The 72,089-nt window shown below is 47.0% G+C and overlaps 2 protein-coding genes across 2 annotated transcripts; both read right to left on the bottom strand.

Moving 5' to 3' along the window:
* Positions 1-3,367: 3,367 nt before the first annotated feature.
* Positions 3,368-5,332, bottom strand: LOC144178868 (uncharacterized). The gene has a single exon (XM_077707012.1). It carries the CDS (start codon positions 5,060-5,062, stop codon positions 4,442-4,444), a length of 621 nt encoding a protein of 206 aa, XP_077563138.1. The 5' UTR covers positions 5,063-5,332; the 3' UTR covers positions 3,368-4,441.
* An 11,657-nt stretch (positions 5,333-16,989) lies between these two features.
* Cdc16 (cell division cycle protein 16) lies at positions 16,990-62,284 on the bottom strand. The gene is made up of 17 exons (XM_077707011.1): positions 62,126-62,284; positions 61,871-61,925; positions 61,698-61,795; positions 61,583-61,621; positions 61,316-61,420; positions 60,947-61,106; positions 57,222-57,316; positions 56,818-56,951; positions 52,471-52,550; positions 51,634-51,683; positions 45,834-45,904; positions 45,606-45,731; positions 40,403-40,555; positions 37,936-38,061; positions 33,794-33,929; positions 18,477-18,567; positions 16,990-17,214 (listed from the first exon to the last, which is right to left on the bottom strand). Exons 1-17 carry the CDS (start codon positions 62,243-62,245, stop codon positions 17,093-17,095), a joined length of 1,761 nt encoding a protein of 586 aa, XP_077563137.1. The 5' UTR covers positions 62,246-62,284; the 3' UTR covers positions 16,990-17,092.
* Positions 62,285-72,089: the final 9,805 nt, after the last annotated feature.

Raw genomic sequence — 72,089 nt, 5'->3', positions numbered from 1 at the left:
ATTCTTAACTAGCTTCGAATGAAATAAGCGAAGTTTAAGAGCGGCTTGCTAGAATGGGGTGCGTACACCCGGCGGCAAAATAAGCTGGGGCACGCGAGCGCGTGGCAAAATGCATTGCCGCGCAATCTGACGTTGCACTTCTGATGTCGAGACACCGATGTGCGCGTGCGCGTCCAACCCTTGAACACTACCAGTCGAGTTGTTGGGTCTGGAGGACTGCGTGTGGGGTGGGGATGTTGGTTGTGCTTTCTCTGTTAGTGCCTTTTTGAGTTCTTGAATCTCTTTTCTTTTTCAAATGTTCAAGCTCTTTGCGCATCGAAGCCAACTGGGCGAGGATGTTCGCGTTGACTGATTCAGCTGACGTCGATGGTAGGCGAGCTTGTTTAGGGGTTCCTTTGGATATTATGTTATGTTAGTCTCGTGGGCATGGTTTGCTGAGTGCATTTCTGTCAGCCCATGAAATGCCCTGAGCCGCGTCCTTACTCGGCGTATTGAACGGCGTTGCGATGCGACTGGGGCATTGAAGGCTAACTGTTATGTGGTCAATCTCCTTAAATGCAGTCCAATAGATTGTTGGGCCCCATTCCTGTGTTTCGTCATGGCTTCTGCCGCATTTGCGACAGACGGTGCTGTGCGGACAGTATTTTGGCATGTGGCAAATGTGGTGGCTTTTTAAGTACACCATGCGTTTTGGGTGATACTCAGCTAGTTTTACTATTGCCATGTAATATTCGGCTACCTTTGGGAGTGTTGGGGAGTCAAAGTTGACGACCGTCCTATTTTTATATTGCCAATTCTCTGTACATAGAGGACTTCAGCCTGTTCGCAGTTCAGCCATTTCCGGATTCCTTCATTCGACTCAATGGGTTCAACGTCGATTACTCCACGTGTCGTGTTGGGACGGTGATAGGAACTTTTGATCTCGACACGAATCATACTTATATACGTTGCCGTTTTTCCTTGCGTGTATGGTTGCTGTTTGAGCTATTCGCTTAGCATATTCGTTGTCGTGTACCGTGATGAGTATGGAGTTGCCTGCTACATAAAATCTGTAGGAAGGTATTTCTGACAGGTATATTTGGGGTGCCGTGATGCCAATGAGATGTGCAAACGAGGTTTTCGGTATGTCAAAGATATCAATTCTAGTAAGAGCGCGAGTACCGAACGAGTCCGACATACCCGGTCTGTCTTGGTGATTATTGCTACTGCGGCTGTTTGGTTTCGTTGCCACGTTGGAAGGCGGTCACGGCCTGGTTGTCCATTTGGTATGGTACGCTCGTCTTGCTGGTCGTAGTCCATCATGTTTTGATGTCCAAGGCCTGCTAGAGAGTCTTTAATTGCTTCAATGTGTGGTAGAGGATTCTTTGGATGATGGGTTGACGAAGTCTGCGGTTATTGCTTCTGAACCGATTTGCGGCGCTTCGAGACTGCATTAAAGCACAGGTGCGGGAGCTTGGAGGGACAGTGTAGCGGCGGCCTCTTGCTGTGATCCCTGCTGCAGCCCCAACATGGCGGGCCCCAGCAGCGGAGGATGCAGCAACGGCGTCGTGCTGGTTAGGCTTAGTTCACCCGAGAAATTTCTTCGCTCCCACTAAGTTGCCCAGTAAACCTACCAAGGTGTGAGTCACACCAGGGTGTAGCTGAGCACTTCACAAACCCGATGATGCAACTCGTGCCATGGGTCACTAGCGGTAGAAGAGCTGCCCTTGTCGAGGTAGATGTGGGAGCCATCTGCACCCGTTCAAAGCGCCCTCTGCCCCACGTGGTAGCCTTAGTCCAAAAGCCTTTCGGGACTAGGGCACTGCTCGCGCGTCATCGGATGGCGCATGAGCAGTGCGAGGGCGGGAAAATTGAATTGCATTGAACGAACATTTAAGTCATCACCAGAGGCGCGAGGTGGGAGAGGAAGAGCGTGAGGGGTGGGAGCGGAGAGCACAGAAGGAGTTACGGGGCAGAGGCGGCAGAGGACTGTCGACTTTCGACGACATTTGCAGTAAAGCAAGCAGATACGCGGCCAATTTTCTGGTCGGGATTTTTCCGCGCCGCAGCTACACCTGTGGTATAAGGCGCGCTGTAGTCTAAGACAAAGGCTCAATGTTTTGCCCTGTGATAACGTGCGTTGAAACATCGACATACAGCGGTTTCGCTTTCCGCGTTTATCAGAAAAACGGCGGCCTCCTCCAAGATAGTACCCTCGCACTCGCGCTCAACAGTACAACTCCTTATAGCAACTGCACTACCGCGGCGGGTGAGTTGAGGGCACGGTGCACCGACCACAGGTCATTCGAGCTGAGGCATGGGGGATTAACGCGCCGAAGCTGCACATAGCCTGCGAGGTGCCGTAGTGGAGGGCTCCGTATTAATTTCGACCACTTGGGGATCTTTAACGTGCGCCGACATCTCGACACACGGGAGTTTTCGCTTCACGCCTCCATCAGAAAACCAGCCACTGCGACCGTCCCGTCAAGAGCTCTAGGTGGCAAACACATACATGTCTATTGAACGACTCATGATGAGTCTGCGCGTCCTTATAAATCGGTTAACCAAAAAACAACACACAAATAATTACCCGTTTAATAGGCACGGTTGATGTACAAAAATATCGCCTAAAAATGACATTTCGAGCTCCACAGTTCTGTTTACTGTTACATCATCGAGGTGGTAAATTTAGAAGCATTTCAGGCATTTCTAAGTCATTAATCTAGCGGAGGAATAAATGAGCATCTGCCCATTTTCTGGCGTAAGCATGTTTCCGTGCTTAATCGTGTCGTTTGAGATGCACGAAACACGTCATCGCATTATGTTGAGAGGAGTATGAGGCGCATCACCACTAGTTAGTTCTGATAGGAGGAGCTGTAAAGCTCGTCGCCGTAGCAAAGGACTGAAACAAGAACTACTTACTTATGGTCGGATACTTATGCTGGAGTTGGTGTATTAGATACGGAAAGAAAAACGTTGGTGAAAGCGCGTTTGCGAGTTCCCTAAAAGTTCTTGATGGTCTTATCCATAACGAGTCAACGACAGAATCCTCTACTTTCTTTTTTTTTTTTCTTTTAACACCGCCTGAAACTCGCAGTATTTATCATTATAACCTCCGAGCATGTCACGATCGCTGCAAAATAGGGTGGGTGATAATAGCGTGAGAGTAATACCAGAAAAGCTCACGCTTAATTTAGAGGAAGCACGCTTAGCTCATGCGAGCTACTAACTTACAAACAGGTTAAAAATAATGGACATTAAAGCCATAATGGAATAATTGTAACACCAAATGATCAGCCTCCCTGCTCTAGTTCCTCCAGATAAACTTTTTTGAACCTCTGTGGAATTCGTTCCGGTGGTGGCGCCGGGTATACAGTGTACAGCACGAAAGAGAGACAGAACACGGCCTTTATTGCAACCTACAAAGGTTTTATCACATCAGGGGCGTGTATTTTGAGAATCTCATTGCGAGAAACGCCCGATAAAGTCTGATATCGTTCAGTCCACACCATGTGCTGCCGGAAAGCAACATTACGTGAAGGTATCAGCTGACGCAGCATGCGCGAAGTTAAATACCGACGGGCGGTTTTCTCTCAAGTCGATAAAGAAATATCCTGCTTTCCTTCTGATATAACACTCAGTAGTATTTGGGCCTCCCAGGCTGTGTTGGTTTGGTCTGAACATGAAACCGAAAGGAGTGAGGAAAAAAACAGAACGCCAGCTTCTGTGTATACACTGCAACAGAAATGCAGAGAAAAGTGAGAGACCTATAGCGCATGCGCGGGTTCTGTAGAGTTCGAACGCTTAATAAAACATCGACGCGTCAGCTGGTATCGTGGACAAGTTTGCGTGCGAACAACGAACAATGCAGCTCAAAGAGGCGATAACTAGAGTCCAAATCTGATAAGCACTGCCTGTAAAAAGCAACAAAGTACTCCCAGGCGCCCGACGTACTTGTGCTGACAGTATTATGCAGCAAAACTGGGATAAAGATGTAAAAACACATTTCACAGTGCGCCTGGCAGTACATCCATCAAAGCAGGTACATATTCTTTGGTGAGCAGGCAGTTTCGCGCAAGAGTTGGCTGCGATAACCAAGGACAATAACCTGTTGCATTCATATTTATAAGAGTGTTCTTCGGTGTTTCAGCGAGACTTTGCGCCGACATTCATAAAGGCAATAAAAATGCGACTGATACACCAAGAACTATTCATGGCAGTGAGTTAACGTGTATTGAAAGGAGATTACACATTTGGGGAGGGCGACCATACACTGCAAAATGGTGAAATTTCCATTGCGGTTGAAAAAAAAACTAACACGAAATTTTACGACACCTTCAGGCTACCAGACGAAAGCACAAACGACACTCCGACGAGCGAGGATGCGACCGGTGTGGACTGCTTTCGTCGACAAGCATGAAGAACATGCTCTCATGTAATGACACCACCCACGACAGTTCTGTCAGCGAGGAGAGTTGTTGTTGACGACGTCCACGTTAATGATGACCATCTGTTTAGTCAGCGGATCCGTCACAGGCACCGAGGAATGCTCCGGAATGGGCAGTGCATCACAGCGACCCTGCATACGGTGGGCCTCGAGCGCCTTTTTGGACCACTTGCCGAGCGCCTCGCTGGCCAGCCGGTCCCACTCTAGGCACGAAAACGACGGCACAACGAGGTGGCCGCAGTTGAAACACTGTCTCCGCACGACCCTGGGCACTCCGAGCCTTCCCAGGTCGAAGAACACCTCCACACTGTCGTCGCTCCAGTGGTGATCGCAGCGACGGCAGTGCATCTGCGCTCTGCCCACGGCCGAAGCGAGCTTGGCCCTCGCCAGAAGGCTGTTGCGGCTCCAGCGAGCCCTCTGGTAGCTCTTGGTGCTCCCGCCGCCGAGCCCATTGCAGAAGCCGTTGGCTTCTCCTAGGAGAGAAGCCGACGCGGCGATAGACTTCTGTACGGAGTCCCTAACGGCCTTGGACACCTCTGGCTTGGGCTGGACGGCCGCCTTCGCGTCGAGCTGAAGGGCCGCCGCGTCGGATGGCGGATCATGGTCAACTTTGGCTGAACTCCCCGAGGCGCCCATCGACGGCGGCAGACGCGAAGCACGTAAAGCTCTACGATGTCGAGGACGCCCCGATGAACACGACGACAGTGTCGCCCAGATGCCCGAGCGCACGTTATCGCCAGCCGCCGCCGCCGTCTCGCAATCGGGCTCTCATACACCGATAAGCTTCAACACAACTGAAAGGGACGCTCGCCAAAGCTCCACGGGGACCGCACTCGCGCGTGTATGCGGGTCTTCAAACAGCAAAGCGGTCAGCTGCGAATACAGGGCGAAAAAGGAAAGGAGAAAGTAAACAGGCATGCCGGAAATCAAACTACAGTTTCTGTCCCGGGATATTCACTCGCCTTCCCCTTTTCATTTTGTTAATGCACTCTACGGAATACACATGGGGGTTTGTACAAACGTACAGACCCGAACAATCGCGACGCGTGTTTGCCAAGCTCAGCTGTTCATGCATTCGTGTGTGCACGTATACGCTCCATCTATTTCTCTGTATACAGAGCGCCCAAGCATATACCCTGATCACCATGCGTCTCCTTTTTCCTGGGGTACAATATATGCAACACTGTCACATATAAAACAAAACATAAAATAGACATGTCGTACTTAGGGCGCAAATAATGTTATTTTCCTTTCTTGCCCCACGCGCTGCAGCCCGGAACTTTTAAAAATAAAAAAAAAATATGTGGTGGGACGTACTCTTGTCAGCGCGATTACACGGCACAGACTGTAATCCGAACACCACAAAATTTAATACGCCCGGCATAACCGTAAACGCAGAGCCTTGCTCAAACGTTCATATAAGAAACACCACCAATCGGTAACCGCCTATTGACGGTGTGTGTTTGATAGGCAATTGATGATTGTAGGGTTTAACGCGCCGACGCGACGCAGGCGATGAGGCGCGCCGTAGTGGAGGGCTCCGGATTAATTTTGACCACCTGGGGATCTTTAACGTGCGCCGAAATCTGATAGGCAATTCGTGAATTCAAACATCCCCCTCGGTAATATATCGATTACCGTGTATCATTTCCTGTATATTTTTCCAGAACCGGGAGATAACAAAAGAATTGCTTAACCAGGCTTCCAAAGCCACTTCAAAGCGAGTATAATCGCAGTTGCTTTGGCGATGAACTATTTCAGGTACGCTGTTGGTCTCCGTGGCCTATAAACTCCTCGTAAAGGTTGTATTGGTGCCTAACGTAAGCCTAAAGAAAGTGAAAATGGGCATGTAACTGCCGACAGCCAGCAATTTTTTCCACTTCCGCAAATCAGATGGTGTAAAAAGAGTATGCTCAAAAATCTTGAGTATTTTTGTGTGAATGCAAAGGAAAAAATACGGGAAGGCAACTGCACTGACGTCACGGGATTAAGAAGAAAGACAACACAAAGCATTTGTGGTTGCTAAAGCAACGTAACTGCCGCCTAAAGGTTCACCCATTATCTGTTGTCGCCTGGACTGTGATTAATCTCAGCGCTGATTCATCTCGCAGCCATTAATTATTCAGGTATGATAGCGTCGGGCAATAATTGAAACCACGCTGGGAACGGACTGTGGATGTCTGGCTAACGCTATCAAATAGTTGGCAATTAGCGCATTCAAAATAATTGGTGTTGAAAGTTATTATGCCGAGTCAGCTGACAGTGAAGCCACGTCTGACAATAATGCTTCAGCGCCAGCATAAAAGACCGTCCTGATCAATAAGAGGTCGAGGGTGATTCGTTTCTGAGTTGAAAAAAAAAAAATCCTATGGATGGACGCAGAAACAGCGCAAACACATCAGAAATGAATATAGAAGACCTTGCCTGTAACTGTAACAGTTCAGCCAGAGATTAAAACGATCGGTGTAAAATGCGATTAAGTTGGCTAAGGCGTTGCGCTGCTGAGCACGAGGACGCGGGTTCGATTCCTGGCCGCGGCGGTCGCTTTTCTGATGGAGGCATAAAGCAAACACGCCCGTGTGTACGAGATTTCGACGCACGTTAAAGATCCCGAGGTGGTCAAAATTAATCCGGAGCCATCCACTAATGCGCGCCTCATCGCCTGCGTTGCGTCGGCGGAGTAAACCCTAGAATCAATCAATCAAAATGTGACTAAGTATCAATAGCGCATTAAAAAATTCTTGGCATGGTACAGCGCCAAGAGACTATAAGGACACAGGAAGAACTGTACAGGGCTAGAGCTGTTCTCTCCTTTTCTTTGTTTCTTTCGTCTGTTTGCGCTCTTGTTCCTGTTCTGTTTCTTTCGTCTGTTTGAGCAGGGCAGGACTCCTATTCCCGTGACCATGAATGGAATGGCGGGGTATATAATTGGCAATACCAACCTCAGTACGCTAATATACTCCTAAAGGATAACATGTAAAGGGGCAAGGGTTACTTGAAAGCTAACATTGAACACGCAAAAAAAAAATTATACGCCAACACATTGTTACGAGGCAGATGCGAACAGTCTATGTACATAAGCAATCGGTTTATAAATGATAACAGCTTAATTCCAACAGTCCAAAGCCAACGAATCCAATACATCTCGTGACAGTTTGCGTCTGGGCGACCTCTTCCTCGCCACTTCGGCTTGCCTTGCGCGCCCATTAATGCGGCACATACCGATAGATAAAGTGTACGATTGATTGACCACAAGGTGATCCAGTGCATTGCTATGTGAAATGTTCCAAGAGTTCTGTAACAATAAATAAAGAGCATTTTCGCCTGTGATATCAGGTTAGTGCACCGGCCAGTTAAACAAAATGACAGACTTACAATAAAAGCATCAAAACAACATTTCGAAAAACGGACGTAGGTAGTTCATAAAACGGCAGTCCATAAAACGCAGGAATGCAATGATTTTATTCAGGGACTACACGTCGCGACCATGCCTGTGTCAGACGGGAGGATTTTGTTATTTGGGGCACACAAATGTTGATCCTCGTTTTTCTATTGAGCTCAACTACTGGTTTAAAGCTTTCGTTAAATTATCTGTTTAACGAGGGGTGCGGAAATTTAGTCAATTTATGGCTTTAGCACGCGTTTGTCGAAGTGTTAATTATTTTTGTATTGAGTTCCCAGACAAAATTGGTAGCCACATCAGAAAGGAGAGCCAGCCAGACAGAAAAACTATTTTGGTTAATGCCATTCAGGTCATAGAGTTTCATATGAAACTCTATGATTCAGGTAGCGCTTGCAGCTGGTGGCATCCACTCACCAGCGACCTCCTCAGCCCTGTCGATTAATCGGACCTCATGGTCCGGATCGCAAATCCCAAGGAGATGCCGAGGAGACCACGCTTTGAACAGCACCTGAATTGAAAACAAGCTTTTTTTTTTTTTTTTTTTTGGCTCACTGCAACAAGCATTTGGCACATCAGAAAAGAAAGACTACGGCGGCCACGCCCTTTGAGCTGAGTTCGGAGTAATGATGCGAAAAAAAAAAAAAACGTACCGATCCTTGCCATACTATGCTCCCCGTGCAAATATACCGCCGCCGTGGCAAGAAAATAAAGCCGTTCCACTCAATGTGAAAGCTGTCGAACGTTCAGAGCAGCGATTCGCCATAATGGACAGTGGCGCCGTTATCCGCTCACTGCAACCACCCAACGCATTTCAAATTTCCTGCCTTCGCAGTGCTCGCGTGCCCCCTGCCTAAAACTGCGCCAGCGGGAGTTCTGTTCTCTTTGTGCTTGCTTTTCCTCCCGCACGTGTCGGCGTTCCACTGCCACTTTTTTGTCGCTTACTATCGTAAAAACCAACCCAAGGAGCGTTCCTAAATAAATGCACACGGGCGCTGCCGGTTCATTACGTATATTTTGCTCAAATGCACCTAGTAACGGGGAGATGTATGACAAGCGCGAGCGGTTTTCGAGTTTCGAAGCCTCTGGATCGCGCTGCGACGACAGCTGTGGCTCTCGTCGTGAGGCTCTACTTGGGTCCAGTGAGCGAGCTACGACGACAAGGCGAACCCATAAAGTGCTCTGCACTTAAATAATGGAACCGGCCTTTACCGCAACGCCTGCCCCGTGTGAACCATTTCCGCGCGTAAATTGAGATGTGTAGCCGAAACAAAAACACAAAAGAAATTCTTCCGTACGTTGCTCACTAGAAGTGAATCATATATTGGCTCAACCGAGTACAAGTTTCGGGGGGTCGTTTCAAAGAACGCAAGTCCGTTATTCATTCCCATGATCCTCGCCAACCTCAGAGCGCTTCCTGCCCAAGCGGTGCTGCTCCGGTGGTGGCAAGTTTCAGCCGGCCATGGCGAAGTCGGAATCCGGGGCATTTCAGTTTCGGCCAACTTTCTGTAGGCGTCCAAGCCAAAGGACGCGAGAGTGGACAAGTCGTTCCCGGTGGGTGGATCGTCTCTCCCGCCGTGCTCTTTTCGGACTTCCGGTTGGTGCTCCGCTGCCGAAGGAGGACGTGGCACGGGAGGCGCGCTTGTCACCATACCACCGGCAGCTGCACAGCAGGGGAACATTGATGACGGCTTCCTCGGCGGTTGGCTGAGGGACACCCCTCCGGTTGCTCGGAATGGAAGCGGCGGTGGGCCATACTCCGAGTTGTGTGTGTCCCTGTTTGGTGTAGTCCCCATAGCGGAGACCCATTCACTCCCGGTTGGCTCTTGTGCCGGCGTTCAGCCACGCCTCTCCTCCTTGCCGGGTTGGCCGCACACGTCCATTGGCCCGAGGGGGCTTCCTCAGGTCGTTCGCAAGGAGACTGGGGCGAGAGCGAGCACAGCGAGGTTTCTAGGCTGCTGCTCTCGGAACGTTCGAACGTGGCTCGGGCCCCTCGTGCCTCGCTGCTGCGTGCCTCAGAGATGATGCTGGTGCTGCTGATGATGATGATTCCATCGACCGGTGGTGCGTACTTACATAGGAAATGTAGGAAAGAACGTAAGATAGTATAAAGAGTGAGAACAACTCTAATATAAAGGATTTAAATAAAACCTTGGTGCTTTCAGAATGTTGCATGGTGGCAAGGATCGTGACGTATTATTTTTATAGTCACATTAGAACGAGGGTGACGTCTATTCTCCCCAACAGTACGCACCACAACCATTCTAGCGTTGTTCCCGAGTATAAGTGGCAGCCTGAAACAACTTCTGTCGGATTTCACGTACATTATATTGACTGCATTTCTAAGTCCAGCTCGGAGAAAGTGTACCCGCCAAGATGCTGCGCTTCTCGATAGTGGGGAATTGAAGGCGAGAAACTATAGTTCATCTCACAAGCTAGCTGCAGCACTGTGGAGGCTACATTGTTGTCCCCTCAGGGCGCCTAACTCACCGCGAAGGAAGCGACAAAAGGCGCTGGGGCCGTGCGGTGCCACTTGCCGAGAGGGGAGAAGGGAGTGTCCTTTCAAAACCCCCTTCACGGCGGATTAGGCGCCCACAGCGGGCGCACTATTGATAACAATGTAGCCTCCACAGTGCTGCAGGTAGCTTGTGAGATGAACTATAGCGTACACTAGCATTGGGAGGCAACAAAATCAGTTGTCTTATTGCGGGTATCTTCCCGACAAACCCGTTTTCTTTATTGTTGCGCCTCTTGAAGTAGTACTTCATCAGGCTGCATGCTGCTTGCAACAGGCGCGTAGCCAGGATTTTTTTTCGGGGGGAAGGGGGGGGGGGGGTTAAAGTTGTTCTCAAGCCCCCCCCCCCCCCAACAGAACAAAAATCGTGGTAGTTTGTAAGCGTACCTAAAGGCTAAGACAAAATACATGGTTGGTTCATTAAATAGACTCCATTGTCCGGATAGCAATGATACCAATCTAATAGCAAGCTTCAAAGGGATAGTCGAGATATTAACGAAAACCTAAGAAGCATTGGCGAATCCCCAGCCACTTTCCGGCAATTTCTCTATGACGTCACAGGATCCTGTTGGTACGATTGGCACCTAACGACCTAAACCACCGCCACAAAACATGATCGCGCGAATGTTGAAGGGCCTCTAGTTCAATTGATCCTATCATTTGAATTTTAACTTGCTGCTAACACACTTGTAACTACGTCTTAGTGCTGGCCGAAACTAGATCACTGCTGCCGATATTACGTCACTGCAGCGCAAAATTTGCAAATTTTTTATATGTGTTGCCTTGCTTCTGTTGAAAAACGTCTTCTGTGACTGGAATGGAGCTCAGTCACCAAAGGCTAGTTCTTTAAATTTAACAAGGTTGTATTCTGTCTTCAAATGGGCTGTGTAAGGTCTCGCTCAGATATTGGTGTTGATTACGATGGTATTTTAGTGCCAGGTGAAGTTGTAAACGGGGAAAAAATCCGCAGACCACGTGGTGCAAATCTGCGCCAGTGATACGTGTACTTCACGCACGGGCACCTTGTGCAGACATATTGCACTGAATGACCATAGTTTCATGTGATAACTTGCTTTATATCAAAGTGCGTGGAATGATGAGTGCGACATCCGCAATAAAACGGCTAGGCCTTAAGAATGAGTTTTTTTTTAGTTGCTGTTGTCCAAAATGCGGAAGAAAATTTTTTGTATATTTTACGCCCGTACAGCAGCTTTCAGTGTAAGGCCAATGAAGCTCATTTTGTGCAGCCCACATCGAATCTATGCACTTACGTTATGTGTAGCGCTGGTCTGATTGCACGAACATGGTAGGACTAAGCCCTCACGCAAAGCGGAATAATTCAAAGTGGAATAATCGGTATTGTCAAGCCTTGTCAGTTAAAATTTTCGCTTCTGTTTTGATTCTGTGACGCAGTCCACCTCGTAGCATCCAGAGACGCTGGGCGGACATGAGAATCTGGTGCTTTGTAACAACATCAATCTGGTTAACATTTCCGTACAGCCCAACTGTAGACTCTGCTGTAATGAGCTCCCCCTTGGTGTTTTAAAATGCTTGCATTATTCTCTGTCAAGTTTTCAATGCTTCGTGCCAGCCTGAAGGCGGTTGCTATCCAGCAACTTTTCTGGGGCGGCCATCCCCTTTAGTTGTAGGTACCACTCCTGGATAAGGTAGAGCAAGTCACTGCAAATTTCACTATTCAATGCTATATAGAACTTTAAATTTAGCAAGAACAAATATTAATGCAAAGACGGCGTTGTCTGACCATAGTGTTGCGGTTGGTCATGTTCTACGCAAGTTGAGCAAGATCTTGCTGCGTGTGAAATTTCGTCGTGAGATCTGAGGAAAGAATTATAATGAGGTCCTACCATTCTGGTTTGAAACATTAATGAAAGAACATACTTTTTAGAGGACGCGTGCGCTGCTTTGTTCAGCCGAGTACACACTGTCGGTTTTAAAGCTAAACGATAAAACAGCATGGGCGGGAATGTATAGGGCGCATAGGAATTTTGTAGTTTTCGTTAGCGACACGGGAAATGGAAACTATGTTGGGAAGCTCCTTGGTCAACCAGAAAACGGAGCATGTTGTACAGAGCCAGCATGACCTTCGGGCGTGGGTCGATGCTCGAAACAAGTTAGCATTTTGTTGCCTGCAGTGCACCAAGAAAACATGCGTAAGGGCATGGCCCCGCGTACATAAATGCTACAGACTACCGTGTTTCAGCCCGAAACGGACAGTAATAGTAGAGTTAGGCACTCGATCGCTTGGTTGACAGCGACCGTGATGTTCAAACTGAAGCATGGTTTCAGGCTACGACATAATATATTGGCAAAAAATTGCGAAGTTTGCGGAGATAATTCCTGTTTACGGTGATGATTCCTCGGTCATTTTGGTTACTTAAGTAATGCTGACTGTTGCTCAAAATCCAGGCAGAATCACATTAGCGCGCACCCGTATGGGGCGAAAGGGGGGGGGGGGGGGGGGGGGGGGAGCACGGAAGTTTGCGGGTGTTCTTGAAAGGGCCTGTGGTCTCTAGCCTGTTTTTTTTTTAAATGACTACATTCGTCCGTCATGCCAAATCGATTGAGCATTGAAAGAACGATACTCTTGAGCCCACAAAACTTTAAAGAAAGGCCAGAAAGAGGGCAAGGAAAATTCTTCTAGAATGGCACGTTCGTTTCTTCGCCACCAGTACGAAGGCCCTTCACTTGCGCACACACTGCTATGATGATTCTAAAATTGGGTGTAGCAGTGGATGCACGTGTCGGTATGTAACGGGGCAACAAAAGTCGCGATGGCGGGCACACCATGCAACCGCGGCTACGTTACATGGAGTCGCATGCCTGTAAATGAAGCAAACTACTAGAACTCCAGCGAGAACAAATATATATTTTAACTCTTCATGTACTATAACTCTTCGTGTACTTCATGGAAAGCGGTAACTCTTCATGTACGTAAAGCTGTCCCTGAGTAACCCTCGCCAACTATGCGCCTCATGGATATTCAGGCGGATACGAGTTGAATTTACGTTTTCCCTCGTTCAAAGTTACCTATCCGCTTCATCGTGGGCGCTCCTTTCAACAACCAATTCAAACGCAAATATTGCATTTGAAATAAAACGAGATACAAATTTTTTTGGCTCGCACACATAAAGGTACTGTGACATCGTGTAAATATTAGGAAGCGATTATTTAAATCTTAAAGGACTGCAGGGATAACGCAAGGATAAATCAATGGTCAGGGGAAGAAAATGACTTATGGGGTCTCTGTTGTGCGTTGGCACTTCGTAAAGCCAGGGCGCTGCTGTCCTTGCGCCGTTCTGTCATATCGCCGTTGTGACTCCGGCCCCTGAATATACACTGCTCTGGGCAGCCGCCGCCCAGGGGAAAAAACGACCGTGGACGCAATGGAGCGGCTTTAGTTGTGACCGAGGTGAAACATGGCCATCGGGTATTTGTTACTGTCGCGACCGCCGTCTGCAGGGCTGGTGACCGTCGTGCCTTCCCGTTTAGGATTAAGTCGGGGAACTCGGGCGGCGAGCCGCAGCGTGCCTCAGCACCGCTTTCAGAAGGGGACACGCAGTGCGCGCAAGCTGAGACCAAGGAATTATCCCATGTCAACACCCTGGTCCCTGGCTCCACAGAAACGTGAAAGCGAAAGAAGGAAGGGAGGACGCACGGAAGAAGGGCATACTTTGCCGCATCCAGCTATAGCATACATTTCGCCCAATATCCTGACCCATCGCTTTCTTCAGTTAACTTGCAGGAGTATTGACTGTCTGCCACCGCCGCTTGCACGTGGTTCTGCTTACACACACAAAGATATTTTCCCTTACGGCGGCGTTCACCCATCAATGGCTGGTGGTCTTCCTTTTTCTACGCTTCCAGTTTCCTTGCTTCCCCGGCCATACCGTGATGAGTCAATCTCCTCTGCTGAGAACGACTCAGCCGGCCAATTATTCTGTGTGGCGACATGCCTCACACAAAGGGACACAACGCACGCCTTTGGCGTCCCGTGGGCTGAGCTTACCCGAAGGCGCCATCGCTTTTGGAGCTGCACCCCTCCGCAATTATCCTGACGCCGGAGCTTCGTTTGTGTAAGCACCAATGCGTTAGGACAGGTACTGAGTCGTGAATGCTTTTAATAGTGGCTTGTGCCACAACGCCCGCACGCCGCAGAAGAAAAAAAAATGCTGTGGTTTAGCTTTGGTTGACCCTACTTTTATAGCGAAAGCTTCACGGTCTTGGCTAGGCCCATTGTCGAGGTGTGGTTTCGCAATGATATACAGACATGTTTGCAATAAATACACTGCTTATTCGTCATATTTTTCCGCCTCGCGGCGTTTTTTAAGCTTCACCGTTGTACGAGCGACCGCCGCGTGTGGCCTCCTGGCCTTCCGGAACACGCTTATTGCTGTGGCGGCGGCCTCCTCGCCTTCCTCCGCAAAGTGGCGACACGCCTTCGCGCACGTTTCCGTTTCGCGAAGGCGTGTCGCCACGAAGGCGTGTCGCGTTGCGCGAAGGCGTGTCGCCTTCGCGCACTTTTCCGTTTCCGTTCCGTTGCGCTTGCCGCCTCACATTTGATGGCCCACAGCGCAGTCTTGCGTGCTAACAAGGCACTCCAAAACTTCTTTTCCGACACCGGGAAACGTCCCTTCTTAAGAACCACGAAACACACGGCGACCCCTGTTCCCCGCCCAAAAACCTCGTTTTCGCCCGTAGCGTACACGAAGTGCTGCCGCCCAGCCGTGTGGTTTCCATGTGCGTCGACGCATGCTCCACCACCTTCAGTTTAAATCCGGCTGTGTAGCTCATGTGCTGGCCCATTGTACGGCGCGCACTAGGAGCACAAAAAAAGGTCGGAGCACAGCTGAAAAACATAACGAGCGTTGGCGAAGTCGCGGACCCGGCGGAACCTCAAGAGCAGAGGAGTGCGGAGTACGTTTAGTGCTTTGTTCACACGCAGGAACGTCTTTGTGGCGCAAAAAGGTTCGTTTTGCGTTCAGAAAGTGGCGCTCCGCAAGCGCGCAATTTTTAAATTGTGAGCCATGGCAGACGTTGCTCGCGCTCACGTCTCTTGCTACTGTTGAGATTTCTTTTTGTTGGAATGCTTTTTGAGCATTTCTGCGCGTACTATAGCGTGATACCAAGTTACTATGATGGTCTGAGGGATCAGCAACCATGCTGAGATAAGAACATATTCCCTCTGCATTTTTTTTATTCAAAGTGACAAAAAAGTAAATTTTCAAGAAGACAAGTGGGGGGAGGGTTCATTACGCGAGTGGGTTCATTACGCGAGTAAATACGGATATATTGCCATTTCAAAACAAAAAAATCACTACTGGCACACCCCTATGATAGTATTCTAAAATGCAGTGTAGATTGTAAGGTACTGGTCAACCAATAAATATACCTACATGGGTGCAAAAAGCGAGCAGAGCCATACACAGAAAGAAGACAAGCAAGCTACTGATTAAGTAAGCCAAACTTCAAAACAGACTGCTTACAGTGTAGAAAGTTGCCAACTGTGGAAGGCATGCTACCTGATGGCGAGTATTATAGTTTTCCCCTCCAAATCTAATGCCCGACTTCATCACTAAATAAAAAATTGTGATGGGCACCTTTCTCTATCCGCAGCGCTTTTATACTGTTCCACAACTTTTGGGGGCACTTCCATCTTTCTACAGGATAAGTCAGTTTTGGGTCACTTTTTTTTATTTTTGCTGGTACTATTTTGTTTCCCACTTAATCCTAGTAGCTGTAGCATTTTTTTTTAAATATGAAAGCATTGCGCAAAAAAAAAATGACCCTTAGTGCAAAAAACTGACACTTGTCATCTGGCACAAAAAAATGACCAGAGCTGCGAGGAGTAAAAAAAAGCATACAATAATGCCAGAGGAATTTCGATGAATTAAATCAATTATATTAAAAGAAACTTGCACATATTGCAGCTCACACGGGAGTCAAACCTGAGTCTCCAGTGTAAGGGCCCACTGAGTTACTACACCGCTAAACCAGCACATTGTTTGCAGCAGAGAAACAGTTTCACCTCAGTCTTTGAACTTGGCGACGCCTTTCACAAACAGTGCACCATCTAATAATTTTCCTCTATTCATCTGCTTCCGGTCTTTCTTCAGGGGCAGGCCAGCCAGGGAGACCTTGAGAAAACGCGGCCGCAGTTGTGCTTCCTTTAGTGGTGCAACCAATCTAGCCTGGCCCATGTGGAATGATATGCTCAGGTAGAAACTTTCGCCAGGACAGCCTTTCGCAGGGAAAATGCCAAAGCAACGCACACAAGGCATTTTGATGTCTCCAACAAAATGGCAATTTGCATGTGTGCATTTCACTGTCCATGCCCACTGGGCTTGAGCAGTTATGTTAAACCTAACTATTTGTCGTTTAAATGTGTTTAAAGAACTGTTTTATGATTGCTAGGTCAGTGAGCATTGAACAAAGCAATAAAAAGAGGACATAGAAGTTTGCTGTTACTTACTCCAAAATGACCTCCGAGAGGCCAAAAATGCATACCGCCATTAAAAATCCCAGCAGGCTTGTGGAAACTTGTTGCAACAATCATCAACAGACATTGGCACTTATGATGGCAACACTGCAAGAGCGAGCATGAAGGCAAGCAATGAACAGAGCCAAGACATTGCCCAGAGTAATGACATTGTTGCCTATCACACCCAATCGTAGTAAACGGACTACAGTGTTTATGTACACACAGGTACTAATTTGCCCTAAATGTTGCCATCTAGTCGTAGTCGTGGGATTGAAAAGATGTGTTCGTGACGTCCATGTCCAGCAGTCCTGAGCTTCTGGGACTGGGACTCTCGGGTGAGGTGTACACATACTCGGGCAATTCTTCGGGAACACCTGCAATGACAAAAGAGGTGGAGAAGGCAATGCATCATCCAGAATGCACACTGAAGAAGAAGACGGGGCTATAACCATGCAGATGTGTGCGTTCCGCAACATTCATTCTCAAGTTACCCTATTTACTCGAATCTAATGTGCACCTTTTTTCCCAGAAAAATAGGTCCCAAAACCGGCGCCATATTGCCATCGACGTTTCAAGATGGCTGCTTGACTACTGACTGCGCAGCCAGCGCTTCGTAGTCGGTGCATGTTTGCCTTTGTTGTATGCATAGTCTTTTTTTTGCATTCCTCTGTTCTTTCCGCCATGGAATTTCCTACTGCGAAGACACGGCTCACCACAATGCTGCGTTTAAGAAGAAAGTAATCTTGTGTGCGGAAAGTGATGGAAATCTGGCCGCGTCACGTGTGTTCAGTGTTCTGGACATTTGTGCGTGGGACTGGCGCAAACAGAAAGAGAAAATTTTTGCAACCAAGGCGACACAGAAAGGATTCAGCGGACCAAAAAGGGGGTGATAACCCCAAATAGAAGACCCGCTAGCGGAGTACGTGCAGCAGCAGCAAGCGACTCAGAGACCCATAACGACAGAGCTGCCGGGGCAATGACGGCGCTGCCTCGTAATGTCGTCGTGGTGACTGGCCTGCAGTCAATAACCGGCACATTTCATTTTGTGTCGCCTTTGGAATAACCCTTGCTTGTTACAAGTGAGAAAAAGTTGCATTTTTTATTAAATAATGAAAGTCTAGTGCGCGTTACAATTGAGGACATAGTGTTTTTTTCCTTCTTCGGAACGCGAAAAATAGGTGCGCGTTACAATAGAGGGTGTGTTAGATTCGAGTAAATACGGTAACAGCAAGAGTAAAAAAATAATGTGAAGAAATTATTAAAATCTACGACATTCAAAGCCGCACAAAATGTGGCATGATTAACTGAGAAACTGCCTTTAGAGCTTTTCAAATACATGCCAGTAAACGAGCTGAGCATTAAGAGCCAAATTAAGAAAAATTGGAAAAATATATATGACTGCAGGTGATGAGTGCACTAGTACACGCACACACACATGCACACACAACACACACGCATTATATATAGACTGAGAGGCTTCATCCCACTCCCTATCAAATGCAGCAGCCACAACACTGTTGGAGCAGTGTAAAAAGTCTGCATGCAGGATGGGAAAGATGGCAACACGTAAGCATAGAACTGCCTACACACGTAGGCAGTTTAGAAAAACCCTGCATAAAACGTACGAAAGACTTACCTCGGCAGGCTGGCAGCACGGTGATCTGCTGTTCGATCGCTTGCGAGAGCATCGTCGTTGAGAAGGCATCATCCCTCTGCAAACCTAAGGCCTGCAACAATACAATCACCCACAATCAGTACACGCTCTCCAGTGTATGCACAGCGCCTGGCGGTCAAGTGGATGCTAAAAACAAAAAAACAAAAAAAACACAAGCTCACCCATTGTTTAAAAAGTTCTTGTTCATCAATGCCCCTATTGAAAATCGTACATGTGCAGCCTGTGGGTCTCTAAGCGCTAAAACTAACTTCAGCGCTTCACAGCAAGCGGCACCTCAAAGAAAGTATGGCATCAACTTGATGCTGCAAAAGATGCCAAACAACACTACCCTGATGATTATAGAAAGACCTCTACCGGTAGACTTGCCACGAATGCTCTAGCACTTACTTTAGTGCCGCGTGAAACGTGGCTGCCAACTCAAAATGACAAAAGAGCTGCCAGACAGGGCACAAGCGATCAGTGGTTTAATAAGAAAAAATGGAGATGGCAGGAAATACTGCATGCCTGAAGTTTTTGAACTGTCATTGAGATAGGCTCCAATTAGATTGCAAAACACCACAAGCTAAGAAGAATACCAAAACAGCCAAAAGAAATTACAGTCCTACGCTCTTATAATGGCTGCAGTTATATTGAGCACATTGTTACAATGCTTTTGTACAATTACTCAATAAAGTGTATTGAAATTTCACACACTCATAGCTATTTAAATACCTTGGCATAATGTTCCCAAATAACTTAACCTGGTAAGCACTTATCAACACCATTTGTCCATTAACACGGCATAAACTCTGCCTCTTACGACATAGTTAACTGAAAAAAACCCCCCTCACATGTTAAGCTTCTTGCTTATAATACACTAACCAGGCCTCTTCTAGAATACACCTGTATCATCAGGGATCCCCACACCACTAAAAGCGACGTTAACTCTTTCGTTACCGCGGGAAAATTGACCAATTTTTAGGGGCCCAAGAAAACATTTCTTTCCTGCTAAAAAAAAAATGGTTAGGCACTAATTACAGGAACACAAAACGCAGACTATTTAATGGCCTTTCTAAGAAAATAACACCAGTTTTTTAAATGTTTTCATATATCATAGTTGCGAAAAAAAAAAAAAATCAAAATCGAAATTTTTGTCAAAATGTCGAAAAGAATGATAAAAAAGGAGTTGTGTATAACAAACCACCTGTAGTAGAAAAAAATAGAATATATATTTTGTAGCGAAACATTTCAAAAACGCGCCCTACAAAAAATATCAACGTGCGGGGAACAGTTTTTCAGATATAAAAAAAAGATGTCAGCACATGCGGTGCTCGTGTCATGTGGTGAAGCCCAACCTACAATTCAAAACGTGCAATTTCGGGTGGTTCCATGGAAGAAATCTGGCGATTTCACATTATCAGGGCACCAATTTGCCCCAAAATAACATAAAAACATCTTGTCTATGACTGACTTTGCATTTACAGCCAGCACAATATTTGGGACAAGCACGCGATGCGGAAAAACATGCATGAAGTTGAAAACGGAACTCCGTGATTGATGCTTGTTGACGTTCACGGTCAGTTACCTCTCAAAACATAAAGTTGCGCTTTACTATCATCTTATGACTCTCAATTGTAGCCTTGCTTGCAGGAATGAGGTGCAATGCGCTCAAATCGTGCCCTGCAAACTTTGGCCTAGTAGCTGTTGCGCGATAAAAAGATCAGGGGTGGTATTCCCGTGTTTTGTCCCTTTTGTGTCCCTTTCAAAAGTGTCCCTTTTAAGCGAGCCCTGATTGGCTAAAAGCAAACACCCGGATGTGACGCCATGCAAGCACGACAGAGCTATGAGCCGTGGCTACTCGGAGCAGACGATTTGGAGCAGACGATTTTTCGTCGCCTTACTGAACCGCTCGCAGAACAATAAACACATAAAAGATACACTGATATGGTTTCAGTTCTTTAAAATGCATTTGCATTTGCAAGAACAGTTACGATATTTGAATCAAAGGCCCACTGCTTAACCGGAAGTACGTCACGATGAAAGGGACGCAAAAGGTACGTTTTCAAAAGGGACAGTTACGAGAATACCGCCCCAGCACAACGAGCCTCCTCCGTTGCAGCGCCACCAGACATTTTTGAAATGAAACAGTACAAATACTTATCGGAGACTCCGTCCGAATAGACAGAACAACTAAGCAGCAACACTAGACCCCCGGAGATACCCTCGTATGGAAATGAAACTGAAAGGCGAACAGCTGGCAGTGTGCAAGGCCGGTTTGAAGCGCTGTCCTCGTCGGAACAGATATCTGGTGACTGGGTGTGATCTTTTGACTTGCATCTGAAGTTCTTATCGCAGAAATCGGGTTAGGGTTCAGTGCAATCAGGAGCAGCATGCTTTTTACGAGGATCAGTTGCAGACGCTCAAGGCGCCATGGCAGGTAGCCTTGAAGTTGGGTAACTGCGTAGTAGCGCTAAATATGAATTTCACGATGCAGAAACGAAATTGAGACTGTTGTATACTGTTCTCGAATGGTCCTGGGGTAAGTAGAACTACCACACAACTTAGAACAACGTGTGCAAAGACAATAAAACTGCCTAAAATTATAAAGTAGCTTTGCAAACAGGCACTGCTTGACATTTTCAGCCGATTTCTGGGATAATTACTGTCAGAGTGCAAACCTGACGATTAAAAATCGTTTTCTGGTTCATCATTCATGCCCTGATAACAAAAAACAAACGCTGATGCAAAATCATTACGAGTGGCACACATTCTTCGTTGGTAGCAGTGACGCACGATGACCACGCCCCTTTTCCACACCCAGGTGATTCAAACGCGTGTCAAAAATCACATTTCTGTTGCAAAAATGAAAACAAAACTGATTTTGAAAGGTTATTTTCTGATCTAACACCAAACAGCTTTACTTGTTCGAGCAACGCCTGGAACGCTATGAAAGGCGCTCCAAAAGTATCGTTCAAATTGAACGATTTTGAATAGGCGCGGTAACGAAAGAGTTAAGAAAGTTGAACAAATTCAGAGGCTGGCCGTTCAGTTCAGTTCACTGTCATAATTTTCCAGCAAGCTTATTAAAAACGAACAACACCATGACACTACAGAACCACTGAAAAATAACAACACTAAAATGTCTTCATCAAGTTCGGTACTGAGAATTTTTGCTTTACAATGTACCTTGCCAGCAAATTCTTCCCCACAGGCCTACCACGAACTATCACCCTCTTGCATTTACCTACTCTAATTTTTCACTGCACAAGCAACTTTAAGTTTTAGTTCACCCATACAATAAAAAAATGGAATTGCTTGCCGAAATCTTCTAAACAAACAATGTTTCTCAGTTCATTAATCAGCCCATTCAATAATGTGACGCTATTCAGATTTTGTGCTGTGCCTCCGTAGGGCCAGCTTTGCTTTTAGTGTGTAAAATTTCTATTTTTGTGCATAATCGAGTTACCCTTTTGCTTCCTTGTACTTATCATATTAGTATTACATTTGAAACAATGGACATATATGAGCATTTTCTTTCATGTCCTTCGATTGTTCATTACTGTACTATTGCTTGCTTTCACTTTTTCTTGAAAGCAGTGTCTCCTCAAACAAGCACGTCCAGATTCATGCTTCTTCAGTGTTGAATTTACTTGTAAGTAGTGCTGGTGCAGACTTCATTATGGTTCCATCCCATGCAATGCCAAAGGTGTAAGAATTGAGAGTTGCTTTCTATATTTATTTTTAAATTTCAGCACTTTTTGACGCGGGTTCGATTTCCGGCCACAGCAGCCGCTTTTCTGATGGAGGCGAAAAGCAGAAATGCCCGTGTGTACAAGATTTCAGTGCCCGTTGAAGCTCCCCAGGTGGTCAAAATTAACCTGGAGCCCTCCACTACGGCACGCCTCATCGCCTGCGTTGCGTCGGCACGTTGAAACACACAATAAATCCAATTTCAGCCCTTTTAAGCCTAACAAGGAGTCACGGGCCTTGCAAGAAAAGCCCAGTGCCAGCCCAGTTGTATAATGTGACCAGAAAGAGCCCATATTTGCTGGTTACAGCTATCACCCTTGCTGGATGGTCTAAGTCGGTCGTCTTTCTGAGGGGGAGCCCCTTATCTCGGTAATGATATTGCATGATCTCTGTGATGAGCCATGCCGTCCCAACAACATCACCAAGATAAAATGCCAACTGTGTCTGAACGTTTCTCTCCCTTTGGTTTCCCCCATCGGCAGCAACACCACAAGCTTTGAAACAGTGGTCAAAGCCTGGTACAGGGGTGATCCAGCCATTCGAACTTTTGGAGCAATTTTTGGAGCTGAAAAAATGTTATTTTGGAGCACTATTGTATCAGAGCTTGATTTTGGAGCAGCTTGGGAGCAGCACAAAACTTATGTTGCAGCTTCATTTATCTGGAGATAAAGAAGGCTGGCAACCATTCAGGCAACGCTAATCACTTCCCCACAGTTGTAGACTCTGAAGCTGGTAACTAAAGCACCAAAATGTGTGCCCCCACAGCCTTTAGACACCGCTGCAAGTGAAGCAGATGACAAGCGTTTCTCTAACTTAAAAAAAACACCAAGTAATCTTTACAAAAACTTACTGATACCAAAAGGGGGCCCATTTTATTCACAATAGAATTATTTCACTATCTCAAACATATTGCACTGATTTGTTGCTTCTTGCCGTTTCGTTCAGTACATCCAGCTCGGAGGGTCCGGCTCGACAATATTTAGACAGAAAATACATATTGCACTTCACACACATCACACCATACTATTGCTTCTTGCTTGCCTTCTTATTAAGTTCATTCAGCTCGGAGAGGGTGTGGCTAAAGGCAGAGTTGCCTTCTGCTAATAAAGCCTGCCCTGATGAAATAATGTTTTCAGCCCTTTTCAGCAACGCACGGCACGAGATCCCCTTTTCTTCCAAATTCCACCTGAGCCGCTTTTCATTGCCGACATCAGCACTACATTCCCGGCCACTCAGGCGGTGGATAAGAGCAATATGAAGGGGCTTTATTTCCAATACCGCCACGCGGAATGAAAAAAAAAAAAAAAAGAACAAAAAACAAAAACAAACAGAAACCCGCTGCGAAAATCCCAAACAGCAAGTTGTTTAAACTTACGCTGACGCAGTTTTGGCTAGCGCTACTCCACTGCAGTAGCCCTAAATATAAGGCCGCACAGTAATAAAACGATTCGCCGCGAGCGCAGAAAAGAATAGACTCTCGTTTGTGCATCTTGTCACGAGTGGCCGAATGTCAATCGCTAGTTTTCTATAAGCGATACACATGAAGAAATTCCATTATGCTTGTTTGCAGCAGTGCGGGAAACCACTCCGTTGCAGTCCACGCCACCGGAGTGTATGCATGCCGACTTGCCGAATCACCATCTGTGCTCCGAAGCGGCACCGTGGCTGCACTATTGCTGCACTGTGGCTGCACCATGAGCAGAGCTCGGCTGGGGCAACCGAATAATCGAGCGCACCGCTTCCTCCAAGTTGCCAACCTAGGAACCATCGTGCTGGTTAGCGGCAGAATGATCGTCTCTCGCTTCAGCTGGTTTGAGGGGACAACTCTCCACCGAAAGACCGGGTTCAAACGGTTCGGAGCATTTGGCGCAAGTAAAACACCACTGGGCGCAGCAGGGCGCAGGAGAGTACAATTGTAGCAAAATGGCGCAAATGGCGCAGCTGGATCACCCCTGCTGGTATCTGTAGTGTGTGCTCATATAGACAGATGGCACCACGGCGACCATTGATGTGTGTGCTACCAATCGAGAGAGGGCACCACTTCCACGGTTGCCCATGTGTATATATTCAAAGGTGAATAAAGCCTTGGGGTCAGTTGCCCGTTACCGGCGTGGTGTGCGCTCGTGGTTAGCCGGGTGCGTGCTGTGGAAGTACGCCCTGCAACATGGTGTCAGAAGTGGGATCGCGACGCCACTGATCCGTCGCTCTTCGCCATGGACGCCGCCGCCTCCGCCGCCGCTCATTCCTCGCTCGGGGCTGCGCTACGCCCACCGCCGCCGTTCGACTTCGACAGTCCAAGTACCTGGCCGGCGTGGCTGCTGCAGTTCAACTTCAGCTATGCAACGGGACTTCATACAGCGGAGCGGGAAGTGCAAACGCGGTTCATGCTTTACTGCATGGGGCCGCAAGCAAGAACGGTTCTTGCGTCGACAACGCTGTCAGAAGCCGACACGAAGGACTTGTCGGCTGTCAAAAAGGCCTTCACGGACCTTTTCGTCCACCCCGTCAACGAGTTGTACGAGTCTGCTCGCTTCCACCGGCGGATACAGCAACCGGGTGAGACCGCCGATGCTTTTTTCACTGCGCTTCGTACCATGGTAAAGCGCTGTAACTACGCATCGTCTGCTGTTGAAGATAGGCTCGTTCGGGATCGCTTCGTAGTTGGGTTGCTCAACCGCAAGCTATCAGACCAGCTATGCCGGAGCCCAAAGTTAACGTTGCAAGATGCCTTGACTCAGGCGCATCAGCACGAAGACGCAGATAACGAACGTAAAATTCGGAACTCGGAAGAATCGCCTTTGCTGGCCGTCGACGCTACGCGAGTGCACAAAGGGAAGCTAGCGTCGGGCGACAGGCCGGCCTGTCTTCGCTCGTTCTGCGGGCGCGCATCGCATCCGCGGACAGAGTGCCCCGCCCGTCGTGCTGTCTGCAACTTTTGCGGCAAGAGTGGCCACTTCGAGGTGGTCTGCATGAAGAAAAAAGAAGTGGGCGGGAAGCAAAAACGGAAGCCTTCGGCCAATTCGGTGGAACTTCACGCTGTCGCGAGGGGGTGTCGCCCGAACGCGAAGTTCATTGAAGTGCTCGTAGACGGACGCGTATTGTATTTCAAAGTGGACTCTGGCGCCGAGGTCTCAGTTGTTCTGAGTGCATTTCCTGGCATTCCGACCAAGCTTCAGAATCCCGAGGGTGAATTGAAGGGGCCGGGAAATAACGTCCTATCAGTTCTAGGCACGTACAATACTACTTTGACGTGGCATGGCAAGTCTGTCAAGCAGTGGCTGTATGTCTTGGCAGTTGATACGGTTCCTCTGCTTGGCTTTCCAGCCATTCAAGCCCTTGGCATCTGCAAGTTTTTGGACCATGTTTCTGAGGCACCAGAACCCTGCGGTCAGCTATGCCTCGACCCAACCCTTTTTCAAGGACTTGGAACTCTTCCCAAGGCATACACAATCCGCCTCATACCAGTTCTCGTTAAGCGTACCCAGACGCCTGCTGCTGCCGCTTCGGGATCCGATCAAGGCGGAGTTGGACAGGCTGGAACGGGACGGGGTGATTCGCCGCGTTGACACACCAACACCCTGGTGCGCAGGAATGGCCGCAGTCCACAAGACTTCGGGTGGTTACAGGCTTTGCGTGGATCTAACCCGCCTCAACAAGGTTATTCTGCGGGAATGCCACATTTTACCCACAGTTGAGCAATGCCTTGGTCTGCTGGGGGAGGCCACAGTTTTCTCCAAGTTGGACGCCACGTCGAGCTTCCACCAGGTCAAGCTGTCGCCCGAATCACAGGAATTCACCACTATCATAACCCCGTTCGGCCGCTACTGTTTCCTCAGGCTTCCCTTTGGGATCGCGACAGGTCCGGAGTACTTCCAGCGAAAGATGTCCAGGATCCTGGAAGGCCAAGAGGGGGTGGTGAACATGATCGACGATATTCTCGTCTTCGGCAAGACACGCGATGAGCACGACCGTCGCCTGCAAGAAGTTCTTACCAGGCTAACGAACGCTGGGGTCACGCTCAACTGTGACAAGTGCACCTTCGGAGCCAGCAGCGTCAAATTCCTCGGTGTCATTGTAGGTACAGAGGGCATCTCTCCTGATCCAGACAAGGTGGCAGCCATAAAAGACATGCCAACACCGCAAGGCGTCTCAGGTGTTCGTTGCCTTCTGGGCCTTATCAACCACATCGGACGTTTTCTGCCTCATGTATCAGAAACCACGGCACCGATTCGAGCATTGCTGAGGAAGGAGTTCGAGTGGACTTGGGGTCACGCGCAACAGTCTGCCTTCGACAAGCTCAAGGCTATGCTCTGCTCTGACGTGTGCATGGCTCAGTACAACACAGCATACAAGACGACAGTATCAGCGGATGCCAGCTCCTTCGGTCTTGGTGCCGTCCTGCTGCAGGAGCAACCTTCCGGGGAGCGTCGACCAGTCGCCTTTGCATCGCGGTCGCTCACACCAACGGAAAGTCGTTACAGTCAGACCGGGAAGGAGGCTTTGGCCGCATGCTGGGCTGTGCTTCGTTTTGAGGAGTATGTCCGTGGTCTGAACTTTTTCATTGAAACAGATCACCAGCCACTCCTAGCGCTCATGGGGACCATGGATGTCAACTTGCTGCCTCCCCGGATTCAACGGTTCCAGCTGAAGCTGATGCGGTTTACATACCAGGTCCTCTACGTACCTGGCAAGCTTCTAGCCACAGCAGACACACTCTCAAGTGCACCACTGAATGGTCCTCTGCCACAGCTCGCTGATCATGTGGAACTCTTTGTTGGAGAGCTTCTTTGCTCCTTCCCAGACTTCATCTCCTCACGGAAAGATGAGCTGCGCCATGCCCAAGCCAGCGATGGTGAGAGCAATCTCCTGCTTGAGTACTGCACCAAGGGCTGGCCACGGCAGTCAAAGCTGCCACTTCATGTCAAGAAGTACTGGCAGTATCGGGGAGACTTTAGTGTCTGTGAGGGGCTACTTTTGAAAGGAGTCTGCATTGTAGTGCCGTCAGCTCTTCAGCGTTCTATGCTTGATCTCATTCATGACGGGCACCAGGGCATCAACCGACGCAAAGCCATTGCTCGGGAGTCTGTATGGTGGCTGGGAGTCAACAGCCAAATCGAGACACGGGTGTCTAACTGTGCCAAATGTGCTGAAACCCGCGTTCAACGTGCAGAGCCAATGATGCCTTCTCAAACTCCAAGTCTTCCCTGGGAGGAGGTTGGAGTAGACCTTTTCCACCTGAAAGGTCAAGATTATGTTTTGCTTGTCGACTACAGGTCACGCTTTCCTGAAGTCATCAGTCTGCGCTCAACCACTGCACCAGCTATCATTGCAGCTGTCAAGAGCGTGTTTGCACGCCATGGCATCCCACGGGTGGTCCGCAGTGACAACGGGCCACAGTTCTCATCCAAAGACTTTTCTACATTCGCACAGGCTTACGGCTTCGAGCATGTCACCAGCAGTCCCCGGTTCCCGCAATCCAATGGCGAAGTGGAGAGGACGGTGCAGACCATCAAGGACCTGCTGCTCAAGTCGGATGATCTTTACTTGGCACTGCTTGCCTACAGGGACACTCTAGGCATTAATGGGGTAAGCCCTGCACAACTTCTCATGGGCAGACGTCTGCAAACAAGAGTTCCCAAGACTTCACAGCAGCTCGAGCCACAGTGGCTGTCATCTCGGTCCTTCAACTTGGGCGATCAAGCCAATCAAAGGAAGCAAGCCCAGGACTTCAACCGAAGGCATGCGGCTCACCCTCAACGCCCTCTCAGGTCTGGTGAGCAAGTCTGGGTTCGAGACATAAATAGCTGTGCGTTGGTTCTGGGCCCAGTGCAACGTCCCCGTTCTTACGTCATGGAGACCCCGAAGGGAGTTATCCAATGTAATCGACTACACCTCGTCCCAGTGTCCAGCACACCAGTGCCGAAGGGTCCAGTAGAGCCTGCCTCCGAAGAACAACCCGAGAGTGAGCCATCCGTCAGAGACACTAATGCAGGAGGGTCAGAGTTAGTTTGTCCGACGCAATCTTCTGCGACTTCATCCCAGTCCCGGTCTCCAAGTTCGTCTATTCGTGTGTCTAGGTATGGGAGAGTGATCCAAAGGCCCAGAAGACTGGACCTGTGATTGTGTGGTGAAGTATAGCGAAGTGGTGTTGTGCGTGCAGTTACCGTAAAAACCCGCGTATACAGTTGAACCTCGATATAACGAACCTCGATTTAACGAAATTCGCGATATAACGAATTTTTTCAAGTTTTCTAACAAAATTTTGCTAAATGCATGTATTTTTGTCTCGATTTTACGAAGTAATTTTGTGCGGCGCTTTCGATTTAACGAAGTCACGGCAAGAAAGGAAGAACGAAATTCCGGTCGAGGCACGTTTTATTTTGCCTCTCAGGCCCTACATTGAAAAAATTCAGTACTCAAATTGACTCTTGAAGGCTAAAATGAAAGAAACGCGGTGAAATCTACGGTTAACAACAATTAAAAGCGAAGAACGAAGCTGCACAAACCGCTAGCGGTCATAGACGGTTTAATAGTGCACCCACTATTTTGACGTCTCCATCGTTGCCTACGCCAGCGCCCTCTATGCTTAGGCTACCGAAGCATGGAGGAAAGAATACTCAGGAGAGGCCCCTAGCACCCCAATGCATTGCGAAAAGTGTGGAGGAAGTCACGTGAATTTTCTTGAGCCCATGGACAATGTTGCTTACTTGTTTACAACTGCGGCGGCCAAATTTGGGCGAATAGAACGGACAAACTTTTAAGGCGCTTGGTATGTGGCTGCCTCGCTACGGTTGCAAACCAACGCAGTCGCTACGACAAACGTTTTCAAATTAGGCCAGTTTGAAAACTCTGCCATCGGAGGCGTCTGTGTTCGCCATCCCGCGAGCCTGTTGCTATGACGACGACAAACGCTACTTTGCCAGGCTTAAGAGCTGAAAAATCGTCCTTCTATCTCAAAACCGAAGGCCGTTTTTCGATTGAAACTTTGGGTGAGGGTTAGAATGGGCAAATTGAAGGCGAAATCAACAGCTTAGAACATGACATCGCACCGAGGAATTAGCGACGAAGCTGTTTTCGCTGCGAAGCGGGAGGGCAGGGCGACGCCATCTTAGTCAAATCAAACCGGAGGCAGCAAAGGATGATGGGATAGAGTGCTGGGCTCCGTGGGCTCAAGTCATGGCGGGACTCGGCTTCACAAATGTGACGTCAGGGCCTCTCCTAACCTTTTCTTTCCTCCATGCTACCGAAGCCTACTTCAAGCTTTTTTTTTTTCTACGCGTCATTGCTCACGGTGCTGCAGCGCTAGGTTGTGCTCGCTGATAACCAAATTAATATTTTGTTCGTGCATCGTTAGGTGAGTCTTGTAAGCAGCATGAGCACTCCAAGAGAAAGAAAAGTGTTCCGAACAAGAGCCTGAGGAAGCTCGGTGAAACTGACAGCCACCGAAGTGTGATGGATGCCATCGATGTTCTGCGGAGGCACGCAGGTGCACACGAATCTTTAAGACCTTGTTAGCGCTGTCAGCATGCGAGCGTCACGTAAAGCCCGCCCTGGTCAAGAAACGCCAAGCACTGCTTACGGACTTCTTCACTACGGCTTGAACATCGAGTGCTGGTGGCAATAAATTGCTCTCTTTGAACGTGGTCATCTTCGTTTCACCAGCGTTCATTAGACAGCTGCGGTGCGGAGAAATCAGTTTCGTAAGGGCTCAGTGGGCATAAAAGTAATTGCTTAATCGAATTTGGCCGGAAGATTTTTAATGTAAGCTTTCCGCTTTCCGGATCACGTAAGCGCTGCTCCACACAGTGAAGCGGTCCGCGTGTACTCCGCTCAACTCGCAATCATGGTTTTATCTCGAGTGTTGTGGTTGAATCACGCGCCCATACTGCGGAGCCCTTGTACATGAAAAAAGTCTTTCGAAAGTTTCATAGCAGCCTTCCGCTATTGGCCCGCCGCGCCTAAGCCTACCACTGAATGGACGAAAAGAGGCGTAACTTCGAACGAGCACCTCGGCGGGGTGAAGTTCACGGGACATGGACGCGGGTTCAATTGACTAACAGCGGCATTTAGTAGTGACCGAAATGAAAAAAGAAAAAGTGGAAACCTAGTCTGCTATCATATTTAATGAGGCGTTGCGGAAAAAGCACCGGTTTTACGATGACACATGAACTACCGTCGGCTATCCGAATTCCATTGCCCAAGTGTTGAAACTCTTAATTCACACAATTTTCGCGGCCAGTTTTAGTACAAATTTCGCTTTAATTGGAGAGGTAACTACATAGCAGTTGTTGCCTGGCGAGGGCCAAAGTGTTAAAACCCCAATAACTGGTTAAATGAACTGTAAAATCGAAACCTCGATTTTACGAAATTCTCGATTTAACGAAATTTGCGGCCCCAAGTACGACTTCGTTATATCGAGGTTTAACTGTAATACGAACCCGCGCATAATACGAGGTGTAATTCGGGGACGGCAAAACCAGAAAAACAGTTTTCATCCGCGTATAATGCGAGGTAAAGAGCACAGAAAATATTTATTTGCACTGAAGTTACCCTTCAGTCATTGCCAGTTTTCGCTGGCACTGTCTCCCGACGTCCGTTCAGTCATCGTCGGGTTCGCTGCCGCTGTCTCCCCAAGTCGCCTTGTCGGTAATGTCTTCCCACAGAAAGTGGTCCTCAGTGCCATCAAGGGCGTTCGAGATGCCGCATTTCTTAAAACAGCGACTGACGAGCTCCTCTGGGATGCTGGCCCACGCATCCGCGAAATAGCCACAAAGCACCGCTGGAGAAGCCCGCGTCAGCCATCCGGTAGCTGTCACTTATGGGTCTCCTGACCTCATCTACTCTTAGTACAGGACCTGATGCAGTCTTTCAAAGGCTTGTTGATGCAAACGTCTAGCGGTTGCAGCTGGTATGTCATTCCTCCTGGAATGACAATGAGTTCGGTGCGGGGTTCGCGCAATAACTTCTTCACGGAATCGGGCAGGTGGCAGCGACAGGCGTCCAAAACGAGCACTGACGGGAACCCCCAACAGTGCTCCAGGCCGCCGACACCACACAGACTTTATCCAGTCAAGCACCAGTTGCTTTCTCCACCCGCGAATGCTGCCTTCGGTGACGCCGAACTGCCGTCCTGCGGCGCAATTCCTGATGGTCTCGGCACATAAAATAACGTTTCTTTTAATTATAGCCGAATACTGCCTTCATGCACCCGCCATCGTGATAGACTTGCGGTGAACGTGCCGATCCTTCGCGAGGTCAAAACAATCAAAATGGCGCCGGCTGAAAGAAGCAGCAGCCAGCTAACGCCACCGCAAGATGGCGCACCCTCGGCTGAAACCGAAACCGAAAGTGCAAATTTTCGGCTGAAAACTTTGGGATCCACATATAATACGAGGCACAAATTTTACATAGTAAAATTTGGAAAAAAACCTCGTATTATACGCGGGTTTTTACGGTAAGTTCATCACTAAACAAGGGGGGACGTAGTGTGTGCTCACGTAGACAGATGGAACCACGGCGACCATTGATGTGTGTGCTACCGATCGAGAGAGGGCACCACTTCCACGGTTGCCCATGTGTATATATTCAAAGGTGAATAAAGCCTCGGGGTCAGTTGCCCGTTACCGGCGTGGTGTGCGCTCGTGGTTAGCCGGGCGCGTGCTGTGGAAGTACGCCCCGCAACAGTATCGGGTGACTACAATAGACTTTTACAATCTTGCTCTAAAGGCTAACTGTAAAGAATCGCGCATTCCTGTTGAGTGTCCATTTGTAGTACACAATGAGCATTCATCTGCAGCTCTATGTTTGACGTTGTGTAAGGTATTGTCCCGTTTCTTTGGTTGCTGTTTATTCATCTGCATATTTACTAATGTTGCTGATGTGCACACTAAAGTTAATTATGCGTTGCATCAACTATTTGCACCCACCCAGCATTTTGCTTTATATTATACTGTAAAGCTTGTTCTACTGATTATGTGGAACCCTCAATTGTGCTATACACTGCTACCAGCAAAAGCTGCGCATCAAGGACAACCCCTTTCTGTAGCTTATCAGAATTTGTTCTCCTGCGAGTACACCAAAATCAGGTGACCTAAAGACACACCAGTAGTAGTAATGATAGCCACAAAAAGTTCAACTAAGGTTCTACTGCTTACACATCTTAGCCAGGGTCACTCGACTCAACAGAATGGACACGGCCCACTGTTATCAAGTCATTATAAACTTGCGTGCAGGGAAGTTAGAGCACAGCACAGTAGCTGCCCTGAAATAACCTACACTGAAAAAAAGACGCAGGGCTGTACGTTTCCCCTTTACGGGAAGAAATGTACACAATATGTGTCTCCCCTCTGTACGCATGCCTTGCAACACCAGAAAGAGTAGGAGAGAATAAATAACTGCAGACACAGCCATGATCATTTTTGTCAAACAGAGCTTTCTGAATTTGCACAGCTTGGGGCTGCCCTAATGTATATCGGAGCACACACACCACAAGGCAGCCTAGTAATGGCAGAAAACAGAATCTATGGTCGCCAGACATTGTCAGCGACACAGAGGATGCATCCACAAAAGCCTATCTTAGTAACGCAATATGTGCGGCTACATGGTAATTTAAACAATATTTTTCCAAGTGGTATGCAAACACATACGAAGCACACTACAAACAAGATGTCTAGTGCTTGCCTTTCCTACAGTGTGCTTTGTTTATGTCTACATATTGCCTGCAGAAATAAATTTTGTCTCTTTTGTTTATGAACAATGTTGTTTATCACAGTGACTCTTTGCTTCCCTTCCTTTCTTGCCGACTAAGTTTTGTAGTACGGCAACAAGAATATCCGAGACCTGAGTCAGGATTGCCATTGTCAGGTCTCCCGCCTGTAGTTCTATCATCAGTTCTACTTGCTCGTAGAGGGCAGCTCTTAGGTGCCAGCTTCTCGCTTACGTGGCTTTGACGTAACTGAGGGAACGCGAGGAGCACAGTGAACTATAGAGGGGGCAGAAAAAACCGCGTGTGGAGGGGAGAGGATAAAGGCACAGCAGACGCATGAGGAAGAACGCAGAGATGAACATTGCGAGCGTGGGTAAAATAGGAAAAAGAGTGCGCAGATATTTGTACGCCCCTCCGTGCTCATGCAATTGCGGTGACAAGCGCTTGAGACAGGCCGCAACTACCATTACACGAGTAGGCCGGGTGCAGCAGAGGGGGAGCCTCAAAGGGTATTGTCCTTATGGGAGCACAGGGTGTGAGAGCCACCAAGTGCAGCAAAGGAGGTGTCCGTCTGTGTGTCAGTGCCATATAATCAGTAACTCCAAATGGTGCAGGAATTGGTCGGTTCAATGGTGCATTCAAGAAGTGATCACTTGACGAACCCTTCCGATTTTGTTACGATTTCTTTTGGTTTCGCATTGATTTGAAGCCACATATTACTACAGTACAAAGCAATATGATCGCAATAAAAAATACGAACAGCTATGCTCAGATTTTATGTTACAGCAATGCATAGCCACTGGCCCCAGGTGGAACAGCTTCACGCAGAGAAGGGAAGGTGTACCTTGTGAAAGTAGTCTATAGCGTCCGACCAGTTCCGCATCAGACAGTGCACAAAGCCAATGGCCGACAGCGTTGAGGCATTCTTTGGAGACAGGACCAGTGCTTGCTGGTGGTACTCCAGGGCTTTGCTGTATTTCCTGCAACCATCGTGTCGGAACATCATCAGTGTGTGAAAGCAGAACAGCAAGCGTACAATGAAGTGGAAAATTGGTACCCCCATGCACCAGCATGTTAAAGCTTTTAAAGCTCCCAGGCCACGCAACCAAGCAAGAAACCAAGTGTAAGGAAAAGAAACAAACGGATCCCCTTTGTTGTCTCCTCCCCCACCTCCTCCTGCTCCATGTATCGGCAAGGGGAGTTGTTTCACAGCAATTTGTGATACCACTATACAGCACAATTACGGGCACTTGTAGAGATCAAAACAAATAAATCTCAGTTGTGAGGGATGAGTCTTGTTAATTCAAGACAGATGGAAAATGCAGCACCAATTATGCTAAGCTGCATAGCTATTTCCCTGTCTCCAGTGAATTATGAATGCCCTTCCAAATTTTGGAAAGTAAAGCCCCGATAGCCCATCATCAACCTATATATTATTAATTAGGACAGGCTTTTTACCATTAGAAGACATAGTTCAATACAATTTTGAGCTCTGTATTTAGTTATGAGAATCTCTATACCAACTAATTTTTACTTTCACTCCCTAGATTCAAATATATGCTGATACAGTAACAACTGCCATACAGTTAAACCTGGATGTAACAAACCTCACTTTAACAAATTCCTGGATTTAACGAATTCTTTTTATTCCCCCATGGCACCCCCATAAAAGCGCATGTATTTCCAACCTTTATGTTACAAAGGCGGTGCCGTGATTGGCCTTGATGTAACGAATTTCCAACAGCAATCCTTAATAATCTTCAGCTGCAGTTAAAGTAAAAATTCGAGAGTGCATGGTGTAAGTTTTGTAAGAAATAAATAAAGGACGCGCGCGGTCACAAGCGAACCACATGCGATTGAATTAGGGAGGGAAAAAAAAGTTAGATGAAGCCCAGCCACCCACCCCCCGCTTATCAGCTGCTGCTGCCTTTCAAAGAACAGCTGATAACGAATGCCAGAGCATGCGAACGCATAAGAAACTTGCAAATAACTCGAAATGTTTCAAATCAGTCACACTCGCCTTCTCTACCGCTAATTTTGTTGACACCCAGAGCTCGGTCAGTGCACTGAAAAATTTGTCTTTCCTCTTTATGCTTTCGAGATGCTCGCTGCGTCCTGGCAGGAAGTCACAGTGCAGACGGTCGCAAATTGCTTCGTCAAAACCAACATTCACGAGGTTTTTGAAGGTGATGTGTGCAAAGAGGAGCCTTCGAAACTAGTGGATGAGACTGAAGAGTGGGATGAACTACGCATGAACAGCGGTGTGTGCCCAAGAACGTCGAGCTTGGGGGCTTTTTGTATGCTGATGGAAACGTTTTGGCTACAGAAGAAATGTCGGTTGCGGTGCTCATAAAAAGCGTTAACGATCATGCTGTTGGTGACGGTTCAACACAGTCCGATGCACCATTCGCTGTCCCTGCCGCCAAGGAGGTGATTGATGCGATAGACATCTCGCGTCGTTACATCGGCGCGCAGGACGACAATGAAGCCTTTGCGGATTTAGCGTCTATAGAGCTCCGTATGATGTCGTCACATGCACAGAAGTGCCAGCGAGCGAAAATCACCCAGTTTTTTTCTGTTAAATAAACTGTTTGAAAAGTGACACCACCTCAATTTATACCCCTTGCATTTTCGTTTTGTTCTTGTGTGATTTCTGCCAGTATTCAGGCAAAAACTGCATGTAGTGAAAACCTGGATTTAGTACTTTTCTGCCCATGGCTATTCAAATCGATAGTACGCTATCGATGCTTTCAAGTTTAAGTTTTGACATCTTCCCATTCGAATCTGGCACTTTCTAAGAGCGCTCTGAGAGCTAGCCCCGCCTGCTGAGTAGTAGAGACACATCCTCTTCAATTTGTTTTTTGGCGGGCCGCGATTTTTGAAAGCGCCGTTAGTGTCACTTGGATGATATGAAGATGACGTTGACATTGCGCGCTACGGCGCCACGGAAACGCCGCATTTTTATTGATTTTGACGATTCTACATGCAACTTTTTGGATAACATTGGCAGCACTGACTCCGGGGACAACTTTTCATCATTGGATTTCAGCACCGAAAGTAACAGTGTGCCAAACCGGCCAGGAACCTGATACCCCTGTTCAACACAAGCCCCGGACAATGGTAAAGAACCGAAACTAAATTTTGCTCCGAACAAGAAAGAGGAGAAGAAAACCAATGTTGTTTTCTGCGAAGCTTGTGTGGCCAACCTATGTTGTGATGAATTTTTACACCACAGTTGCCCGAAACTCCCTAGTGCTAATATTTTTTTCTGTAAGTGAAGAAATTTTACAGTTAGGCATTTGATATTTGCAGGTGTTTTGCACCGATAGTATATGTACAAAATGTATATCCTTTTTTTTTATTATTTTTTTTTCTCTGTGTGGAACAACACGATGTTTTAGGGTGCAGCCCTTTCGCAGCCGTGTAAGGGCTGAGCTGCATTGTCAGGGTAACCGAGCTAACAATGGCAAGACCGACGTGTGAAAGAAAAAGTGAATGAGGAGAGTGTTGAGAAACTAGGAGGGGAGGGTGGTTTGCCACGGAGGCGCGAGCCAGCGCTTTCCAAAAGTGTGAGATGGTGGTGGGGAGGGGAGTATGCTGTGCTTGCACGAGGCGCTTGACTGCATGATGCTTCGAGTTTGCTTAAGTGTTTGTTTAAGACGCAGTTCGCGGTCCCTTCCCGAGACGCACTTTGCGCCACCGACGTAGAGTCTCATCATCGCTGCCGTCGAGAGAACCCACGAGTGATTGCTGCCTCAGTGCACTGCTGCTGGGCCCAAATATCGCATTAGGGAGTATCGTAATCACCAGCCAATTTTTTGCATATGTTTTTGTTTGCCCCAAAACTTTTTTGTCCCAGCTTTTTTTTTTTTTTTTCAAATAGAAATTCGTGTTTGAAACAATTGTTACTGCAAAGGAAATTCACTCTTATACAATTCAATATCATCCCCTATATGTTGCACATTTCTTGCAAAACTGTTCGCTCAACTACCCAAAATCACTGCCTTTCTTGTCGGCAGGAAAGTGTTAACAAAAAATTGCAAACTCCTTTTCACCTTCATCATATGCATGTTTAACTATAGTAACAACAGCCTTTATTAATAATAACCATAGCCCCTACCATCTAATTCAGTTCTTGGTCCAAATGACATGCACCCCAGGCTAATAAACACAACCAAAGGAGAGTTGTCCCAAATTTTAGTCATCATATCTCAGAACTCATATATATATTTGAAACCTGCCCACATCCTTTCCCTTCTCAAATCCAGTGACCCATCCATGTCTTCATATTGCAGGCCCACTTAATTAACAGATGCTGTTTGAACACTTCTCAAACATATAATATCACCTACAATAAAATACATTACACACAGCAGCCTCTCTTTCAGCAATCAAGGCAGGTTTCTGCCGGGCCATTTGTGGGAGATGCACTATTCATGCTAGATGTGAGGTGATGAATCCATGCCAGATGCGTCAGTTATTAAAGAGTAACCAATGCACACAATGTTGTACAATATAAGTCACCAAAAATACACCCAATATTGTCCTTTTGCAAAGGCATTCCACTGCCATTCATGGGTCGGAGTTCAATGAATATTTGAAGTGTAACGGGGTGGTTCATACTCAGGCGCCACCTTACCATTGACCAAGTAATGGACCGACAAAACAAAAGTGCTGTGTGTGAATCATAAAGAGCAGAATACAGAAGTGAGCAGACGATGACTGGTCCCTGCAAGAACCCTGTGCCACTACATAAATGCACCACTAGAGTTGAGAAGCTCGCCATTGGAAATATCGGAAAAGCCTAGCTGTGGGCCAGGAAATAACACTCCCAGCGTTTAACACTAGCGCTGAATGTGTGCTGCGGCTATAAATTGCGGCGCCCTTTCAATTTCATTTTCACGAAGTTAAGCCGTGTTATACCCAGACGTGAAGAGAGTGGGGTGCTAAGAAGCCCGGCACTGTGCCAAAAACTCTCCGCCTCACCTCAGCTTGCGGCAGGTGTGGCCCAGGTTGTTGAGCAGGGGCTCCCACTTCTCAGGGAGCTCGTTGTGGTCACTCGCTTGCAGCAGGTTGAGGGCGTTCTCAAAGTGGCGCTTGGCACTGGAATACCTGCACGACAGGCCCAACACTGCCGCGTTAAAAGAGGTGACCAGGGGTTCTACATAGTGCCTCTGCACAGCTTCACAGCACTGCTGTAGCAAGCCCACAAGGGGCACTCCCAGTGCAGCAGAGCATCATTCAGTACCACCCTTGCAGTGAGGTAGCCAAGTCACGAGCACATGTTTACAGAGAAAACCGTTGCCATGCTACCAAGCGGCAGGAAAGCCCCTGAGACTGCCCATCTGCTGGTCTCAAACTTTTGTCAGTGACTGTACATAGCTGTAGCATGGCTTGGCCAATCACAGCTAGACAGGAATGCCAACTTCAAGATCCCACTTGGCCACCACTTCCAAAGTACAACCATGCCATCATCATCATCACAGCCTATCTAGGCCCAGTGGAGGGCTAAGGCCTCTCCTATATATCTTCAATTATCCCGGTCCTGTGCTAACTGAGACCAATTTATAACCCGCAAACTTCTTTAATTTTATCCGCCCATCTAACTTTCTGCCGCCAACTGCCATTCTTGTCTTCTCTAGAGATCCACTCTGTTACCCTTAATGACCAATGGTTATCTTGCCTTCGCATTACATGCCCTGCCCACACCCATTTCTTCTTCTGAATTTCTACTAATATGTCCTTAACACGTGTTTGTTCCCTGACCCACTCCGCTCTCTTCTTGTCCCTTAATGTTTGCGTACATAGCTGCAGCATGGCTTGGCCAATCACAGCAAGACAGGAATGCCAACTTCAGGATCCCACTTGGCCACCACTTCAATGCACAACCATACACTGGGTCTGTAATACAGTTTGTGGTAGCTGCATTTGCCAGCAATGAGTATGTAAACAAATAAAAGCATGCATATGCACACCAAAAACAAACACACTGCACACCACAAAGAAACACTCAAGTGACAACGCCTGCAATAAGCTGGACAGTCCCCTTTGCATAAACACAACTCAGGCAATTAAATTAATCGTTTTCAACACTCATTAGTACGTAGCCATCAGAAAAATTTGTAACTGCCAGTGTATGCTTTTGATAAGAAAAATTTCACTTGAAAACCAGAAACAACTCGACCTCATACGTAAACAAATGAGGTCGTGTCCTAATCGTAAACACGACATCACAAACATGACCGCTCATCTTTGGACCTTATATATTAAGGTAACAGCTTCAGTTTTGTTTTAATAAACGTTTTAACTGGACAGAAAAGGCAACACCAAGAACACCTACTTGACGCGCCGTAGAACGCAAAGGCGTTCATTTTGCTCTCTTTGTTGTGGTAAAGCATTGGTGGATTGTAAAGGCGCGGCATTCCCGAAATGGAGTGCCTTTCCGTAGAGTGGGAAATGCGAATGCTGGCTGAGCAATTCAAGTGGGAATGACGACGATTGTAACTCACAAAAACGCTCATAAAAGTCGCGTTTACAATTGTATACACCGTGTCACAAAGGGTTAACTGAGCACAAATTCTCATTGCCTAAAAAAAAATTTTTTTTGCTGTTCTTGCAGGATCAAGAGGCATTCTGGGCCCTGACTCGGCCATATTAAAAAAAAAAAAAAAAAAAAGCTTTGTAAAAAGTGACTGATACGTTTCCGAAAACCATATATACAAACTTCCCAAATTGAAACCTAACCTTGGTTGCGTGGAATTTACAATTGGACAGTGAAATTAAATTAGGTTCAATAACCTGTGGGTATAGAATTAACACACATCTAAAATCTTGAACGCAAAGTTCTCTTTATAGTTTGCCTTTTTTTTTGTGAGTGGAAACTGAACCTATGACGTGCATAAAGGCAGAGACCCTTAGCAACTGAATGAATGGCTGTGCGACCACAGTGGGTAGACTTTCCAATGAAACTTCAATGTTCATAATGCCTCAATGCCAGTAGCTACAAAGCAATAAGTTTACTAGGTCTGATTTTACAATGGGATTGTATCAAAGTGACAGCTGGCCATAATCATCGATACAGCGATCAACTGGCATGCACTTTTTAAAGGTGGTGAGCTGAAGATTGTTATGGAGTTCTTTTTCAGTTCCCAGATAGCAGGTTACTGCAGCTTTTAAAGGTACATTACATTCCCTCAGCAACAGCACCTGTAGCTGTCTTCTAATTCTAAAAGTGACTGCTACGTTTCCAAAAACCATATATACAAGCTTACAACCTAACCTTGGCCTTACCTTAACCTAGCCTTAACCTTGACCTAACCTTACAACCTATATACAACCTAACCTTGATGTTGCACGGAGTTTACAACTGGACAGTGAAATTAAGTTAGGCCTCCCCCTTTCATTCGAGGGGGGTGGATTTTGAATGAAACATCCACAAAGAAACAGGACACACTCTTGATTTTGGAAGGCTGCAACTCCCATCTCGTGGAGGACAAAAGGGTCACTTGGTGCGATGGCAAGGGCTTGGTTGAAGAAGCGTTCCGCCAGCTTGGTGTTGTTGGTCAGGCCGTACTCGAGGCCAATGTACAGGAACGGCAAGTGGCAGCTGGAAGGGAGGAAGTCGACAACGGTGGCACGAGATGTGAAACACTGGCCCACACCAGCCATTTTTAGGAGCTCCTGACATTAGGTAAATTAAAAGTTCACAATGAAACATCAATTGGCTCATCAGATTATTCTTTCCGTGCGTCTAGGATTGATAAATTTCAAGTACCGTATTTTCCAGGTCTATAAGTCGCACTTTTGTATACGCCGCAACCCCCTCAAAATAACAGTTAAAAAAAAAAAAACATATATACGTCGCACCGGTGTATAAAACGCACCGGTGTACAAAACGCACTTTAATCAGGTAAACTCATAGAGGATCAGTTCGTTGGAAAGTGCGGCGAAAGTACATGGTTGCGGCCGCCACCTCTGAACGCATCTCCCGGTAACACGTGCACCTACCATCCAAAGTCTAGACAGAACTAACTTCTCAAAAATGGTTTATAGATACACACAGATGGCATGTACTTACAGACGGCATTTAGGCAAAACCATCGAAGCCTTCTTCCTCCGACTCGCTAACAAATAATTCATTCATTTAGACGATAGAGCTGTGTCTCTTAACGTGCGCTGACATCATGCAGCACACAGGCACCTTTTCAAGTGCGGACCACGTACGGCCACGACATACCAAATTTATTTCATACATAAGTCACACCAGTGCATAAGACATACCAAGGAAAATTTCAGAAAAAAAAAAACGTGACTTATACACCAGAAAACACGGTATTTAGAAGACTATAAGTTTGAAATTTTCAATAACAGGCTTCTCAGGTAAGGTGCAAAAGTGATTAAGAATTTGCCATTTATTAACACATGCTTTTTCAGGCACCACCATAAATTTATTGAAATGTAGCAATACACTGCGCAATAGCAGTGAATTTTTATGAGGGAGGCCTTCGTTCAGCAGTAGCTGTAATTGAGCTGATGATGATGATCACTCAGCCCATGGTTCTTTACTACACAGCTTGAGCATCATGTGGAAAGCCTAACGTGAGTGCGTGATGCACAAAAAAGCCGTTAGGATGCGTACCCAGACGGCAAAAAAATATATTTTATTATACTCGCAACGTTTCATCAAAAATATCTGATACTTAAAATGCTGAATGCTAAAAATGAAATCGAAAAGGCCATTTGTTAGGTATTCAACATTTTGCATACAATACGGTAAGTTCTCGTTATAGGAAGTCCTCAAAACAGGAAACTGGCTTCTTTATAAACAGTTTGTTGAAGCTGGGTACGATATGCTCTCTTTAAAAAAAAAACACTGCTAAGGGAACCATAAAATATGTTAAACAAATTGAGGTTTCGAAACAAAGGAATTCTTTATAACCAGTGTGTCGATCCAAAAAATATACTGGATCAGTTACAGTTCATGTTCGGGTGAATTCATTTCGTTCCTGTTAGACTAAATCATGTGTTGAACGGGTTCAGAAGTTTTGAACCGGTTCGCTAACTAGACTTACGAGTTTAATGATCGGCGAAGAAGCAAATTTTTAATATCTTAAAGCAACTACAAAAACAAAATGCAAACAAAAAACCAAAATACTGCTTTTTCCCAATACTAATAATGGTGCAATTTCAGAGTTAAACAGCTGGGCCAGATAATAGGGAAAACAGATGAAGTAGTGACGAATAATGAGCCACTTTCTCCCCCAGCCCTTAGTTGTTCTAGGGACCAGTTTAGGGCGTTTTCATGAGAGATAGGACAGGTACGTCCACTTGACATTTTAAATGCAGAGCATTTCTTAGCCTCGCCTGTTCCTGCGTCGGACGGTGTCAACAGTTTCGCGTCCGCAGCAGGTGCGCCTCTCCTTCCCTCCTCTCTCTCTCAACAGCAGCTGGCGCGCACATGCGTCGTAGTCAGCCCGTTCGCTCCGTCGTGGTCTCGGCGTAACAGGTGCGTGATAGCAGCGCGGTGGGGCGTGAAAGGGCGCGCGCTGCTTGCGCATGCGCGCTCTCCCCCCCGTACTGCTCTCCCTCTACTGCGCGCGCTGCAAATATAGCGGCTAGCGGTCGCTCGTGTTTCAGTCACTGCGTTGCTCCTTCCTTCCTTGGTTGACGCTCGTGCCCACGTTTACTCGTGTCTGCTACTCCAGCATCACGGAAGAAGCGATGGAAGCAACACTGCCTTCAATCAGTACTGAGGCCCCAATGCTCTGCATTTACTCGTGTTCCCCTCGCGGGAAAGCGCGGGAATTTTTTTAATTTGGATGAAAAATTTATATATAGATCCTTGCGCACAGCGCATACGACACTTGAAATTAGTTCGCAGGAACAAAGCTTTCCATTTAAAAACAAACCCAAAGACGGCTCAAGACACAGCTGCGTTGGACAAGCAGCACGAAATTCGAAACTTTTACGTCTGCAGAATACAAACTATTGCAGCCATCACTACAGATTTCTCACCGCCGAGACTGCACACTTTTAAATGAGCCAACGTATTTACGTGTGGTTTGCAGAATGAATTCTTTTGAATGAAAAATTACTAGCATGACAGCTCTTCAAGAATTGCCAAAACTTTGGGTCCTGTTTTTTTAATTGTTATTTTCTTCAATTAAAAAAATGCACTGCACTGTAGGCAAGTCAAGTATTTTGCACCCAACGTGAAAAAGACCATCTTAATTTGTTTTTCAATCTTTCACAAATCGAAGCCAAGATTGTTCTTTAACGCGGGCCTCAAAAACTTGTTGCATTATTTGTGCAGTTTTGTGGCTGCAAAGCACAAAATGTGATCTTGTTAGATGTATTATGGTGACGTACTAGAGTAGTTTGTAACAACTTTCTGATGCTAACGTAAGGCGGCAGATGACCGATACTAACTCATCGACTTTATGCTTCCTGGTACAGTAACGATTATACCAGGCAACACGGTGCTCGTTACCTTCGCAGTGATGACAAGTTGGGTTATGTGAAAGGTTTAACAAAGAAACAGACATTGAGAAAAAGATGTCTCCTGGCTGTGTGATTATTTGATGGCTGAAGGCAGCGAAAAAAAGCATAAAATTATTTCTGTGTGAACTCTACTTCGAATAATTTTAAAAAACCAAGCGCCTTTCTCTCTCTATCTCTTTTTTTTTTTTTTCTGTGGAAACACACTCGTAACGAAAAATTGACGCGTTTGATGCTCCGAAGCTACGCCTGCGCTATGAGGCGCACCGTATATTTCAGAGCAGCAGAAAAAGTTTGAGACCTGAGGATTTTTAACGAGCATCGATATAGCGACGCATACACATTGTTTTTCATCTGCATCAGAAAAGCAATCTCCGGGGGCGCTGATCAAACACATCCTTGCCAACATCTTAGCCAATTAACCACCCTTGCATGTAGCACTTGTCACATACAGTAATACCTCATTAACTCGAACTCGCATATCTCGAAAAATCGGCTAAGTCGAAATTTTCCGCGGCACCGAACCATTTCCTATACGCCCCATGCATTTGTTACCTTTATTTCGAAGTATGTTTGGGCCAAACTGTGTATATCTCGAAATCTTTACTGAGAGTAGAACGAAAATTTCGCCGCCGCGCACCGTTTCCCATTGTGCGGTGCTGCCGCGCCGAAGTCCCTGAATTTTTTTTCTCGTTTAGCCGCGCCTTCTACAAAGCCGATGTTTTCCCCGAACTTGAAGTCTGAGCCTAGAGGCATATCAACATCGTCAAGCAACCCTGTGGCACGTTTTGTGACGGTAGAGACATGCGCAGAGGTACAGTGCACTAGAAGACAGAGGTGTGTCGTGCGGGGAAAAACCCAATGGAGAGCTCGGGTCCCTTTTGCGACGAAAAAAATTGTGTGGAGCGCAGGCGAAACAAGGTTGAATGCAGCGGCGGTGAAGATCGGCTCATGCAATGCCTCAAGCAGATAGAGGACTCCTTAGGCCCGTGTGCGACCGCAAAGCAGACCAGCCTTACGCAGTTCTTTTCTGCTAAGTAAAATTTCAGTGCCACAAATCCCAGTCGGTGAACGTCTCTTTATGTTTTTTTTTTCTGTGTCAAACCTTTCTGAAAAAGCATGATTGGAAGCTGCTGTTGAAGAGCTGGTAAGCAGTAGGGCAATTTTTCCAAAGAACTTGATATTTCATGGAATTCGCACAAATTTTCTTATCTCGAAAATCTGCTTATCTCGAAATTTTTCGTGGTTTTTACTACTTCGAGTTAACGAGGTATTACTGTATTTACATTGTTAAGGTTTGCGACCTTCTTAAGTAAATTACCAAATACAACACGGGGGCACACTCAGGGTAAGGGCATTCCGTGTTTCTGCAGTGCAGCAATCTTTCTGCCTGAATCCCCATAGAAGCACCGAAGAAAGGGCAATTCAATGTTTCATATCACCTGCAGTATGCCGAAAAAATGTACCATTTCTTTCACTCAGCCGTGAACTTTGCACAAGCGACCAGCAGCACCATACCATTGCAACGTTGTTGCGTATACCTTTCTCCATATGCTGTGGTCATATATAGGGCGGTCATAGTGTTATGATTGCTCTGAAGGGTAGAAGTGCATGAGAGACAACAAAGTTAAAGAGTTTTTTAAACAGAAAAGCCCCAAATGACACTGACTGTACACTCTCAACAGTGGGGGGTCAAACCGTGTTACCGAAAACTAGTAAACGCTATTTACTTTTTGGTTCAGTTTCGGTTTTTAGTTCAGTTCGGTTCTGGTTTGACACCCTGGTGACAACGGAAAATTACTGTTTTTCAAACCTGAAGTAACTCTCCCCTGACCCGAGTCACTATTCGATAAACACCCCTTGCAATTCTCAAATTTTCTCCAATGCCTAAACTCCCCCAACATTTTTTGGGTTGCTAGACATACTGACATTATACCCAGGAAAGTTCATAATTAAAACATGTCTGATTAAACAAAATTCACAATTAAAGGCAGCCTTAAGGCCCATGTTGGCAACCCAAAAACAGCGGCATGTAAAAAACAGAACTACCACACCTAAACAAACTTTTTGTGCCTAACTCGAATGAACAGAGTCTCTGGAGGTGGTTGTACAAGAACTCCAGCAGACATTGATGGCCAGCCCTCAGGATGCGGACCTACCCTTTCATCAACTGCAACGCCTTGAAGTATGCGGCCATGGCCTGGTCGTGCTCGCTTTCCACGGCAAACGAGTGGCCGTACATGAGCCAAGCGGGGCCAAACACCTGGTCCAGCACGGTGGCCTTACTGTTGGCAGCAAAGAGATGTGTGCACGCGAGAAAGGGTTGGTGTGGGCCTACAAGACAGGCACAAAAATGCATTCCCCATTCAGATGCAACGCTGGCTCACCTAAGGTAGCGTCGTGCAGAGTCTGCCTTGCCTATGAGGTAGTAGTAGCAGCCAACGGCGAACCAGGATATCTGGCACAGAACAAAGTGCAGCCGGTCAGCCTCAATGACTACTGGATATGATAACTCTGCACTACATGGCATCCCAATATGGCTGCATGATAGAAAGGGGTTGACAGCGACAGAGAAGAGAAAACATAGGATGGTGCACTATCAGTCACTAGTAGCGTGCCGTCCCATATTTGTGCCATCCCATGTATTTTTAATCACCTCTCATCGTCAATTCCATGCATTTTCCACTATGCCAAGTGGCAGGAATGTTAGATGATGGCACCAATCGAATGTCCACAGAACTGGGGCCATAGAGTATGCATGACTCTTCATTCTTTTCCAGAACGGCCAACATAACTCATGCCAACCACCATTCTTCTTTGGCAACTGTCTGGACCCATTACAAAAAACCATGCATGCTAGGGCTTAATCCCTCAATTATTTGCAAATTGGGATGGAGGTAGTTTGTGGTGCCCATGTGCCCCAATGTATGGATATCCTTGCATGTGATACTGGTATGCACAAGCTTTTACACGTTCACTAAGGCACTCAACCACACCCCCTGTATCATTAAAGGGACACTAAAGTCACAACCGAAGTTGGTCTAAATAGGGACATGCCCAGGAAACGAATATAGCGGTCTCTGGGGCTGTACTTTGAAAATAATTGCGTAAATAATAAAAAAAGTTAAGCTATCAGTCGCCCAGCAGAGATGACGTAAACGGCGACTGAGCGGACGTGCCAAGTGTGACGTGACAAACAACAGAACGAGAACACCCATAAGCTCTCAAAGAAACACAAAATCTTTTTTTTGCACGCTCACTTTCGTAAGTCCTAAACAATTATAAATATACAGGCATAATTCAAGCCGTGCCGACATCCACAAGCTACCAAGCTGCAGCGCCAATGGCGCTTGTGATGGTTATTGCAGGTTCTGTGCAGTCACATGCCTGTTATTATCTCCCCGTTTACATTATGGCGGCAAGTAGCGCGTCAGCCTTCCACTGTTCCACTCTTCTGTGGACCGCAATATGCACCTGATAGAACAAGTGTTTTGCTCCCTCACTTAGCGCTGTCTGCCCAACCGAAGTTTTGCACCCAAATCTGTGTGTGTGCTGTGGGCGCATTCACTTCGCGATGAAGTGAAACAGCGACCGCCAGCAGTTGGACTGTGCTTACTATGTTGAAATTATCACTAGCGACGATTCAACCTTGCAGTCTGTACTATGTAGTGTATGCGTGATCTCTTAAAAAAACCTTCTCAGCTTGCGCCACAGTGAAGTGACTTGGTCAGCCCTGTAAGTCGCAATAAGCGAGTGCTACCCATGCGACGAACAAGAGGCAATCGATCACCTGTTAATATTGCACTTCAGCCTCAAAGCGCATGCCGCGACGATGTGTTTGTTCGAAACCATTGTCTTGAAGTTGAATAAAATGTGTGTGTCAAACTGGGTCTTTCGATTCAGGGAATTGTGTGCTGCTAAGCTTCCACTACAGTGACTCCAGCGAGTACGTAGGTAACATGATCCCTGTATCGTGTTATGCACGTTTCTCATCCCATACTGGCGCCAAGGTGTTTGTTCGTAGTGGTTTGGGTGCTCGTAAAAGCTGTAGGCACACTTCTGGCAGGTGGGCTAATAGGCAACTCGCTTCGCAATACATTCAACAGACGTCGCAATGAGTGTTACCATATTGGCACCAAACAATTGGCAACGATTGGCAACAAACATTCCACAAGGCTAGGGGTTTCAATTTCACCAGTGATATTGAAGCCCCTGCCTTGTATAACGTTTTGTTGCCAATTACCTCTGTTTTTGGACTAGCACTGTATAAATTGTGCTCTTGTTGAATGTTATTGTTTTTGAGCCTCCTTGAAATTAATATGTATTTTTCACTGCTCATCGTTTCTTATTATGTTGGTACTTACCACTCCCTCTATAATGCTTCGGCCCTGAGGGTACTTGTAAATAAATAAATAAATAAATATCACGACGGAAAACTGACGAAACATTCTACTAAAACTCACGTAGCGGGCTGCACAAATTTAGCATTGCCAGATGTTACAAGTGAAAATAACATATGGCGCCCCACTGTCATGCCAAGTGCATCACAGCAACTAAAACCTGACTATCAATAACGAGATTGCAAATCAAAAGAGCGCCCCTATCGTCGTCTGCATTGTAGTTGCACTGTCCACTAGACGCTGCGTAGGTCAAGTAAAAGGCCGCGCGGCACATTCACACTGTTTAACCACCATCTCGCGTCCCGTGCGGCAACAAGATTGAAGTACAGAGAGTGGCAGGTACAATGGAAGTGAAGGCGAGCAAATTGTTTTGCCGTATGCGCCAAGTGCTCGACCTGCGACTCTTGCGGCCGCGATGGTTTGCTCTGTAGGTTTTAGTTGTCCTGCTAGACCACACCGCTGCCTCACTCACTTCCAGCAACCATTGAAGTCAAGCGAAAAACATCGTGAAACGGTGCGAGTAATGAAATGCGTTTTCTAATTGCTAATTTCTTGGCAATTAAAGCATCTTTTGCAGCCGAATAAACACTGACAGTCAAACTTCAGTGCAGTCGAACTTTCGTCAGAGCCCAACTTGCTATATGCCTTCAGTGTCCCTTCAACTCATACTATCGTTGAACACGTAGCTGCTAGGATTACAGCCGTTGGCTCAACCGGCTGGAGTTCAACACTATCTTTCCTTAAACCCATCGCCAAACAGCGGATTCTTCAAATGCATTCAGTCTGTTTTTCTCCTTTATTTGCATGTGTGCTTTACATGAGCCATGCTAGCTGCTAAAAAATCGAGCATGTAAACCTGTTTGATAAAAGGAACTACAGTAAAAGCTCGTTACTTTGAACTTGAAAGGAACCGTAACATTGTTCGAATTAAGCAGAGTTCGAATTATCGGGCGGGCGCCAGAATGAATGGACATCGCGCACACTGCGCGGGCAGAACACAAAGCCACTTCTGAACTCGTTATCACGTATTAGGCACTACTGCACATTCGTGGCAGGTGATTTCGCAAATAAGGTTTATAAAGCTCCAACAGCGAGCAAAATTAATTGATTAGTCAGTTGTTTTTTTTTCGTTTAGTTGTTTTGCATCTCCAGAAATTTGGTTTGGTTTGGATTTGCAACGCATTGTTATCACTCTGCGCCAACTTCTTCTGCGAGCAGCAAGAGAAACTAGGGGATCCCAGTTCGAATTAACCGTTCTGGATGCCGACACGTTCAAATATCCGGCGTTTTCCCCCATTGAAATATACAGGGCTGTGCTCGACCATCTCGACCATCTGCTCGACCATCTGGGCTCGACCATCTGCAGGCACAAATACATTTCACGCTGAATGGTCAACCCATCGAGCGTGCTGCCGACAGGTGGCTCCGGATACTTGGCGTACCACTCCACGAAGACGGAGGGGCCAGTGAATGGATCCGGCAAATCATATGTGTTTGGAAGCAGCAGCTTCATATCATCAAGAGAATTGGAGGCCGCTTCGGCGGGGCAACAACGCAGGTCCTGCGCACACTTACACAGGCCGTCCTGACTTCCAAGGCGTGCTACGGTGCTCCATGCTTTGCCCTTACGAAGACACAATATGACCGACTGGAGACATTACACCGCGAAAGCCTCAGAGTAATTACTGGTTTACCTCGGCACACCCGCGTGGAAGAACTCTACCGCTATTCCCAGCTGCCCCCCCTCCGCGCTATCATAACGGAGAGGGTCGAAGGCCACAACAGGAGACGCGCCGCAACCCGCGCGGGGCAGCTTCTCCAAAAATTGGCTTCCGGTCAGAGCGATTCGCTTTTCCCGCAACTGCCGGCTATTCGAGCCCCTTGGGAAGATGTCTTGGTTCGTATGTCAAAGCCTCTATCTCGCCTGCGTGGCCGAAACCATAACCACCATGAGCGCGCCGCTATTGCTGCACGCGCAGACCGCCGAGCCGGCGCCATCTTTACAACAGCAGTCCTAAATGAAACAACATCTCGCGCTTCACTTTCCTGTATTGACGGCCAAATGTGCATTTCCCGCACAATTCAATTTCTTCACCCTCCAAGCCCATGTCAGACCCGTCTTGCGGCAGTTCTTCTCGCTGCGGAGCACATTGAGGCAACTTACGGCGCCGGTGACAACCACCACTTCACAATATTTACGGACAGCCCCCAAGCCCTCGATCGACTTGGCAAAACCCCATACGTCGGAACCACCTGCGACCTCATCAAGACCATTTGTCGCAGACTGCGAGACACACGCAATATAGTCGTTCGGGTAGACTGCGTCCCGGGACACGCAGGCGGAATCGGCAGCGAGACCGCTTACGCGTGCGCGAGCGAGCACTTTGAACTCCGCTCCAACCCGGCGTTGCCCGTCCCATTTGCACAACACGACCCCGACCCCTCAGAAGCAAAAGCGGCAGCACGGCACGCGTCCAAACAGTCGTTGCGGAACTTGGTTCCACCAGACCCCGCCCCCCTGCCCGTTGGATTGCCCCGTGGCGCACAAGTACTTCTGCACAAGGCACGGGCTGGTGCCGCGCTAACCGATGATGTGTTGGCCAAGTGGCGTGCGTATGTGCCAAAACGTCACCACCGTGCCGTCGAGGTTGCGCCATCTGTGGCCACAGTTGCCTGCACCTCTTGCTCCACAGGAGCCACGCCCACTGTCCACCACATGTTGTGGGACTGTCCCGGCCTTCAAACGCTCCGTTTACAGTATCTTCCGCCCGGCGTCCAGCGGCTTGTGGAATGGACAACCCCGCTGCAACCCGCCACTGCAAGGCAGACGCTGCTTTCTCTGTGGGAGTTCGCGCGCTCTTCAGGCGTCGACCGCAGAATGTAACATTTAAACTCTCCCACCCCCCCCCACCTTCCTTTCTTCCCCATGCTGACCGACGCGTCCACCTTCTGAAATAAAGTTTTGTTATGTTTACAGGGCTGTGCCAGGACCAAGGCGTCAGTTCGAATTAACCGCGAGTTCGAATTGATTGAGTTCGAATTAACAAGCTTTTACTGTATTACCAAGTGTGATTTTTAAATTCACATTCAAGAGCATTTTGTTGAACAAAAAATGGGTTACCCAAAGGGATTCACGAAGAAGGTTGAAGAAAGCAGGGTTTGCAAAATGGCTGTAAAACAAAAGCCTAGAGTAGTGCTTGCCTGTCAAGAAGGAATCACAACTGAACAAAGGCATTCGTAACTGTGTCAGTTCTGTTCATGCAAAAATTAAAGAATAGCATTGCCCTAGATGAATATCTTCCAGTACCGACATCCCAAAATGACAACATGGAAATTAATGATTACGACTGCTTTGCCTTCTTTTATAAACAGTCTCTGCTGTAAAATTTTCCAATTGAAAAGCATCACGATTTGGTGCAGACAATAAAATGACAACAGCCACACCAAAGGTACGGCTGACCCTCCCTCCTGCAGCAATTTTGTTTGCACATCTGAGAAACACAGGGGGGAAAAGAGGTTTAATGCCAGTAGAGTGCACAGTTGACTTCCACTCGTATAAATGAGCAAATACATGCTAGATTAAAAAAAAAAAAGGAAGTCAATTCAGTTAGCGTGCAATAAAGAACTCCAAGAGATCAGACAAAGCCAAACGAATTGCTGCAAACCATACACTCAAACTAAAATGTTTCAATTGAAGCGAGACAGCTTGAAACATCACAAGAAAGCTACAAACTTTGCCCCAGCAAAACTCCTTCACAGTAACACACACCACGGGAGTGTTACTCACGGCATTCTCCGGATACATGTCAACGAGTTTGTGGGCCTTGTAGAAAAGGTCTGCAAGGCACAGAAATAATTTCATTGTTTTCAAGCAGTCAATGCAAAAATTAACTACAGTCGAACCTCGTTATAAGCAAGTATTATCGGTACAGCAAATTAGTTCATTATAACCGATATTCGTTGTAACAGTAGAGGAAAAATCGGCCATAACAAATCAACAGCCTGGCTCGCGCAAAAATTCTTGATACAAAAAAATGCATATTTTAAGGCTTCGAACCTACTATAAACAAAGGTAACCCTTGCCTTTCTCCTTGTTGCATTTCAAGCTCAATGAACGGGAACATGAGTACGAGAAATTACAACAGAACAAAGTTAGTTCACTTGACAAAACAGGCCTGCATCGTTATTTATTTGATGAAGGATGTGATCTTCGTCTGGCGGCTACTCACAGCGCTGAGCAGGATGGAGTTTTCCACAGTGTCCACAAACAAAAGGGCCGTTATAATTCTGCGGTTTTGGACTACGGGGAATTTTTCCAAGTAGCTCCTCAGCCTCCTGGTAAAATATTTATTCATTATAGCCGATATCGCGCACAGCTCTTCCTGTTTCAGTTTCGTAGTAAAGAATAAGTGCCACTGAAATAAAGCATGACCAACCAAAGTTTGTACTTTGTTCGCAATAGCTGATAATTTGCTATATCAGTGTTCGTTATAACGAGGTTCAACTGTATTCTAATTGGGTAACAACACCTGCAAGTTTTGCCCTTCTAGCCGGAAGACTGGAATTGGCTGGATGAGTTCAAAACTATGCAGTAGGATAGGAAGGGAAGAAGGACACGGCATACCATTAGACTTTCCCAGCTCCATCAGGCAGGATATGTGGACTGGAAGGCACTCCATGACGTACGGATCCCGGCGGAGAATGCTGCAGGAAGATGTTGACACAGCAAGATTGGTGCGCCAGCCTGTAAACTGAGCAGCCCTGAACAGCATCCACTCTGGACGCACTGGTGATCTCCATTAATTAATCAACCTCTGAAAAAAATCTTCACTCGTGTACCACAGCAGCAATGCTTATGTTCCTACATAAACGCCCTAATTCGTAAAGAATATAATCTGTTAAACGGACCAAAGCAGCCAAACAGTCTAGCTGCTTGCTTGCACAACATTATGCAGTGCTTAACCTTTTGAGGGTCAAGGCCGTACATGTACGGCATCGGCAAACACTTTCAAAATGGTCAATGACACACATGTACGGCATTGCTTGCATCTTTAAAAAGCGCGCCTTTTTTGCCAACTTCTCTTGCTTGGCATGTGCTGCCACACTTCAGAAATACGTCAAATTTTTTTCTTGCGCCAATGGCTCTTCTTTTTATTTTTTTATGATTTACTTCAGCGCCGCGCCGGCTATCGTTTGCGCATCCACTAACGAGGGGGCGCACTGGGTATCGCCCACCTGGCGCCCGGGCGCCTCTTGCTTCTTGCGCCTGCCACAGACCAAGGTCGCCTGCGAAACTGATGAGGCTCTTTTCTCCTTTTTTTTGTATTTTATGAGCGGGGCGCCGTCTATCACTCCTGCATCCGGCCGCGCGCAAGCAGCGGTTGGTTTCGGTATCGTCCTCCGGGCGCTTCCCACTTTTTGCGCCCGCAAAACTGATGCCTATCTGATTTTAATTCACTCAAAAGGTGCCGGCTTGTTACTCTCTCGTTTTTATTTAGAACTTTTCTTGTGTTACTCATGAATAAACCACATAAGTGTAACAACATAAACGGTTTTTTTTACACTTTATGGTCACCCTAAAAAAATTATAATTTTTTCTCGAAATATATGCATCCGAAGAATTTAAATCAGCAATAAAAAAAATCGACCCGGGGGCGAAAAAATTCGACCCTCAAAGGGTTAAACTTTGCTGCTCAGCTGTAGGCATCCCCGAACTTAAACCACAAAGTAACAACAGGCTAATGAACACTGACTCCTGTTTAAACAGCATGTAACAAATTTTACAGCGGAATCTTTACTGGTAACCTCCTGCGGGCACACTTTCATTATGGCTTGCTGCCAACACTTTCCTTGCACACAACGTGTGTTTCACAGGGGGTGGGGGACCGTGTATGCCTGTTTCTAACTATATTTGCTTGACAAACGTCTACCCAGAGCTAGACAGATATGTTAATGTTGACAGAGGTTAAATTAAACCGAGAAAAAAACTATAATGAAAAGAAGGCCACCTCTCTGAAACTGTGTAGGAGACGCACAGCAACAGCGTTGGTGCCGCCTGTTCACAGCTTCAGCAGACCAGACGGGTTGCTTCAAGTTTCTTTGGAACCGCACCGCAAATGCTTAAGGTTGTTTTGTGTATCATTTGGAGCATGTCTGAGCAACATTTGCCGTCCCACAGTGAAAATGTTTGGTGTAACTGCCACTCTTTGTCCCTTGCTTATCTCTAGGGTAGCCAGCCACACATCCCTACATTTTCCTGGGCACCACAATTGCATGTACAGCACCACATAGGGACGTGCCGGGGCATTTAGGTTTGTTGGATCACCTGAACTGGAATGCCAGGTCCACTTTTAAGTATTCACTAAGGAGTCCCACTGACAGCATATTCTGAAGGCACAGTCATGCTGTCCAAGTACATACAGCAGAGAATGGTTGAATCCCAAAACGCCACCAGTACAGCTATTGCCACAGCAGCAGTAGGTACACCTGCCTTGATCAATCAGAAGGGCACAGTATGTGACATGCACGAGACAAGCACATCCAGTGTGTCACAGTGCAGGCTATCCTGACAGGATTTGTTCAGATTGGTCGTCAGATTTGTTTGGATTTGCTGTCGAGCTTAGCCATTCTACTTCCGCATCCCATATGCCGTTTGCTAAGTGTCGTGCTATGGCCCCTTTCCCCACTTTCACAGAGGACAATAGCTCCTTTGCACGTCTTACTAAACTTCTGCTTTTTTGCTTGAGGTGTCGCCGACACAGATATGCAAGCCATACACCGCGATGCCAAACCCTGGTGCTAGAAAACGCTCTGTTCTTGTTAAAGGCACACTAGAGGCATTTTTTTTTACCTTAACTGGCTGCACTGGTGCAAGCAATGCAGCATTAGTTAATTTTTTTACTAAGCGATAAACCCAGAAGCACTCTGCACCGGTCTGCAAGGCACTGCACTAATCTTCACCGGTTCAGGTAAAAAGAAAAATGCCCCTACTAAAGGCTCAAATAACTTTTTGTTCCGACTGAAAGATTGTGCAATTTGTAGCTCTCTCACCGCCTATCACAAGCAGCGTTACAAGCTGCGGTTCTGCTGCGCTATTATGTAGTGGCTCTTACAACTGCCCGATAGCTTTTAAAGTCTTAAAGGAGTTACAAATTACACCCCCACATTTTCCCGCCAGACATTGAGGGTTCACGTGAACTAAAGTCACTTCAGCCCCCTAAGCAAGCTAAAACATAATGTGTCGTGGGGTTATTGCTCGGTGAAAAGTGCAACGTGTCACTAGGGTCCATCAAGGATTCTGAACTGTCGTATTTTTTTTTTTTTACAATGTCGTCCATTCACTGCACTGACTGCCAATTTTGTCTGCTTCTCCAAGTTTGTTGTAGGGCTCGTGCGACATCATATGATGGTGCAGTACACAGGAAATTTGAAATATACACCCCTTCAAACACAACAACTTCTCAGTGACACAGCATCATTTCTCATCAAATGAAACTGCAGTGCAATATAAGCTGCCCAATCTGTTGAACAGAGCCCAGCTGTATGTAGTCTTCGTGATCCCTTTAGGCAACACAAAATGAATACAACATAGCAGCTCTATTCATGGAAGTGGACTGCCGAGAACAAAGTACACCTTTCTCAAGAAAATTAGTAAAAGGACTGTAAAAAAAATTCCCCGCATTTCCCCGAGGGGAAGAATGTGAAAGTGCGAATGCACGAGTTGAATTTGCGCGGTTCGGTAATGTTCGCGAAAGAGAGATCACACACACACACACAACTACAAAGAAAGAAAGATGCATTTATTCACAGACACCTATTTGTGTTGTCGTTGTACTTGATTGCTAGAGCGGATCTCAGCTTTGAAATTTCGTATCAGTACTCCTTTAAGCGGGTGCATTAGCCCTTCTCACGCCCGATTCCTGGCCAATCCCCCACGTGGGTATGTGCCATGTCAGCAGGAACAACAACAAGAATGAGCCATGGGGACGCGGCCAGGCAGCGCGCGCCCATCTCCCCCCGTTGCTAGGGAAGACGAGGAGCGCGCGCACCCGCAGCTGTTGCTATGCGGACTACGGCGGCGGACGATTCAGGCTCGCTTAAGAAGTGCATTCGCACTTAAAACGGGACTCTACAGGACTTCTTTACGATGAATGTCCCTCACCCAAAAAAATTGGCCGCGTATCTGCTCCTTTCGTTGCAAATGCCGTCAAAAGACGACAGTCTTTATCGGCTTTTGCGAAGTAAATGCCTCCCTTCGCTTTCCCGCTCACCTCTCATGTTGTTCCTCTTGCGTCGCGCTCCTCCCAAGGTAAAGACACCAAAGGTTTGCTTAAATCATTTTAAATTTCCCGCGTTCCTCTGCTCCAAACTGGGTGTCTCGATGCGAACGCTACCGTACGGCGAAGACGCGCGTTAATCGAGGCACCCTACTTCAACGTTTATAGAACCGCGTTTCCCTACTCCACGTGCGTTGCAAGGAGAACGTGGAACCTATCTAGTGGAACCTTGCGTAACTGTTGCCGGTTGATTTCTTAAAATGGCGCCAGAAGCTATAGTGGCGCGGGCGACAGCAGGCGACGGCGGAGTGGATTCTTTTTCTGCAGTTGATGAAGTATTTAATTTCGCAAAAGTCAAGCATGTTTGATTTTTTTATAAAGGAACACTGCAAATATCACTTCTGTATTGATTTGTTGTCTCATATTTGCGTAATGTCTTGTTCTTCTTCAACAATTTTGACAAGTATAAACATTACACCGGACATAGACGGGTAGATTTAGCTATGACTATATAAGGCTATTGTGCCGGCATTGTTTTGCTTTGGCCGGGTGGCTGAACCGAGTCACAGACAGACAGACGGACAGACATACAGACATACAGACAGACCAAAATTTCTGGGTTTAAGTAGCCCAAGAAAGACTATCGTCTTAAAAAAAAAAAAAAGAAAAACACACACAAAAGTGAAAACACTTACGATGTAGTGATGTCATAGCAGCGTTTGTAGTCACAGTTGTAGTAGCACTTTTCAGCCAAGGCTGTGGCAACGTCAAGATTCTCACTCAACTCGGAGAGGCCATTAGGAAGTTCTGATGGGTCTGGCTTGTCATACTGAATCCAAAGCAGAAGAAGAGAATCGAAAGTCAACTTAATGAGACACAGACGCGGCTCAAGTCGAACATGACCAGTAAAAACACAAGCTAACTAACTCTCCAAACATGCCTCCTCACATGATACTGAAATGTTGAACAGAACAAGAGTTCGAATTTCAGCCTACAGACACAAAGGCGGCTTCATTTGCAAGCATCAAAGGTAAAAACAAGCTGCAGACATATTTCCTCAGATGATACCCCAATGTCAAAAAAAAAACAACTAACGTACCTTTTTAACTTTCGTACTGTAGAGCAACCTGACGAACTCACTATCTTCGCAAGATGAACCTATGGCCATGGTTAGCAGGTTGAGAACACTCTCCTCTGAAAAAAAGAACAGAAGCCATGCAGCGCTTTATTAGTTCTACAGGCTGAATGACTTGTTCAGTCTCAGACTAGTCAAACTCAAACTAGACTGAGAGTCTACAGCCATGGGGACATTAGGCTAAAGTAGGTCCAAGCTCTAAACCAGCACCAGTTGAAGTGAACCTGAATTGAAGTATGGAAATGCTTTGCCCAGCGGGCAAGCTTGACTAGGCTGTGTTGGCTTTGCCAAGATACTGTCACGAAGCCAGAGACGACGCAGTTGTCTTCAAGGAAAAGTTCATTGGAGCGAACTTGTGCTCCCCTAACAACTCAAAGAATACACAGGCGGCGAAGCAGCAGTCAACGAACCGACAAATGCAAACGAGCGTCAGGCGAGTCGAATACCGAGGCGCCTCCTCTGCAGACTTTTATCTTTCGGCGCGAGTGTTTCTCAGACCGTCAATTTACATTCAGAACATTGTAGATCAAATAAGATTATTCTAGGCTAGTGACGTTAGGGCGAAACGCTCTCCTTATCGGAATGAGATAACCCGTGCGGCATAAAAATAAAGAATGGAACACGAACTCTGCTTGGGACACATAACACAGCCGGGCGCGGCCGGGCAGTAAAAACAATGCATAAACAAACAAACCCAATGCATGGTTCGCGACAATACGATCAGACTGATGTCTTCCGATTTACTATGGGGCTTAACGCACTGAAGCTACAGAGGTTACGATGCACGCCGTAGAGGAGGGCTCCGGATTAATTTCGACCTTTAGGGGATCTTTAACGTGTGCCGAAACCTCAACACACCGGTGTTTTTGCTTTTTGCCTCCAATAGAAAAGCGGCCAAAAATTGAACCCGTGTTCTTTGGCTCAGCAGCTTAACGCCTTAGCCACTGAGCCACCGTAGTGGGTAGCGGAGAACTTCAGAATGAATAAAGTCATCACCCAAGAAATTTTTCCCCACACTGTTTCGTTTTCGCACGGTGTGGGAATGAACTGTTTAAGGTACACTCGCAAGATGGTACAGCCAATGGTGCTGAACCAACCCATTTTATTTGCTTATGCAGAAAAAAAAAAATTGCCCATTAAATGCCTCCCCATGACATGCTTTGTAAGCCGTCGCACCATGTTGGCTATGTGAAAATATGATGAGACCTTAATAAAGACAAATTAACAAATGCAAGCCCTTCACCACTCCGTTCAAGATGTGGTTTTTCCCATTCTCAGCTATAGCGGCCCTTAAAAAGGAGGTGAGAAAAATTCAATGCTCTGTGTTAATGCTTCACAATCCCAAAGATGTAAAAGGCAACAAAGTGTGACTGTGAATGCCTAGCTGTTTTTATGTGACACATTAATTAAAATGCTCTTCAAACTGGTCAGGAGTACGACTATTTGTCTCATCACGTGGCAGCAAATTCGAGTCTTCAAAGATAAAAAAAAAAAGAACACTTGGAGGTGTTCGTACAGGCCATTAAAGCCATAAATTCGCATGGATTGTAACCTCCGAGTTTATGGGAAGACTGCTTTAGACATACTGCTGGGGGTTACATCTTGTAACTTGTCCTTCAGCAGGTAAATGAACTTCATCAGGCTGATTCTCGTCACAATGATATTTGGTAGACTGAGTTAGTTAACCTTTTACTTCAAGAAGGTTAACCTGGCCACCCTGCATTGAATCTTTTCAATTATCAGTCGGACATTTCTCGAAAGGGTCCAACACAACATTTACAACACTGTTATGCGGCCTCTCGACACGAACCACACAAGATGTGAATGATATATTTACAAGGCGGCCATCAAAAAGCCCACACAGGCTACACCCACCCGCACCGTCTTAGTCGGCGGGTGGGCCTACAGCATCAGGCTACACTTTCTCTTTGTTGTCTTCTCACGGCATTTCCCCTCACTGAAAGTGACCGAACCCGACCTAGACCACAGTGAATGGACGGGTGCGGTGAGGATGAAATGAGCATAAATAATGAAGTCTTTGCCGCCGCTTATTGCGATGATGGGCCTGGTGAATACTAGCCCCCGAGACAGTGACACCCGCAAGGCCATTAAGATGAACCGATGTGCACACCTTTTATCCTGACAAACACCAATCCAGACAATAAAAGAGTTCGTACTTTTGTTCGAAATTCTCTGTCACCTCAGATTTACTAGTCATCCACCTTCTTCACAGAGTGGAACGGCTTGCTATTTTTGTAATGGTCATTCTATTGTGTGCGTCTGCTTATTAAAACCAGAAGAAAGCAGCACACAGACGCTCGCTCAGTGACGCGTGTACAATTTTGGTTATGTGCCGGCCTGATCCCCAGATAAAGAAAGCCAGTACACAGACAAACTCATGAAACCTTCAGAGCAGAGAGTTTCAAACAATAATAACTGGAGGGGAAACTGGCGCTAGTGTCAACGCTAACTCCGAGATGGTGCTTACGCTTTGATGGGAATCTCCGGAACTGGATTGGGTAGGATCAAAAAGGGCTTAAGGCTGCGCAAATTGTGTTTTTTGTCAACGAAACTCTTATTGCACAGTTTGCTGTTTACAAGTTACATGGCAAACAAGAAAGTAAGTAACCAAAAACAGGTTTTGTGTGAAATAAAACGGCGTGTTTAAATAGAAAGCAAACGCGGAGTCGAGGGGGTTTGCGGAGTACGTTTGTAATTGCCACCAACTACAACAGGAAGCAAGTCCCGATTTCTCCAAAAGCTGTTCGTAAAAGTTTTGACACTTGTTTTTAACATTAGGAAAAGTTTCCTGCTCCCAAAAAGGGAACCTGATTCCTTTCAGGAGAAGTTAATCTAGCCTTAATTAGTGACATTCATCAAGGAGCGTTCCTATCAGTCGCCGGGACTGCTGGTCTATGCTGTAGGAACTGGGATTCAAACGAGAGGTGTGGCTGTTCCAAGTAATTCGCAACCGTCATCACCTTCGAAAATACATTGCTCCGCGGAATGAGCAGCGCCACAACTCCTCATTCGCAGACAACTTCACCACACACAGCGCCGTCGTTTGTGTTTTCGTGCTCAATGTGCCAGCAATGAATTGATAACCCACCCAAAATGTAACTCTGGCCATAAAACATTCCACTCAGGGCAGCGTCAGTGCGCGTGCAGCATGCAGTTCAAGGAGAAACATACTTTTGAACACTTCTTCCAACACCCCACGTAGGCAAATGCGTTCGTGTAAGTCAAAAATGGCAACGAAACTGCCTGCACGATTCAATCCATAGCAACTTCCACAAGCCATCGAGGGCCAATCCAAATCCAGAACTACCTATCACGCCCATTGTGGCGGATGGTCGCAGCACCAGATTCCTCTCCAGTTGCTGTTGTAGGAAACTATGCTTCAGAGGACTCTCTCTGCTGCCAAATCCATGTGAAGTTTTGAGCACCTGCACTCAGCCACCACGTGGCTGAGCACATCAGTGCCACTAAATATAGCTGCATTTGATCAGGTCCCCATGAAAACTTGTTCGTATAATGTAACAACTTGCATGCAAATGTCTCCATTTCAAACTGCACTCAGGTGGAAAGTTACAGCCAATTCCTACCAACATGAATCCGTCGATGAAGCGCTAGGCCGTGACAGGGCCCACTTGACTACCCAAGCAACAGGTGCAAAGCAACCAACCCACCTTCTTCCTGCGACAGCATTTGGTGCTTCACAAGGGCTTCAAATGCTTCGTAGCAGTGGATATCCAGACCCAACGCCTTTTTGTAGCACTCTGCAGCAAGCAGCCGGTTGTCGATGGCTTCGTATGCTTTTCCTTTAAGTAGCTGCAATGATGCTTCCAGCTAGAAATAATGGGCGCAAACATATACATAGCTGCATCCCTACAATTAAGCAAAAGTTTGCGTAGACACTGCACTGTTTTCAACAGGCGAGGAAAGAAAAATAATGCGGCTCGCTATCGGGTTTTCCAGCACAACTTGGCTGGGCACACTCAAAGGTACTACACAATTCAAAGCCATAGCTGGCAGTCAAGTCAATGCATGCAACTTACGCGGTGCTGCTCAAACGCGTCCCCTGCTCCGCCGTCCGCAAGGCTCGCATCTGGCACGGGTGCTTCGGCGATCTCAATAGCTTCTTTGTATTCTTTGGCTGCAAGCTGATAAAAATTTGTTCACATTACGCCTGACGGCTTCTGAACTTTTGCGTTCGTCTGCTAATGAACGTACGATACTACACAAGAAAGAGGGGAGTGGCTGCGGGATCTGTTTCCATTGCGTTTGGTGGACAGCATAAATGGTATAAACGACAACAAACACACCTTGCTGGACGCTGCCAAAATCTTGAAAGTCAAGCTGGTCTGTAAAGGCAAACATAAAATGCTTAAGTTCACTATGTGCGCACGAAGGTGAATTCAAGAACGCGAAAGAACATACCTTGTGCAGGTTTCTACTCTCTATGCAATGCGCTGCCCTGTGATATTGCTTCGTGAGGTATAAACAGTGGGCCATAGTGTAAATGTCCTCCGAGTTCTCTGCGTGAAGAACCGACAAGAAAATTGAAACACCCGGAGCACGGCTGGCGCTAGCGGAACCGCCACAGGTCCCACCTTTGGAGAGCGACGCGAGCTTTTCGGCCCAGAACAAGGCTGTAGTGTACTGGTGCTGCGTAAAGAAGGTGTGTATTAAGCTTCAGCATGACTGCCTCTGCACATCAGCTGCGAATAGTGGCCTCACAAGCTTCCTCTAGCCAAGAAAAGACTATGCACTTTAAAATTTGGTGCGGGAAGTGGCAGTCGCACACGCGTAAACACATGCACGAGGGCGTTTACGGCTCCACGTTTACAGCGTGAAACTTCACTTACCTTCTCTATGTACCATTGGACCATCTTTCTGTAGTTTTCAAACCCCATTTCACTATTATATGAACGACCGAACGGACTGTCAGTGCTGACATCGTATTTCAAATGACCCTCGTCAGCCATATTTAAAAGGAACGCGAACTGGCTGCCAGTGGCGCCCCATGAACGTAACATCAGTAATAGCTATATGACAATACAACCTCATCTTCAAAGCACACAAAAGCAATACTCTTCATTTGTAGCATTTTTATTTGTTTTGCGACTACAACAGCTATTAATAACTTAAAACTTCCCAACATTACAACTCGTAGTTCTCGTTTCTTAACCCTGCTCGTTTCTAGCCTACGTGCCCCTATAATGCCCCTATATCACATCCCGTGTGATCATTAATTTCCATTTTTTCACACGCAGCGTGCTAATAATTTTTGTCTGAGCTTGAATTTTGAACGTTAGCGCAACCGCGCAACCACGGGCGGCGCTGCGAAGCGCGCCTCCGTTGACGTTACCACGACATCGCCCTCGCATATGTCGTCTGCTTCACTCGGGCTCGCTCTGCCTGCTGTTTCTTAGCTCTCGGTTGACGTCTGATGCTTGTGGCACCAGATTTTCCGTGTGCGTAACTTTGTTATCACACTAAAGCACTTAAAATCGCATACACTAGCTCAAGACGTTATTTAAAGTTATAGGTGGTATTCGTTGAAAAGTTTAGCGGTCAATTTCTTCGCTTGGCAACACTGGAAACGGCCACAGACATGGCCGATGCGCCACTATAGTGCCTAGAATATACTATATTCTAGGCACTATAGCGCCACGGACATGGACAAGTACCGTCATCCCGCGGAGCCCGACGTAACGAGCGACGGCGCACTCACACGGCTGCATGGAGGAGAAGAGGGGTGCCTGATCTGGGGGCCGTGCGCGCAACGTCGCCTAGCAGTAGCAACCTCCATGCTAGCAACATACGCTTGGCCACAGATATGTCGGCGCACTCGCATGGTTGCCTGCATGCATTCCACGCCATTGAATACCGGCCATAGTTTTTGATACCGCTGCGGAAGAAACATTGCGGCGTCGCCCATTCCTTGAGAAGCCAGTCTTGTGCGGAGCGCGAAGAGTCGGAGTAAGCGTCAGCTTCTGTGTTCAGCAATTTTTAGAACAAAGGGAACAGCCAGCTGGTAATAACCGACAACAGCAAAAATGCAAGACCAAAACAAATACCAGGCCTTCTAGGCTGTCGGCTTTGTCAGAAGACATTACGATTCCCAAAGGTAAAACAGTTTTTTCAACCTCGCCGAACGATCGAAAGTGTTGTATCACGTGACTTTACGTTGTCATGGCATAAAAGTATGCCGACATGCACTATGGGCTGTAAAAACTGTAGGTTGAGTTCCAAGTAACCCGGTGCGTGCTGGTTTTATACCAGGCTTATAACCAGTATGGAGGTTTATTCAGCAAAACGAGCCACGTCTACGGATAAGATACCGTAACACAATGTTTGCTCAGACCTGGAGGGAAATTTGGTGCATTTCCCGCAGTCATATATCTTACCAATATTCAGATATGTTTGTGACGTACGTCCCCGGAAGTGTTGACACTGCAGCAACTGCAGCGTTTAGGAGACAAACACGCTGCTGGCCCATGCAGGAGCCTATGCAGCCCATGGCCCCCCTCTTCCTTCGCGCCCTTCCCACCCTCGGTTACTCTCCCTCCGGTTCCACGTGGTTACTTTAATTCTAAATTCTCCTCTTTACTCGCTTTCCACGACCGTGATGCTGAACAAAACGAGTGGAAATTTGCAGAGACCGCCTATGACAATAGACACGCACTGTTGATTGTATACGTACGTACTGTTACGATTGAGCCCGCCGCTGGGCTTCGTTTCAATACTCCTCGGCTGTGCGGCGAAGCCTCCACTACGTGCGCCTTTCAGAAAGCCCCACCGCCTCGGTGACTAATGTTTTCACGTCTCGACAAGCCCGGGTCAGACGCTTCGCTTTCGGCGCGTTTCAAACTTCGACGGTTACCGGCGAAGCACGTCTGAATGCGCTTCAAGGACACAGAGGCCCCGCGATCGCAGCGGAGTCCTCCTCTCCCCCCTCTCTCGGGCTCAGCGTGCGCCGCTGCTACCCACTGCTCACCAACTTTGGAAAGAGTGTGGTGTGTGTCTGTGACGTTCATGGCGTGTGCACAATCTAGAGGGAACGCTTTTGACCGTTGACGCTTTTGGGTATAAATACGACCCCTGAAAGCGCTACTATAACCCATTCCTGTTTGAGCAGTGAATCAATGCTGTCACTCTGCTCGAGTCCTGTACTGTATACCCTCGCCCGTTGGGACATTGTTCTTTGGCTTCGGCTCACCTCTCGCTATGAAGTAAATAGTTACGTTAGCCTTCGGCTTCTGGACTTCTTCACGGCTGCAACAGCGGCTGGCCGCTCGCTTCATACCACGCTACCACACGTATGTCGAAGGCGACGAAGCTCGGCTCGGGTCGGCTTTCCCGGTCGCAACAGTACTTATAAGCTATCCTGACACTGACGCAACGAATCAAGGAAAACTGCCTGCCGCGCTGACAATAAACGAAACGTACGGTCATGCAACGCCTCGTTTGAAACTATTTTGCGAGCAGACGATAACTGAAGCGCACGCTCCGGCTGCAACGGATAAACGAGCGGTAGAGCCTGCGGAAGCCATGTCCGGCGAACCACCTATAGAAGTAAGGCGAGGTTAAGGAAACGCGTGTCCTAGAGCACTGCACGGGCCCGGGCCGGCCCGAAAGCCCGGGCCCGACCCGGCCCGCGGGCCGGGCCGGGCCGCCCGAAGTCGAATATTGGCGGGCCGGGGCCGGGCCCGGGCTGAGTGCTGCTGGCCCGGGCCGGGCTCGGGCTCGATGCCATGGGCCCGGGCCGGGCTCGGGCTTGAACTCATAGGCCCGGCCGTTAATAGTTCCGGCGTGAAGTGTAGAAAAGAGCATAAAAATGAATATTCTGTGTTTACTTTTACGCGCTTCTTGATGTTAGTTGTACACATTGTTTTAAAAACATGTTTTGCTAGGTCTGATAGTCACTATACTGTAATTTTAACCACATTTCATGTACGGCATCAAGATTTTATATTTGGGTGTATAACATATCAAAGATACGGTTACAAGGAATGCCCTAGCGGGGAAGGAATTAAGACACCCTGGAGCTGTGCACGTATGTCTATGTACGTGTGTTTTAGATGTCGAATCAATCTAAATGCGGCTGCCATGGCTGGAAAACAAAGTCGCGTGCCAGAGAAGCGCCACCGCTTAACTACCACTGCAGGGAAAATATTTCAACGCACGCACGTACTCGTGGACTGAAATGGGAGCAAGAAATCTCAGCAATACCAACTTGTGAGCGAGACAACCACGTGAAGTTGCCAAGAGTCTGGTCATCAAAGGTGATGGTGCCTCTCGTGTAAGAATACGAGCTGTAGAAAAAGAGGTAGAGGAATAAAGAGAAGAAGAAGAAACTGCTCGGAACGGGGGCCTCCTGCCTCTCTTCGCCCGCCCCTTTCTTAACATTTGGTGCCGAAAACCCCGTGCGGCAACGATTGACTTCAACGAAAGACCTCAAGGGCCCGTCTTTCATCTGCTCCGCCCCTTCGCGCTGCGAGTGGGGGAGGAATCGTTTAACGAAGTGGTCCTGGAACGTCACGGCTGGGGGGACGATTAGGTACAGCCTACCGCGTAATGTACCGCGTAACTACAACTACAACTACAACTACAACTACAACTACAACTACTGTGGGCTTGTTGAAAGACAGCTGTCGCCTTCGTGCCATCCTGCGGCTGGCACTGCGGCGTAGCTGTCTTACTGTGGGCTTGTTGAAAGACAGCTGTCGCCTTCGTGCCATCCTGCGGCTGGCACTGCGGCGTAGCTGTCTTCCGAAGCATAATCGGTTCGCGCTTCATGAGCTGCGCTTTTTTTCTCAACTATTGTGTTTCTATTCTTGCCACTGTTAAGCCAGGTTTCCCGTTGTAAATTTGATGTGCATAATAAAAACAACTACACAGAGGGACCTGGTGATTTGTTTCTGAATTGTTTTTCAAGTCCCGTAATTGCTTCGCAAAATTGATGCATTTTGTTTATTGTGCCTCGCGGTCCGATTTTTGTTTTATAGATGCATTGTACACGAAATTATTTAACGAGTGCGCATTAAATAAATGAGTAACGTTAAATAAATTCATGTTAAAGGGCATGTATAAAGCAGAAATCGGGCAGCGAGGCATCCCATAAAATAGGCATTGGTCATAAAGACTGGCCACAAAGCCAAAAATGTGCATGAGAATTCACGGGGTGCACCCATAGGCATTATCATGGCAACATACTTTGCCAAGATTTGTTCAATATTGGCCTTCCAGAGCTTGGCCATTTGTTGGCTTGTCAACTTTCCCAAGCGCCAGCCAATAATGGCGGCCGAAGTATTGCCAAGCTCGGACACATTGGCCAGGGCCGTACCCAGAAATTTTTTTCGGGGGGTGTTATGAATTTTGGGAAGGGGATAATTTGGCTGAAAGCAACAGTAAGTAGTGTGTACGTGCTGCCTGGAAAAGATTTCGGGAGGGGTTCGAACCCCCAAACCCCCTCTGGGTACGGCCCTGCATTGGCCACTGATGATTTGCCGTGCTTGGGCTTGGCAATTTCTGCTGCTTGGGAACGTCTTGTACACATTGAGGTTCGTACGTCTTCTAGTCATCTTAGTAAAGATGACTTATCAACATCTCACGGAGCTCAAGACTTCGGAGATCTTGCACAATTGTCCTGTAGATATCTCTCTTAAGACATCTTTGAGACATAAAAAATAGACGTCTTATAGCTAACTCGCATAGTGCAAGATGTCTAAGACCTTGCAAGACCATGGTGGACATCTATAAGACGTTTTGTGTTCAGTGGGCTTTTAGGCCTCCAAAATTGTGCTGGGCAAGGTAGAGTAATTAAGTTACTGAGTAGTTACTACAACATATTTTACTTATTTTTTGCCTAAATATTTAGCGCGTGGGCAAATTCTATTTTGCAATAGGCAGTTTTAGCATATCGATACCGTGTTTGCGTTACCGTTTACCGTGTTGGTACACAGCGCGAGAGTTACCGCGAACGGTAACTTACCGGCACAGGCTTCACCGTCACCAGCGGCTTCCGGTAACACGGTGAACGGTAAAGAAAACGTGCCGGAAGGACCCTTTAAACCTAGTAGAGTTAGAGTAAATAGGCAGTTTTAGCATATCGTTACCGCGTTTACGTTACCGTTTACCGTGTTTGCGGGAGTCCACTGCGCAGCGCGAGAGTTACCGCGAACGGTAACTTACCGGCACAGGCTTGACCGTCGCCAGCGGCTTCCGGTAACACAGTAAACGGTAACGCAAACACGGTAACGATATGCTAAAACTGCCTATTGACTCTAACTCTACTAGGTTTAAAGGGTCCTTCCGACACGTTTTCTTTTTAAGCTCTACAGGTGATGGCTATATTGTCAAAGCAACTCCAGTTATTGTGAACGCTTCACCCGAAAAGTGAAATATTCCAGCTACTTTAAACAAAAGCAAATAGATATCAGCAAAAAAAATTATGCGTGATTTGCTTTGACACTAATTCATCAGATGTCGCTACTTGCGCCGCGGCGGCCGAAATACGCAAACCGCAAACGGTGTGCTAAATAAAAGAGAGTTTTAGCATAGCGTTACCGTGTTTACGTTACCGTTTACCGTGTTTGCGGGAGTCGACTGCGCAGCGCGAGAGTTACCGCGAACGGTAACTTGCCGGCACAGGCTTCACCGTCGCCAGAGGCTTCCGGTAACACGGTAAACGGTAACGCACACACGGTAACGATATGCTAAAACTGCCTAATACATGCCGTTTTCAGCGGCAAACGGAAACTCCCGCTCCCGGTAACACGGTAAGCGGTGACGCAAACACGGTAACGCTATTACAGACGGATAACTACCTAAATGTGTGGTTTTGCTTTTCCACGCACTGCGTGCCCGCTTATGTATTACCCGTAAAAAGTACACGCAAGAGAAAACGGCTTGGGGTACGTGTTCTTAGCGCCTGGATGAAAAATATGTGCGAACTGTTTCCTCCGAGGAAAAATTTCAGCTTTAGACTTCAATGGCCATTCTTCTACAGACATTTGCATATAAAGTGACCGTTAGCGACGTACACATTAAAATGGATCGTACCACCATGGCTTGGCCCTTTCTCGCTTTCATAAAATAAGTTTTTTCTGTAGTTAGTTAAGATTTGGTAATAATATTTCGCGATATCTTTTTCCTGCAAATAAAACAGTATACCTGTACTACCCCTAATAAATTAATAGTTGCATTTGTTAAAACCCCAACTTCATTCTTGAGAAGAGCTGCGGGCGCTACAGACTGGCACTGCGACCGCGGAAAAGTTCTATTTTGTTAATTCTCGCTCTTTCTTTTTTTGTGTGCGTTGCATATAAGTGCATTCGTTTATGCAACCGTACGGACTGGCACCATCACCGCTGCCGCGGCGTACGCATGCGAGTAACACGTTCCAGACCGCGCTCGACCAACGCAGAAGCAGACGGAAGGTGTGCTGTACCGGGTTGGACGTAACGCAGCAACCTACGTGTTGTTTTTTAATTGGCGCCGCGTATCGTAAAACGGACCATTGCAAAAACGTTGCAGGTTCATAGGGCGTCTTCATACTTTGGCTCCGCCAGCCGTAACGTTTTTTTACGGTGAAATACGTTTGACGTAACTTCATTTTAATTTTCAGGTTACGGCGGGCGCAAGTTTCTGACTTTCGGTTACGTCGAACGTAACTCAAAACATGAGGTTAAAATACAGTCGGACGCAACTTTAATTTTAAAAATCGCACGCCTCGGTTCGAGTCACCTGAGTCGAAATTGGGTGCGTTATTCCGGGAAGGGGCTAAATGGGAAAATACGAAACGGGAAGGACGTTTTGTACAGGGTTGAAGCGGCAGGGAACAAACGAGAAGGTTCAAATGGGAACGGGTTCAAATGGGAACAGGGGAAATGGGAAAGGCGAAGAGCTCTGATTCTCATCGTTTTTTCGCGTTCGTTGTCATCTGCATGCAATTTTCTGCAGCTAGAGCACCGGACCGGAGCTCGCCGGAACATCAAGAGCGCTCGAATAAAAGGGCTCGTTCTGGGGACGCAGGGTGCGCTGACGCTTCGTCAGCTGTTACATCTCGCTCTATCCCGCTTCCGTGTGCTGCCACAACAGAAACCCTGCCTGACGACGCCCCCGTGGACACGCTACCAGATGGATATTCGGGACAGCCTGGAGCGGTGATCCTTGAAGACAAGCATGATGGAGGTGTTTATGTTGACAGCAGATCGGCGTCAACCTTGTTGACTACAGAAAAAGTTAAGTGGAAAAGGAAGGAAAGCGACCTCATGAGTCAAATTGTGCGACTAAACCGCTGCAACAGCTGAGAGAGGATTCCTTCAGTGCGCACCTTTCGTACATACGGCAAAAGGCCGCTGAAAACGTGTCTTCCGCATTATTCTTGCTTGAACAAGTAAGGAATTTTAAGAAAGTAAGGCCGACATGGTCCGAGGAAACAACTTGTCGCTGTGTTGTTCTCAGCCCCATATATCTACAAAGGCATATGAACGTATACGAGGTGAAGCACTTCTGAGGCTGCACTGCAGAAGTGCTCAGTCCGGGCTTATCTGCATCCAAAGTGGCGATATGGGCTTCACAAAACTGGTTGCAGCTCACCTTAAGACTGAGGCAGAAATCCTAAGCAAGCCACAATCAATGGGTGTAGCCCGAAAGAACCCATTCCCGTTTGACCCCTTCCCGTTTGAACCCATTCCCGAAACGCCCTTCCCGCTTGACCCGTCCCGTGTGCGCCAGTTCCCGAAACGACCTTCCCGTTCAGCTGGTTGGCTGCCTAATAGTCTTACTATGATGTCTTCTCGCTGAACGTCTGAAAGGCCCTTAGAGGTAGTATTACCGCGACAATTTTAAGTTTCTGTAGTAAAGAAAATTTAGGCTAGAGACGACCCTGCGCTGCTTGAGTTTTTGAAGGTTTGCCCTACTATGCAAACTGAGTACGCCAGAGTGACGGGAATAAACAGAATCAATAAAACGCAAAGCTAAGTTTATATTTTTCGCCGCTTCTCATGACTGCGATTTTTTATAGCCAGATATGGCATATGTCTCCAGATACATAGGGTTACTTTATTTTTATACATCTTTTTATCTTTTATAGTTTTCATCTGTTTCTTTTCGACATTGATGTACACTTGCGCTATTATAACGATTACATGTGTTAGTCCGCCAAATACGATTTCTTTCAAAGTGAGGGTTTTTGCGATTTTTTATTTGTGCTTCCGCGGCGCTTTTCTGGGCTTTTTTTATTTTATCATTTTTTGGTTTGTTAGTTTAAAAGACTTGTTTGTTAATTTAAAAGATTTGTTTATTAATTTGTTAAATGTTACTTTGTTTGTTAGGCTTTGTTAATTTAAAAGATTTGTTAATTGGTATGACGAATCGTAACCAAATGTCGTCGTCTCTAGATTCAAAAAGTGAAGCCCAGGTTTGAAAAGCAGTCAATTGAGGACTCTGGATGTACTGAGCATGCTATCGCAGCGGCTGTGAACAAACGGAAATAAATGAAAAACAATATGAAAATGTTTTTATAACGTTTCATAAACTGGGTACGTTATTCCGGGAAGTGGCTAAACGGGAAATTGTGAAACGGGAAGGTTCTTTCGCCCCGGGTTAAAATGGGAAGGAACAAACGGGAAGGTTAAAATGGGAACGGGTTGAAACGGGAACGGGCCAAGTGGGAAAGGGTGAAACGGGAAGGTCGTTTTGCGCCGGGTTGAAACGGGACGGAACAAGCGGGAAGGGTGAAATGGGAACGGGTTCAAACGGGAACCTCCCGGTGTATGACGTATGCCCCCGAAGCGTAAGCAGTGGCTTATTTCCCCGATCAACAATGTGGACTACGACGATCGCGAGTTAAGTTTCTGGATTTCCCTTATTTGCAAGAAATGTATAAAGCAAGAAATCATGAAGCGTTTACTGCTCGCAGAAGCACACGCACCCGCCGTGCATGCCCGCACGGCCGACGGAGCGGCTTAAACCGACGCATGTCGCGGCAGCAACAAATAACTTGTCGCCGCTTTTTAAAGTCGCACAATTCGTGGAAAGCAAGTGACAGATCGGTGAAAGTGGGTGTTAGTGTGATAAAAAATTGCGCTAGGTAGTATCACCAGCTGTTGTTTTCAAAGCGATGCTCAAATATCCGCCGCGATTAATGCCGACCGGCCTCGGAGTTGTTGTTGTTGAACACGTTTATTTCACATTTTGAAGCCAATTTAAGGCTGCTGTGAAAGAAAAAAAAGAGAGAAAAAAAAAGAGGTAAACGTTTCGTCGTTTGATCACTGGCTTCGGTCGTGACGGGCTGTGGTTCTGACAGTGTGTCCGAGCCGGGAACCGGTGGCAGGAGCTTCTGCATCATCCATAAACTGGTTTAGCGAACGCCAAAGTTCGTTGGCGACCGCTGCAGTTGTACACGGGGGTGGTGCAGCCCAGCTCTGAAGGGAGTTCGGCCTTATCTCACTCGGGAGTGAGGCCAGGGCCCGAGCTCTGGGAGCCGAGTACAGCGGGCAGAACCACAGGAGGTGTTCCAGGTCAGCCCGGGTTCCACATGGGCTGCACATTCCAGTGTTGGGTTGGTCGAGGGAACGGCTGCTTTCCTTGCTTCGGAAGCGCTGCAAAAGGTAGGGGGTAAGGAGGGTGCCAGTCTGTACCCGCCGGAGCGTAACTTGCTGCCAGCGGGTAGCAGCCTTGCGAGGAAGTGGAGGGATATTAAGTGGATTGCACGCGCTGCGTAGAAAGCTGTGTCGGCGCTGCTTGGCAAAAGAAACCGTTATTGCGGGATCTAGCCACTGATTGTGCATCTCCACGTAATCGGCTAACCGGCTGGAA

Source organism: Haemaphysalis longicornis, unplaced genomic scaffold (genome assembly GCF_048455015.1).
Source record: "Haemaphysalis longicornis isolate Haplotype H1 unplaced genomic scaffold, Haemaphysalis longicornis Haplotype H1 scaffold_4, whole genome shotgun sequence".
Classification (NCBI taxonomy): Eukaryota; Metazoa; Arthropoda; class Arachnida; order Ixodida; family Ixodidae; genus Haemaphysalis; species Haemaphysalis longicornis.
The sequence above is the reverse complement of the archived record's forward strand: the minus strand, read 5'-3'. Positions and strand labels throughout refer to the sequence as shown.

Bases quoted from the DNA above. Each gene is read 5' to 3' on its own strand.
- Cdc16 (XM_077707011.1), bottom strand. From the start codon at position 62,245: ATGGCTGACGAGGGTCATTTGAAATACGATGTCAGCACTGACAGTCCG. The intron at 61,622-61,697 runs GTATGTTCTTTC...TTGCCTTTACAG, and splicing joins AGAGTAGAAACCTGCACAAG to ACCAGCTTGACTTTCAAGAT. The intron at 61,107-61,315 runs GTAAGTTGCATG...CATTATTTCTAG, and splicing joins ACGCGTTTGAGCAGCACCGC to CTGGAAGCATCATTGCAGCT.
- LOC144178868 (XM_077707012.1), bottom strand. From the start codon at position 5,062: ATGGGCGCCTCGGGGAGTTCAGCCAAAGTTGACCATGATCCGCCATCC.